This window comes from Muntiacus reevesi, chromosome 19 (genome assembly GCF_963930625.1).
Source record: "Muntiacus reevesi chromosome 19, mMunRee1.1, whole genome shotgun sequence".
Taxonomy (NCBI): Eukaryota; Metazoa; Chordata; class Mammalia; order Artiodactyla; family Cervidae; genus Muntiacus; species Muntiacus reevesi.
Genome location: NC_089267.1, coordinates 12,291,498 through 12,363,586, shown reverse-complemented (window position 1 = coordinate 12,363,586; position 72,089 = coordinate 12,291,498). Strand labels below are relative to the sequence as shown.

Genomic DNA, 72,089 nt, shown 5'->3' with positions numbered 1-72,089 from the left:
TTGCAACGTTCCTGAAATTTTTCTGATCTGGTTTTGCTTTTTCATGACTTCTGTCCTTTTTTCTTCCAAACCTAAAGTTTCTCTCACCCAGGTGGCATCAGAGTCCCCTGTTTGCAAGCCTCTGGCGAACTTCCTAGACTAGTTAAATCACAATTGAAGTTGTATTGCTTGCTCAGGTGATAGTGATTTAGAAAAAACGTTTGGAAACTGCCACATGGCTTCTGAAAGGTCATTGACCTCTGATCCAATGGAGAACTTAGGTCATGTGGGTTTCTTTTGTAAATAGGTTATGCTATATAGTCATGCTGTTAATAGAAATAAGTGAGATTAATGAAATTGTCAAATATGTCTTGGACAACCTTCAGCAGGCCCATGGATCTCCAAGCCTTGAGTGCTCAGTGACAGCAAAGATCACATTAATATTTCAAGTAAGCAATAATATTAGAAAACTTAGTGGACTATTTTAAAGTTCTTGCCACTTTTTAAATTGAGGTCCTTAACCTAAAATTTGCCCTGTAAAAGTGTTCTGCAAGTTTTGATAAAGTTTACCAAAAAAGTTTACCACAATCATGGTATAGAATATTTCCATCACCTTTCCTTCTCCCCCAAATTCCCCTGCCCCTGTGTGGTCAATCTCTTCTCTACCTCTTACTCTTGGTAACTACTGATCTATATTCTTTGCCTGTTTTGTTTGCAGCAGTGTCACATACCTGAATTGATACCATATGTAGCCTTTGAATCTGGTTTCTTTCACTTAGCATGATGCCTTTGAGATGATCTGTTTTGCATGTATCAGTAATCTGTTCCTTTTTAATAACTAAGCTTGTTTACAGCTGAGGGACATTGGTTGTTTTGGATAATTACAAATAAACCACTAAACATTCACATAGGTTTGTGTGTGATTATAGGTTTTCAATTTCCTTGTGTAAAAACCTAGGAGTGGGATTGCTTATTGTTCTTGGCAAGTGTATGCTTTTTAAGAAACTGCTAATTTTTCAAAGTGAATATTGTTAGTAATTTAGGTGAAATCGTTTTATTTTGATATGAATTTTTCGAAAATAATTCATTTGGCTCTTGTCACTGTTGTCTCGTTGTGGCATATGGGATCTTAGTTGCATCACTGTCTCCCATTGCAGCACATGGTAGGGGCTCTCTAGTAGTGGCATATAGGGTTAGTTGCCTGACCAGGGATCAAACCCACATCTGCATTGCAAAGTAGATTCTTAATCATTGGACCACCAAGAAGTCCCTGATGTTTAATTTAATTTATTTGACTAAGGTTTCCCTTGTAGCTCAGTCGGTAAAGAATGCCTGCAGTGCAGGAGACCTGGGTTCGATCCCTGGGTTGGGACGATCCCTGAGTTGGGATGATCCCCTGGAGAAGGAAATGGTAAACTGCTCCAGTATCCTTGCCTGGAAAATCTCATGGACAGAGGAGCCCTGTGGGCTGTGGTCTGTTGGGGTTGCAGAGTTGGGCTCGACTGAGTGACTAACACTTAATTTGACTAAGTGTTACACTGAGACTGTAGGACAGTGGCGCCAGACACTTCTATTTCACACACAGGATAGGATTGTGAACACAATGGATACAGTCCTTGCCCTTTGAGTTGATCGTCTACTGGGGGAACTAGATAGTTTAGATAAATTTTTTTTTTAAATTAAACCCAGAAATCTATGAGTTTAGATAAAATTTTGAGGTCTGGTGCTCAAGGGAAAGAAGGATGCTGTGAGCAGGAAGAGTGAAAGGGATGTAATTTAGATTGGCTAGAGAAGGTTGTTTGTCAGAAATAACTGAGATCTTGAAGGATAAGTAAAAATTACTGGATTGAAAAATGAAAACATTGCACTTCTTCTTAACTACATAGAAACAGAAGTTTTGTGGGTGTGAGTCACTCAGTCGTGTCTGACTCTGGGAGCCCATGGACTATAACCTGCCAGGCTTCTCTGTCCATGGAGTTCTCCAGGCAAGAATACTGGAGTGGGTAGTCTATTCCTAAGTGATTTTCCCAACCTAAGGATCGAACCTAGGTCTCCTGCATTGCAGGCGGATTCTTTACCAGCTGAGCTACGAGGAAAGCCCTAGAAAAGTCTCAAAAAACCTAAAAACCTCTTAACTACTCAAATTGATTTTGAATATACTCATTGCAATTTTTGGTTGGTTACTTTGTCAGTGTGGTTGTCAGAGGCACAGTTGCTCACTTGTGTCTTGACACTTTCTGACCTCATTGGCTATAGCCCATGACTCTGACCCCATGGACTGTAGCCCACTAGGCTTTTCTGTTCATGGAATTTTCCAGGCAAGAATACTGGAATGGGTTGTTACTCCTATTCCAGGGGATCTTCCTGACCCAGGGATTGAACCCGCATATCCAGCATCCCTTTCCTTGGCAGGCAGGTTCTTTTATCAATGTCACCTGGGAAGCCCCATGGGGCTATCACTCCTATTACAAATGAGAGACTGAGGTATGGAGGCTACTAAATCATCCTATTGCTGGATGAAATTTCTTCTTGAAATTTATTTATTATTGCTGGTAACATAACTAGGGTATTCTCTTGGTCTAACTGAATGATTTCATTTTCTTTTGTAAGAGTTATTAATTTAACTGAAGACCCCAGTCAATACCTCTCAGTCACATCGGAGCTAAACACATACCAGTTCCTACAGCTGTTTCTTAAATTGAAGTATAGTTGATTTACAATGTTTTTTCAGATGTACAGCAAAGTGACTCAGTTATATGTGTGTATATTCTTTTTCAGGGGCTTCCCAGGTGGCTGAGTGGTAAAGAATCTGCCTGCCAAGCAGGAGACACAGGTTCCATCCCTGGATTGGGAACTGGTAACCCACTCCACTCTTCTTGCCTGGGAAATAACCTATATTCCATGAGGGCTATATGCCATGGGGTCGCAAAAGAGTTGGACATGACTTAGGGACTTAAACATTTTTTTTTCAGACTCTTCCCATATAGGTTATTAAAAAATAATAATATAGTTCCCTGTAATATAGAGTAGATTTTGTTGGTTATATATTTTTGTTTGTTTTGTGGGTTTTTTTGGCCTTACTGCACGGCAACATGTGCACATTAATTCCACATTCGACAAGGGATTGAACCCACACACCCCACAGTGGAAGTGCAGAGTCTTAACCACTAGACTGCCATTTATATGAAATGTTCAGACTAGACAGAGCAGGAGAGAAAGCAGTGATTAAAAATATTCTAAAATTTTGTGATGGTTACACAACAGTAGATAATACTCCAAACCAAGACTTGTATACTTTAAAGAGGTGAATGTTGTATGTGAGTTACATCTCATAGCTTTTTAAAAAAATGTCAGGTATCAGGACAGCCCAGAGGTCAGTTGTTTAAGGCCAAATGTTCATCATGGGTTAATTCTGCAGTCTGTCTTTGATCCACACGCCACACAAGGCAGTTACTACACAAGTTACTAGTTCCTTGCCCTAGTAGCAATCTGCACAATTGAGAGATCTCAATTTATCTAAATAGGCTGATATTAGGTGAGGTGTGTGAATGTGTGTATGGCTTGTGAATTAAAGTGACTTGAAGCAGAACCACCTGTGTAGCAGGCCCAGGCTGGCTTTCAGGTATGTGAGTGGGGAGAGGAAGGAAGGTGTCCGGGTTTTCTGTTATTTAGTCACCAAGTCATATCTGATGCTTTGCAACCCCATGGACCATAGCTCACCAGGCTTCCCTGTGCTTCTCTATTTTCTGGAGTTTGCTCAAACGCTTATGTCCATTGAGTTGTCAATGCTATCCAACTATTTTATCCTCTGTCACCCCCTTCTCCTGTCCTCAATCTTTCCCAGCATCAGAGTCTTTTCTGATGAGTTTGCTCTCCACATAAAATCACCTGTGACCATTTCATGTGGCCTGGGTTTCTTTGTGGTAGGCACTGGGTTCCACGAGTGAGTATCCTAAGGGAAACAGATGGAAGCCTTATTATCTTTAATAGGACTGAGCTTTGGAATTCATGTAATGTCATTTCTGTAGTCACTGGCTCACCCACAGACCCCAACGCTAGGTGAGAGGAGTGTCACTGTCATGTAGTAGGAAGAGCATGTGAGACGGAAGTTGTGGTCATCTCTGGAAAACACTATTTTTATATGATAGTGTGTATAGTTCAGTCATGTCCAACTCTTTGGGACCCCATGGACTACAGCACGCCAGGCCTCCCAGTCTTATCACCAACTCCTGGAGTTTACTAAAACTCATGTCCATTGAGTTGGTGATGCCATTCAACCATCTCATCCTCTGACGTCCCCTTCTCCTCCTGCCCTCAATCTTTCCTAGCATCAGGGTCTTTTCCAATGAATCAGTTTTTCACATCAGGTGGCCAAAGTATTGGAGTTTCAGCTTCTACATAGTCCTTCCAGTGAATATTCAAGACTGATTTCCTTTAGGATGGACTGGTTGGATCTTCTTGCAGTTCAAGGGGCTCTCAAGAGTCTTCTCCAACACCAAGTTCAAAAGCATCAATTCTTCAGCACTCAGCTTTCTTTATAGTCCAACTCTCACATCCATACATGACTATTAGAAAAACCATAACTTCGACTAGGTAGACCTTTGTTGGCAAAGTAATGTCTCTTGTTTTTTAATATGCTGTCTAGGTTGGTCATAATCTTTTAATTTCATGACTGCAGTCACCATCTGCAATGATTTTGGAGCCCCCCAAAATAGAGACTGTTACTGTTACTATTTCCCCATCTATTTGCCATGAAGTGATGGGACCAGATGCCATGATCTTAGTTTTCTGAATGTTGAGTTTTAAGCCAACTTTTTCACTCTCCTCTTTCACTTTCATCAAGAGGCTCTTTAGTTATTCACTTTCTGCCATAAGGGTGGTGTCATCTGCATATCTGAGGTTATTGATATTTTTCCCAGCAATCTTGATTCCAGTTTGTGCTTCATCCAGTCCAGCATTTCTCATGATGTACTAAGCTAAATAAGCAGGGTGACAACATACAGCCTTGACATGCTCCTTTCCCAATTTGGAACCAGTCTTGTTCCATGTCCAGTTCTAACTGTTGCTTCTTGACCTGCATACAGATTTCTCAGGAGGCAGGTCAGGTGGTCTGGTATTCCCATCTCTTGAAGAATTTTCCAGTTTGTTGTTATCCACACAGTCAAAGGCTTTGGCATAGTCAATAAAGCAGAAGTAGATGTTTTTCTGGAACTCTTGCTTTTTCGATGATCCAGCAGATGCTGGCAATTTGATCTCTGGTTCCTCTGCCTTTTCTAAATCAGTTTGAACATCTGGAAATTCATGGTTCACGTACTGTTGAAGCCTGGCCTGGAGAATTTTGAGCATTACTTTACTAGTGTGTGAGATGAGTGCAATTGTGCAGTAGTTTGAGCATTCTTTGGCATTGCCTTTCTTAGGGATCAGAATGAAAACTGACCTTTTCCAGTCCTGTGGCCACTGCTGAGTTTTCCAAATTCAGTGTGTATATGTTACTCCCAAATTCCTAATTTATCTTCCCCCAGCCCTTCCCATTTGGTAACCATAAGTTTGTTTTCTATCTATGGGCCTATTTCTGTTTTGTATGTAAATTCATTTGTATTACTTTTTAGATTCCACATATAAGTGATAATCATACATGTCTTTGGCTTAGTATTATAATCTTTAGGTTCATCTATTTGCTGCAAATGGCGTTGTTCCTTTTGTATGACTAATATTCTGTTGTGTATATACACCACATCTTCATCCATTCATCTTTTGATAGTCATTTACATTGCTTCCATTTCTTGTCTATTGTAAATAGTGTTATGAACATAGGGGCACGTGTATTTTTTTGATACAGTTTTCTCCAGATATATACCCAGAAGTGGGGTTGCTGGATCATATGGCACCTATAGTTTTTTTTTTTTAAGGAGCTTCCATACTGTTCTACATAGTGGCTGCATCAATCTACATTCCTACCAGTAATGTAGGAGTGTTCCCTGTTCTCCACACCCTCTCCAGCATTTATTATTATTGTAATAATTTTGATGATGACCATTCTGACTGGTACGAAGTGATACCTTACGGTAGTTTTGATTTGCACTTCTCTAATAGTAACGTTGAGTATCTTTTCATGTGCTTATTGACTGTATGTCTTTGGAGAAATGTCTCTTTAGGGCCCTAGTTCATTTGTTGACTGGGTTGTTGGATTTTCTTTTTTTAATATTGAGCCCTACAGCTGTTTCTTAACCTAGATTCTTTCCATGCCATTCTCCCTCCCAGTTTATAGCTTTAGAGTGTTTTCACCAAAATTAAACATTATGACCGTGGATGCATTAAAAGACTGGTTTCTTAACCTAGAGTGTACTTTTATTAATGTGACCCAAGATATAATCACCCAAATTTCCTAGTTTCCTAAACTGATACATTTGACTAGATCATCAGAGTGCTGTAAATGGATAAAAGCTGTCCTTTTCATCATGTAGCCAATGGGTACAATACTATCTCTTAAGACTACTGTGAGGGTGAAAAATTGCCAATAAAAGGTAACTTTTATCATCATTACAGTCATTTGGAAGATCACAGTTGCTTTGAGCAATACCACTCTACTTCTCTGGACTTCCCTGGTAGCTCAGCTGGTAAAGAATCCACCTGCAATGCAGAAGACACGGTTTTGATTCCTGGGTTGGGAAGATCCCTCGGAGGAGGGCATGGCAACCAACTCCAGTATTCTTGCCTGGATAATTCCCATGGACACAGAAGCCTGGTGGGATAAAGTTCATGGAGTCACAAAGAATTGGACAGAACTGAGTGACCAAGCGCAGCACATGTACTTCTGGATTATTCTAAACATTACCTGATTTTTTAATATGATTCCATTTACATGGAATATCCAGAATAGGCAAATCCATAGAGACAAAATTGATTTTTTTAAAAACTACCTTTGGCTGTGCTGGGTCTTGAGTTCCAGAAAAACATCTTCTGTTTTATTGACTATGCCAAAGCCTTTGACTGTATGGATCACAACATACTGTGGAAAATTCTTAAAGAGATGGAAATACGAGATCACCTGGCCTGTCTCCTAAGAAATCTGTATGCAGGTCAAGAAGCAACAGTTAAAACACAACATTGAACAATGGACTGGTTCCAAATTGGGAAAGGAGTATGTCAGGGCTGTATATTGTCACCCTGCTTATTTAACTTTCACAGAATACATCATACGAGATGCCAGGCTGGATGAAGCACAAGCTGGAATCAAAATTGCTGGGAGAAATATCAATAACAGATATGCAGATGACACCACCCTTATGGCAGAAAGCAAAGAGGAACTAAAGAGCGTCTTGATGAAAGTGAAAGAGTAGAGTGAAAAAGCTGGCTTAAAACTCCACATTCAGAAAACTAAGATCATGGCATCTGGTCCCATCACTTCACTGCAAATAGATGGGTAAACAATGGAAACAGTGATGACTGTTTTTTCGGGCTCCAAAATCACTGCACATGGTGACTGCAGCCATGAAATTAAAAAGTGCTTGCTCCTTGCAAGAAAAGCTATGGCCAACTTAGCATATTAAGCAGACATTACTTGGTAACAAAGGTTCATTTAGTCAAAGTTACGGTTTTTCCAATAGTCAGTATGGATATGAAAGTTGGACTACGAAGAAAGCTGAGCGCCGAAGAATTGATGCTTTTGAACTGTGGTGTTGGAGAAGACGCTTTTGAGAGTCCCTTGGACTGCAAGGAGATCCAACCGGTCCATCTTAAAGGAAATCAGTCCTGGGTGTTCATTGGAAGGACTGTTGCTGAAGCTCTAATGCTTTGGCCATCTGATGTGAAGAATGGACTCATTGGAAAAGACCCTGATGCTGGGAAAGATTGAAGGCAGGAGAAGGGGATGACATAGGATGAGATGGTTGGATGGCATCACTGACTCGATGGATATGAGTTTGAGCAAGCTCTGGGAGTCCATCACCAGATGGACAGGGAAGTTTGGTGTGCTGCAGTCCATGGGGTCGCAGAGTTGGACACCACTGAGTGACTGAACTGAGTCTGTGTTGCTTTTTTGTCATTTGGGTTTCCTCTGGTGTTGAGCAGGGGCCACTCTTAATTGAGGTGTGTGGACTTCTCAGTGCAGTGGCTTCTCTCGTTACAGAGCACAGGCTCTAGGCACGTGGGGTTCAGTGGTTACGGCTCACAGGCTCAATAGCTGCTGCCCTTGGGCTCTAGAGCATGGGCTTCGTGGTTGTGGTGCAAGGGCTTAGTTGCTCCATGACACATGGAAGCTTCTCAGATCAGGGACTGAACCCATGTCTCCTGCATTGGTACGTGGATTCTTACCTGCTGCACCACACAGGTAAGTCCCAAAGTTGACTGATGCTTGCCAGAGACTAGTGAAGGGGACCAGGGAGTGATCTTTAGTTCAGGCTTTCTTAGGTGGGGTGATGAAAATGTTCTGGAAGTAAACAGTGATGGTAGTTTTGTGACCTTGCAAATGAATATACTAGAAACCACTGAACTGTACATTTTAAAAGGGTAAACTGTATTGTAAAAAAACATGTATATATATATATGTACATATATATGTGTATATATAAAATGGCAGAAAACAAGAGTGACAGCCAAGGGTCAGAGCCCTGCTGTTAACTATGCACCATTCCTGGCCCTGCCTATGTTTGAGCACAGCCAAGGGACCCCCTGCCCTCACTCTCAGTGACCTGCGATGAGAACTGATGTTTTTAAACATAAATACTATTTTAAGAAGATCTCTTTTAAGTTGTACTGCATTGTTTTTTTAACAGATAAACCTTTATTTTGGAATAACTTTAGATTTATAGAAAAGTTGCAAGGATAAGTAAAAGCTCTGATATACCCCTTTACCTATTTTGTTTCTTCTCATGTTATCATCCTGCATTACCATAAAACATTTATCAAAACTAAGAAGCCAACATTAGTCTCTAGACTTTATTCAGATTTTGCCAGTTTTTTTCAAATGGTCTTTTTATCTGTCTCAGGACACAACCCAAGACACCACTGTGTGATTAACTTTATTTATTTTTGTGATTAACTTTAAAAACTCAAATGTTGGGAGTTGTCATTTACATCTCTGCTATACTTTATCATTTTGTTGAGATAATTTTGGATTTGGAGTCATGATAAATAACGTGGGCTCTGTCATTTATACATCTAGTATTTTATGTTTCTGTAGTTTTACTTTAATTATTGTTAAGTACTGAGCAAACCAGGTCCAGAAACAGGGAACTTGGTATTATATCAGAGAACTGTTGTTCGACTTTGGTCTCACCAGCTGCAAATTCACCTAATAATATAATAACCTGTGCTATACTTTACCATTTTAATCACAGTGTTACCATAGTGGAAATTTTATCAAATGTTTGGTTAAAGAAAGGTGAAGTAGGTGAAAGCTCTAAATTGATTTGGCCTTTTTGAGCAGACAAAAAAAAAAAAAAAAAAGAAAATCTGCAGAATTTACAGTTTCTATTTTAACCAGTCACACTTTCCGTAAGAGAGTTCAGGTAGTTTTGGGTTTTGGTCAAAGTTAATAACATATGCAGTCTGGATATTGCCTTTAACACTGTCTCTTGATACATTGTGTAAAATGTAGGTTATTGCTTGCATAAAGCCAAATCAATTTTAAAACAGAATCAAAAGTAGGTAGTTTATTTTAGTGAGAGTAACTGGTAGCAAAAACCAAGCCAAGAGAGCGTGGTATGATCATGCACGTGTGGTTAAACAACGGATGGCTAATATAAAAAATAACAACTAAAAACCCAAAAATATTCCACTTGGTTGAGTTTTCAGTAAAATCATGTGGTTGAGAGAATACACTAGTTGGTGTATTCTCTACTAACTAACCGTAGGGTTGTCACAAGAGGAGTTTGAGTTCCAGTGCTGTCTGGAGGAACTCAAGGTGGGGATGTGGTCTTCTCAGCCTGCTGGTGAAGCCATCTGCAAAATTTTCTGGGACCTGGGTTGTAACCTTTCAGATGTAAGGATTGCAGCTATGGCATTGCAGCAAAGGAAGGACCTGATCTAGACTAGACCTGTAGCCCCTCTCTTTTAACTGTAGCCCCTCTCTTTTAACTGTTGTCATACTTTCCTGATTGACCCTTTGGACGTCTCTGTTTAGCCTCCTACAGGATTCTGTGTAGAAACTGGCAACTCGGTAAATGTCTGAGAATTGAGGTGGTTTTTATTCAGTCATGGTTGGATATAAAAAACATTTTCCCATACTAACTCTTTGAGTCTAGGGGATGCATCTCTTGGAACTCAATTTCTCATATTTTATATAACTGCCTATAGGTTTTTTTTCTTCAAAGCTCTGATACCTGTCTCTGCAGTTTGTTAAATTGCCCCCCTTGAGGTTTTTCTGTGTGAAATTGGAAATAAAATCAGTTAAGTTTCATTGTTTGAAACACCACATGCTTGCACACACATACGTAGTCTGATCTTGTATTAAATACAGTACAGTCTAGAAATGTTTTAAGTTTATGCAGTGTGTTTTTATGTGTATATTTATGCATTTAAAAATTTCAATTTCCTATGTATTAAGAAGGTATAGACTGAACTTCCTTGGTGATCAAGTGGTTAGGAATCTGCCGTGCAGTGCAGGGGACATGGGTTCTATCCTTGGTCCAGGAAGATTACACGTGCTGCCTGTGAGCTACAACTACCGAAACCTCTGTACCCTAGGGTCTGTGCTCTGCAACAAGACAAGCCAGTACAACGAGAGGCCTGCCCACTGAAACTAGAAAAAGCCTGCATGCAGCAATGAAGACCCAGTGTAGCCAAAAATAAATGTTTGAAAATTTATAAAAGGGTACAGACTAACTCTAAAAGAGAATTAAAAGAAAAACCAGTGTAAGACTAAAAATGAATTAATCAGGAGACACTGGATTTAAAAAAAAACATAACTCCATAAATGCATAGTATGAAATGGTCTGCAAAGAGTGAGAGTGGGAACTGAAGGGTAAGCCAAAACAGACTTTACCCTGTATTGTTTAAGAGGGAGGAAGAAACACTTTATCCGGTGGAGGACTTTTCCTGGGAGGAAAAAACCTACTTAAAGTGACAGGCATTGTGAACTCAGAATACCTGGGATCCATGCTTAATAGCAACTTGGAATTACATTTAAATCACATCACTTAATCAGGTACAGCACAGGGAGAGACCAGTGTCTTGTTTTTAAAAGCTTTTTAGAAAAATCTGAGGAATGTATGTGTGTGTGTGCTCAGTCATGTCCAACTTTTGTGACCCCGTGCACGGTAGCCCACCATGCTCCTCTGTTCATGGAACTTTCCAGGCAAGAATACTGGAAGCAGGTTGCCATTTCCTATATGGAAAAGATATGCCTCTTAAAATTTATGAAATACAGTTTGTATATAAATTACTGAAACAAAAGTATTGGAGCACTTGCTGCATATGACAGAAAACTAATTTCGTGACCTGATAATGAATTGCAGACAGCAGTTATAAAAATGTCAGTTTAGTTCAGTGACAGTCAAAAGTGAGGTTTCTAGATTAAAATAGTTGCATATTTTTCTTTATGGCATAAAAACATAGGACCTCAGGGCTTCCCAGGTGTCTCTGGTAAAGAATTCGCCTGCCAATGCAGGACACAGGTTCCATCCCTGGTCTGGGAAGATTCCGCATGCAGCGGAGCACATAACGCCCATGCGCCACGACCACTGAGCCTGTGCTCTGGAGCCCAGGAACACGGACCACACCTGCCGAAGCCTGTGCTCCACAGCGAGAGAAACCACCGCAGTAAGAAGCCTGAGTACCGCAACGAGACAGAAGCTCCCACTCCCCGCAACTAGAGGAAAGCCAGCGTAGTAACGAAGACCCAGCACAGTCAAAAGATAAGTAAATAAGGCAGCACAGGACCTCAACCTATATATGTGTCCGCAGGCATCAAGTATATCCAAAAAAGTGTACATTTGAAAAAAATTTGGCCTTGCCCACAAATTACCATAGCCCACCTCTCACTGAAAGCTGGAACAGCTTTTAGACTTGAATTTCTGTAACAATGTGAGTTCACTTTTCTGCACAACTGAACTGCTCTAGTACTTCAGCAGTACAAATTATTTGTCATCTAGGTTCCTGACCCATCACACGTTATAAAGTTAAAGCTTTGTTTCTGCCACAAGCTACTGAGTGGATATTTATTTATGAGGGAAAGTCACAGTTGGCTGAGCATCAGAAACACAGATGTGTCAGGAAGGAAGTTAGACATGAGCCACGAGGGGAGGCCTGGCTGAAAGGGAGGCAGGCTGATCTCTATAAACTCCAGAACAGATGCACCCAGGAGAGCTGACATATGCTATAAAATAACCACAGAGACTTCTCAACTCTGCACATGTGCCCCAGGCACACACTGGATACAAAATAATCACAGGGGCTTATCCAAGGAACTTTAGGCAGTTCCGAGCTCAGTAAGGATTTAGGAATTTTCTACATCTAATTTTAACACACTGAATTATTGGAAGACATATGGGAAGACATAACACAGCCTGCTGTTATATAATTTACAATTATCAATTGGCCTTGAGTGTATGCTCATTTGCATTCCCTTTCATTGGTGGTGGGTATAAGCCCCACTTTGCACACACAATAACCAAGAGGAGTCTGGAAGTACGAAAAGGGGAAGCCAAGTGGGATCAGGTTGAAGGATGAGGAAGACTCCTTTAGGATCAGTCTGCTCCCATGTCTTGGGAGTGTCTGTTTAATAAAAGATCTGTCTGCTTGAGCTGAACTGAGCTATAACTTGCCTGTTGTTTTATACTCTTTAACCACTGCTCTAAATTTTTGTTGTGACAAGACAGGAACTCAGGAAGAGAGAGAAATTGACCTGCCAGATGCCAAGACATTTCCAGAGCAACTAAATTAGAACTGCCTGTGATAAAGTTGGCTACTGACAAGCTCTATTGAAAATTCCGATGTCTAACTAGATCAACTGGTAAAGAACCTGCAATGCAGGAGACCCAGGAGATTCCTGAGTCAGGAAGATCTGCTGGAGAAGGAATAGGCTACCCACTCTAATATTCTTGGGCTTCCCTGGTGGCTTAGCTGGTAAAGAATCTGCCTACGATGCAGGAGACTGGGGTTCACTCCTTGGGTTGCGAAGATCCCCTGGAGAATGAAATGGCTACCCACTCCAGTATTCTGACCTGGAGAATTCCATGAATTGTATAGTTCATGGGGTCACAAAGAGTCGCATGCGACTTTCACACTTTTCAGCTGGGTTTTGGGGCTTCCTAGGTGGCACTAGTGGTTAAAGAAACTGCTTGCCAATGCAGAAGTAAGAAACAAAGGTTTGATCCCTGGGTCAGGAAGACCGCTGGAGGAGGGCATGGCAACCCACTCCAGTATTCTCGCCTGGAGAATCCCATGGACAGAGGAGCCTGGCGGGCTACAGTCCATAGGAGAGTTGGATACAACCGAAGCAACTTAGCACATATACACATCTAGGTCTAAGAATCCCTGTTCAGCGACATCCATGGTGGTCCAGTGGCTGGCGGGCTACAGTCCATAGGAGAGTTGGATACAACCGAAGCAACTTAGCACATATACACATCTAGGTCTAAGAATCCCTGTTCAGCGACATCCATGGTGGTCCAGTGGCTAAGACTCCATGTTCCCAATGCAGGGGGCCTAGGTTAGATGCCTGGTTGGGGAACCAGATTGTGCATGCTACAACTAAAGCCTGGCACAGCCAAATGAAAAATACATATATATTTAAATATTTTTTAAAAACATTTTTTAAAAGATTAAAAAAAATCACTGCTCAAGGGCTTGCCAATCATACATACATCATTTTTTATAATAGCTTTATTGATATATATCACATACTATAAAATTCACCCTTTTAAAGCATACAATTCAGTGGTCTTTAGTATGTTCACAAAACTGTACAACAATGTAATTTCAGAACATATTCATCACCTTAAAAACAGGTACCCTTTTAAAAAGCAAAGACGCTACCCAAAAGACTACCTTTCCAATTCATTGGGTCGCACAGAGTCGGACACGACTGAAGCGACTTAGCAGCAGCAGCGTGCACACCAGCCTCAGGCCTCCACCAAATGCTGGGAGGCTGTAATGTCCAACATTAAACTAATGAAGAGTTAAAGCTTCTGGGGCTGTGGAAGGAAAGAGAGTGAACAAAAGCATGGTTCTTTAGGCAAGGAGGAGAGCAGTGCACAGACATGGCTATCAGGAAGACAACCAGAAGTGTTTCTTAATGTTTCCAGGTGTGTTTATCATGGGTTAAAGCACAAGAATCCATGTAAAATCCTTAACTTCCTATCTGACACACAGTAAACATTAGGTAGTAGCTATTCTTTTAAAAGAAGGCTGAGTGCCCAAGAATTGATGCTTTCGAATTGTGGCGCTGGCAGAAGACTCTTCAGAGTCCTCTGGACAGCAAGATCAAACCAGTCAATCCCAAAGGAAATCAACCCTGAATATTCATTGCAAGAACTGATGCTGAAGCTCCAATACTTTGGCCACCAGATGCAAAGAGCCAACTCACTGGAAAAGACCCTGGTTCCTAGGAAGGACTGAAGACAAAGGAGAGGGGGGCGGCAGAGGATGAGATGGTTGGATGGCATACTCAATGGACCTGAGTTTGAGCAAGCTCAGGGAGATGGTGAAGGACAGAGAGGCCTGGCATGCTGCAGCACATGGGGTTATAGACAGTCGGACACAACTTAGCAACTGAACAATGGAAAGCATAATTCTCCCTATGGGGTTATGTGATTTCTCTTAGATTTTAGTTAATAGGAAAAAGTTTTCTCCTGGTCCCCTTGATGGGACAGAAAGAACTGGGGTTTAACATTTAAATGCAATGTGCCTTTTCCTCAGATAATCTTTAAGTTTGAACCCTTCTCTTTAAAATGTCTCTGTTTTTAGAAATAAGGGGATAAGTTATCAATCAGCAGGTTTTGGAGTCTGATATACAAGTTAATTCATGGCTTTTAAAATTGTTTTACAATACAAATTTTAACATCTTTCAGTTTTTTATTTGGCTGTGCCAGGTCTTAATTGCAGCACAAGCTATCACTGGTACGTGGGATCTTTTTTTTTTTTTTTTCAGTTGTGGCTTGCAAACTCCTAGCTGTGGCATGTAGGATCTACATGTAGGATCCCTGACCAGGGATCAAACCCAGGCCCCCAGCATTGGGAGCGTGGAGTCTTAGCCACTGGATCAGCAGGTGAAGTCCCAACATCTTAAACTGTTTTTAACTGTAAAGTGGTGTTAAGTACATTCACATTGTTGTGCACCATTAACATCATCCTCCTGCAGAACTCTTCATCTTGTAAAATTGAAACTCTATCAAACAGTAAATGCCTAGTCCTCCCTCACCCCAACTCCTGGCAATCACCATTCTACTTTGTCTCCATAAATTTAACTACTCTAAATACCCCATGTAAGTGGGATAATACAGAGTTTGTCCTTTTGTGACTGGCTTATTTCAGTTAGCATAATGTCCTCAAAGTTTGTCCAAGTTGTAGCTTGTGTCAGAATTTGCTTCCTTTCAAAGGCTGAAAAATATCTCATTGCATTTATATACATTGTTTATCCATACATCTGTTGACATACTTAGGTTGCTTCCACCTTTGGCTATTGTGAATAACGCTATGAACATGACCCTTGAACAGATCTCAGACCCTGCTTTCAATACTTTTGAATATATACATGTATGTGAGGTTTCAGGGTCACACGGTAACTCTACTTTTGAGGGGAACTGTCACCCTGTTTTCCAAAGTGGCTACACCATTTTACACTTCCACCAGCAGTTCTAAGTGTTCCAATTTCTCCACAGTGTTCTCAACATTTGCTGTTTTTCTTTTTAAAAAATACATTATGTAATTATTTTGCTGCATGGGTCTTAGTTGTGGCATGCTGGATCTTGGATCTTTGTTGCGGCACCAGGGATCTTTAGTTGCAACATGTGGGATCCAGTTCCCCCACCAGGATCGAACCCACGCTCCCTCTGTTGGGAGTGCAGTTTCAGCCACTGGACCACCACAGAAGTCCCAACATTTATTATTTCCTGATGCTAACAGCCATCCTAACAGGTGTGAAATGGTATTTCTCTTTTTTTGGCCACACTGTGCAGCATTTAGAATCTTAGTTTCCTGACCAGGGACAGAAACCATGCCCCTTCAGTGTAAGCTTGAAGTCTGGACACTGACAGTCTAGGGAGTCCCTCACTGTGGTTTTGATTTGCACTTTCCTAATGACTATGGTGCTGGGACGGATTGGGGGCAGGAGAAGGGGACAACAGAGGATGAGATGGCTGGATGGCATCACCAACTCGATGGACATGAGTTTGAGTAAACTCCGGGAGTTGGTGATGGACAGGGAGGCCTGTGTGCTGCGATTCATGGGGTGGCAAAGAGTCGAACATGACTGAGAGACTGAACTGAATGACTAGGGATGTTGAGCATCTTTTCATGGGGTTATTGGCCATTTGCATATCTTCTTTGGAGCTATGTCTATTCAAGCCTTTTGCCCATTTTAATTTTCTTTTAAATGCTTTTTACTTTTTTGCTATACCATCCATATGGCTTCTGGGATTTTAGTTTCCCGACTAGGGATCAAACCTAGGCCCTGACAATGAAAGCATTGTGTCCTAACCACTGGACTGCCACGGAATTTCCTCAATTGTATCTTTAATCTGACTTTTAAATTAGGAAATATTTTCTGATTGAATAAAATGGCTTGAATATAAAAAACAGGCTTTAGTATCATGTCAGGAGCAGTGACAGCAGGGCTAACAGTACAGAAAGAGAAAATGAAGCTGAAGAGAATGTGAAGACCAGAGAGACAGAAAGGCAAAGGCTTAAGTGTGCAGTTCTTAATGTGTCATAAGTCTTTGTATCCCATTTAATTATTCAGTTAGGTTTTAGTTTTGCCATCTCTTGCCTTTAGTACTGTTTTTTCATTTATTCAAAAATCATGTTCTGACTGTCTACAACCATGGCGCTGCCTGCATTGAAGAGGTTTACATGTTAATAAGAGTAATTTACAGTAAGACAGGTGTTAAAAATTAAGGTAGATGAGGTAAGTGCAACAAGAGAAGATTGTGAAGAGGGAGCCTGGGGAAAGTTTATCGATACTGCGTACCTTCTAGTGTAAGCAGCTTTGCCAACTCTGAGGGGACCCCTAGTCTGTTGGGGGCTTTTGTGGTATTTCTGACCACTTCTCCTGAGCAGGGCATTCTTCTAGGAGTTGAAATTTCTGAAGGGGAAAAGTCATGCCTATTCCAATGGAGGCTGAAACTAAAAAATGACAAAATAGTTTAAAACAATCAGTAATAAAACTCAAACACTTGTCTATGAGGTAACTTCGTAATTCAAGGCTGTGATGGTTTAATTTAGCATAGGTCCTTATCTTCATATTCCCTCCCTCCTCAACCAATTTGACAAATGCTTGGTGTTTCTTAGTCTTTTCCTTTTTTGGCTGCTCAGTGTGGCTCGTAAGGTCTTAGTTCCCTGACCAGGGATTGAACCCATGCCCCCTGCGTTGGAAGCGCAGATTCTTAACCATTGGACCACCAGGGAAGTCCCTCATTTCCTCATTTTAATTCTGGTGTTCCTGTTGAAATAAACTTCAGTATGTGCCCAGCTTTTCAAACTAGCACGCTATGTGGTCTGTGGTGGGTGGAGGAAATCATAAGGCCAACTTCTGTTGGATGCTGACTGTTGTCACTGTTGGGGGATTTCCATAGAGTAACTGGACTAAGGTTACATTTTCAGCTGATTTTCCCAGTGTATCATAGTCTGTAGCACTTCTGGCTCCCAGCACCAGGAGGTAGGCTGTTCTGAAATATTCTGTTAAGTGAGATAATTTTGTATAATATATATAACAATATATTTTACACTGTGGATTTAAAGAGCGTTCATATCCTAAATGTGGAACCTAAAAGGTATGTTTTCTATCAAACATTTTTCAGTAAGATAGTTACTATTGTAATAGAATCACATTATAAAACCCAAGCTTCTTTATATGTGGTGTCACTAGGCCCAAATTACAGCTGTTGAGAAACTTCCAAAGTATTTAGGAATTTTTTATTTCCTCAAAATAAATTTTTGCTATATTCCATTCAATAAGCACCCCACTCACTGCTTTCACTCCTGCAATTAACCAGAAAAAGAAAAGTTTACAATCAATGGTTTCCCCCTAGTGATAAACAGGTAGTACAAAATACCCTCTTTTAACAAATACCATACAGAATTGTACTCAATATGCCTCTGTGTTAAGAATTCTGCCTAGGAATGGCCATAATAACTAAAAGTTACCACTTACTGAAATTACTAAATCAAGTATCAAAAAGAATTCATCACTGCTAAAACATCCAGCATTACACATATTGGGTTGGCCACAAAGTTCACTCAGGGTGTTCCGTAACATCTTCTGAACAAACTTTTTGGCCAGTCCAATGCTTTTTACTCGCTACTGATCATGGATTGTATCATGGAAAGGCAAAATTAGATGAAAGCCATGGAATCCGAGCTACGTCCAAGAGGCTACATATGATTATAGCAAGAAGATATTTGTCCCACATCCATAATCAGGCTTAACACATAGATCTGTAACCAAAGTGATTTCAGGGCGCTTAGAACTATCTGAGATACCTGCTTTGGCTTGAGGCTGACAAGGGAGCGTCTCCCTGGACTGACAGGAAAGGTCTAAGTTGGCATTTCCAAGGATAAGTAGGGTCCTCTTGTCCACTTGGCTACATTCATCCTCTAGTCAGTGAAGAAAGGTCAAGGTGACCGAGGAGCTATCCAAAGACCCGGCTGTCACCCCCTAACCCCTGTAACCATGTATCACAGACGTACTGGAGAGTACCAGCGCCATTGAGATTTTTCTGTCAGTTCTGACTTTCAACAGGGGAATTTTAGTCGCCATGCTGCAGCGCAGCACTGGAAATTAGCTGAATGATTCTGGATGATTTTGTACAGTTTCAAATTTTTAGCCTTAAGAATTTGAGGGCTTTGAAATAATGTAACTAAGCAGAAGCCTGCTAACTTTCAAAACTAGTTGAAAGATAAGACTTTTAATTTGGTACCTTTAATGGACAAAGTTCTTATTATTTATTTTTGGCCACGCTATGCAGATCTTAGTTCCCTGACCAGGGTCCCAATCCAGGTCCCCTGCAGAAGTGCAGAGTTTGAAACACTGGACTACCAGGGAATTCCCAGTAAATTTGTCCTTATGAGTAGGCAAATCCACAAGCTGAGATTTTTTTTTTTTTAGGTTCAGTTTTAGTTCCACTGTATCTCTCTTTGATGAACACTGCCCAAACTTACATTAATATTAATAGGTATACTATATTAGAACACCTGAAAAGTGTAAAGTGACTTTGTAACTATTTTTTCAGATATACAAAAAAAGCAGAATTATAATCTATTTATAAATTAATGACAAAGCCACAAAACCTAATGAAGTTATTTTAACAGGTGCTAATATAAATACTTCTTATCTCCTGTCTACACTCCTGTTCCGATTAACTCTTCTATGAATAGAAAGCTATAACTGACTCTCTTCAAGTCTGTCTGTATCACATAACTGTTGATCAGTTCTGGGCAACCTATTCACAGCTGCCTGTCTTTGCTGAGTGGTCTTCACAAATCTCAGCAGGTTAACAATGGCAGCAGGTGTCACTCCAGGTATACGACTGGCAGCCCCAATCTAGGAATTAAAACCACAAGAGAAACATAAATGAGCTATGTCAGTTATAACCAAATTTATTCTCCTCTTGATAATGATCTGTATGTTACAGTTTATAAAATATTTTCAAAACTTTATCTTAACGTATTGTCAAAGTAACTTTAGAAAGTAGGTAGAAATGTGGTTATAATTAATATCTTCACTTTAAAAACAGGGGAAACTGAGACTCAGAGACATTAAAATGAGTTGTCTAAGATCATGTAACAGATGTTAGAGTACATAACCTTTTCTTTTTGTTAAACTAAACTAACATCACTGGCAGTGTGCTGGTCAGCACCCTATGACTAATCTCAGTAATGTTTCTCTGGTATATTTTTGCACTGAAATGTATGACTTATTCACTCCAAGTGGTATAAAGACCTCGTATCAGTTCAGGTCTGTTTTGCCACCAAATGACTCTGTAGCAAACGTTTGTTAGAGCTTTTGATATTTTAGAATTTTGGTTAAGAGGTGAACTCCGATGACCAGTACAATGCAATTGAACTTTTCTGTGATAATGGAAAATTTCTGTAACTCTGCCAGTGTAAAAATATGGTAACTGTCTAGTATGACAGCCAATAGCCTTTTGTAGTTACTGAGCATCTGAAATGTGGCCAGTATGACTGAGGAGTTGAATTTTTAACTTCATTTCATTTTAATTACTGTAAATGGTTGCACTTGGTTAGCGGCTATCATATTGGGCCGTGCAGCCTATGACTATCTACAAAAATGTAACCCCAAATGAGTAAGACACAGCTATAAAACTTAAGGCCTCTCTGCTGCTTTCCATGATGACTATGACTAAGAATACCATATTAGCTGATGAAATCACTCCTCTTTTAAACAAATCTTTTCAAAAATTTTTGCAGGCCATGGTTTTGTTAAATGCTCCTTTATTTTATGAACCACTGAAAAAAATTAAAAAAAAAACCCAACCCAATGCCCATTAAACTATGATACACCATCAATTTTTAAGCTACAACTCAGAGATGTTAAAAATGTATCTCAGAATCAATAAATACAGCCTACAAGTCTTTAAATATTTGTTATTACAAATTCAATACTGTATGCTGCCAAGTTTTTAACAGACGTGTACAGCGTGGTGTCCATGTACTCATGCAAATGCAAAGCACACAGACACATGCAGGATCATGGGTGGGGCCTCTTTGCTCCTCTACTTCCTCCTACCGGCTCCCAAGGCCACACCATGGAACTCCTTGGAGGGATCCAAGCAGTGATCTGGAAACCACTGACATGTATTCTAGTTTAACCTAAAGTAGTTTAAGTCATGCATATAAACAAGCATGCACATGGTTAGATAATTATAATCAACCCAATTCTTGACTTCAAGATACTTATTTAGACTAAGCTTTTTTATCTCTCATAAAAAATATGATGACACTTGTCATATAAAGTGAATATGCCATATTAAGAAAATAAGAGGTTAAGCTTTTTATGATGAAATAAAACATTAGTTACATGGCCACTACAAATCCAGCTTTTAAAAATTAAAGCATTGGCTCTTTATGATCTGTTCCTATCCACTGCCTCTTTTCTTACCGTCTGTGGGCGACTGAAATGGAGCTTCTCTCGAACTTCATAGGACAAAGATATATCCTTGAGAGTCAAATAATCTAGGTCCTTTGGCAGTTGGAGAGCTTCATCTTGCTGAACTTCCTTTATTTCTTGTTGCTGATGGAACAATGCTGATTCATAAGTGGCTGGTGAACAAAATTAATTATGTTGTAATATTCAGATAACATTAACGACCTACATGTTTCTAGCTTTTTACAATTTACAGAGAGTTTTTGGATACATGATCTCAGTACCATGACAGGTGGGGTAGGTGTTCCCTTTCGCAGAAGAGGAGACTGAGGTTAAAATAAAGAGAGGGACTATCTTGCGTATTAACTACAACATTCAGTCTGGCAGCTTATCCCATGTCCTTATCATTTAAAAAGTCTAGAAAATTTTAAGAAAAAAAAAACTGGTTTCTTTCTCAATGCAAATTTTGGTTGGAACACTTTCTTCAACAGGCTGTAGGTTTGAAGTTGTAAAGATAAGGTGTTTCTTCAAGGAGATGGTTTTCAAATAAAGCTATAATTGTTAAAAGTATATATTCTTGGATGATAACATATAATTTAAATAAATTAACTGAAGTTTTATTCAGAGTGAACTTAGACAATTCAGCAATTATTTTGTAATTAAAGCATTCCATTCTTAGAAAAATAAATTCAAGAGCTGTTTTAAAACCTATATTGAGGTGGTCATTCTGTCCTGTTTAAGAAAAGCAAGGCTTCCCTAGAGGTTTTGGCAGCTTCTGCTTTCATCACTTGACTGGTAGCCAGAAAAATCTCAGCTCTGAGCCTGGCTCTACCAATAAATTACTCTCTGACAATGAACACATCATGATACTTCTGGGCCTTAGCTGCCTTATCTCGAAATGTTACGGGCTGACCCAGAGGAGTTATGATGGTCTTTTTGACAACAAAAGAGAGCTGTGAGGTGCACAGGCCTTGTAGACAGATATACTAGGTTCAAAGCCCAGTTCTGTCACTCCCCAACCATGTGACCCTGGGCAAGTTATGACTATCTGTAAATTAAGACATAATGCTAGTAGTTATCCTTCATATGACACTTTTTAAGTATCAAATGAAATAATACACAAAAATATAACATATTTCTCCAGTGGTCATGTATGGATGTGAGAGTTGGACTATAAAGAAAGCTGAGCACCAAAGAATTGATGCTTTTGAACTGTGGTGTTGGAGAAGACTCTTGAGAGTCCCTTGGACAGCAAGGAGATCCAACCAGTCCATCCTAAAGGAGATCAGTCCTGGGTGTTCACTGGAAGGACTGATGTTGAAGCTGAAACTCCAATACTTTGGCCACCTGATGCAAAGAACTGACTCCTTGGAAAAGACCCTGATGCTGGGAAAGATTGAGCATACAGACATCCTAACTAGAAAATTTTCTACCTTCTATTTTCAGTCTTTCAGCCAGCTCTCTACACTGGGTGTACTTCTTCAAGGGGTCTGGAACAGCCCTGGCCAACAACTCCATGTCAACTTCCTCATACTTCAGAACATCAAGAGCTCTACAAACACAGAAAAGTTTCATTAACACAAGGGTCCATATCATATCAGGCAGATTAAGAACAAAATTCCTTGAAAGTAATACCAAATCTCAGAATAAATAATATCAATAAATTTCTAATTTTCCCCAAGTACACTGAGCAAACACAGCAGCATCTGTGACACAGCCAGACCTCCAGAAGAGCAGCATGTGGTTCTCGGGCTGAATTCTGTCGAAAGCTCTTCTGCATCTATTGAGATTATCATATGGTATTTATCTTTCAATTTGTTGATATGGTGTATCACACTGATTGATTTGTGTATATTGAAGAATCCTTGCATCCTTGGGATAAACCCAACTTGATCATGGTGTATAATCTTTTTAATGTGTTGGTGAGTTCTGTTAGAATTTTTTGAGGATTTTTGCATCTATGTTTATCAGTAATATTGGCTTGTAATTTTCTTTTTTGGTGATGTCTGTGTCTGGTTTTGTTATCTGGGTGATGGTAGCTTCATAGAATGAGTTTGGAAATGTTCCTTCCTCTGCAATTTTTTGAAAGAGAGCATGTGATTCTCAACTCATTTCCTTCATCAAGAGGGTAAGTGGTTGGTAAAGTGGTACTGCAACAATCCATTTGTCCTCCAGAGCTTCCCTATTAGGACAGAATATCCTCTGAAAACAAGGGTGTGATTGAACTCCCTAAGAATTTACATCTAAGTCACGTTAAGCCCACGTCCTGTGAATGCATCATCCTTCTACACGCAGGCTCAGGACCAACTAAAGGAGATCTGCTTGTTCCAAGACTGGAAAATACCCTGCAGTTTCCTCCTCATTTTGCTTGGTTCTCACAAGGTCTCACTGATCTGTACACTTTCCCTATACTACACTTACTGCCTTAATTTTATTTTTATTTACTTTGCCCTTTCCCTCTTTTATTTTTTTATTTTTTGCAGCAGAGTCTGGCAAATCTTTATTTTTTTACCGTAGCTTTTATATTCTAAGTTAGTACATTTTTAAGGGGAAGATAGTTTAATATTACATCAGCTTGTCCTACACGAAACCAGGGTGTTTCCCTCTTTTTTTTTTTTTTTTTGTTTCCCTCTTTTAATAGATCACTTTTTTGATCAACTTTGTCCACCCAAAATCAATTAAACCAATTAATTTATCAAGTCAAAAGAAAGTCAAATCTGCCCATCCCAGGGTCCCAAGTCCTTTCAGGCCTCCCAGATGTGGTTTTTTTAACAGCTCATTCTATCACCACAGTCATGCGTCACACTCTCTGCAGAGGCCTGTCTCATCTCAGACAGTCTAGGAAAGGCCAGACACCTCTTCCCACAAGCAGCTGTCAACTTTGTTGTGCTCCACAAGATGAATTACGTCAATCAGTTTCAGAAGTCTCATCAGATAAGCTATTGAAACCAAACAATGAAACCAAATAACCCTAAACTCCAAAAGAAAAGGGGTTGTCCTTTCAGAAATTATAGATTAAGACTTCCCTGGTGGCTCAATGGTTAGGAATCGCCTGCCAATGCAGGGAACACAGGTTCCACCCCTGGTCTGGGGAGACCCCACATGCTATGGGGCAACGAGGCCTGTGTGCCAGAACTACAGAGCTCACTCGCCTTGGAACTGGTGCTCTGCGACATGAAAAGCCACCACGAGAAGCCCATGCTCTGCAACTTGAGAGCAGCCCACACCAGTCGCAACTAGAGAAAGCTTGCATGTAGCAATGAAGACCCAGGGTGGCCAAAAATAAAAAATTATAGAACATACAGGAACACACCTCCTAATGACTAACCAATAAAAGACCTACCTTAGGAATCTTACAGGATGGTGACCTCAAAGAAAAGCCTATGACCATTTAACTTTTAAAAAGGTTTTAGGGTTCCCTGGTGGTCCAGTGGTTAAGAATCTGCCTGCCAATGCAGGGGACTTGGGTTTGATCCCTGGTCTGGGAAGATCCCAGATGCCGTGGGGCAACAGCCCATGCGCCACGACGACTGACCCAGCACTCTGGAGCCTACCAGCTGCAACTACTGAAGCCTGTGCTCCACGACAGGAGAAGCAGCGAGGAGCCCCGGCCCCGCAGTGAAGAGCAGCTCCCACTTGCTGCAACTAAAGAAAGCCCATGGGCAACAGTGAAAACCCAGAGCAGCCAAAAATAAATACATCTTTTAAAAGGCTTTTAAACAATTTGTTTAGAAGGCTTGGAGCTGTTTGCAGGTCCAAACTTCAAGACCAGCTTTGAATGAAGCCTAAGCCTCAGAGTACAGAGGGCTGCCACAGAAGGACAAGTTAGCACACTTCTGCAGAACGCAAGAGACAGTTTCTGCGCTACCTCACACATCAGCGCATTTCCCTATGGTCCTGAAAGGAAGTGTGTGCACACACGCTCTGTGGATCTCTTTTGTCAAAATGGGAGCTCAAAGTCCAGTTCCGTTTCTCAGTGCCTGGCACACAGCTTGCTATGTGTGCGGGAGATACGACACATGTCCTTGGACCAATTTTCTATCTTTCCAGCTTCATATATCTAAGATCAAGTGAGTTCTTTCAGGGAGGCTCAACACTAGACTATAAATATTCTGCCAAAATCAAACAGGAGGATGAGGCCCCTGTTTCCTTCTGAAAGGAAAGACACCTGAATTAACAAGAAAAGCATTTGGTCAAATTTCTTGTTTTTAAAAAAAAGTTACCTTAACAAAATGGTTACTTTTGGGATTAGGTAAAAATATAAAGCTGACAGCCCCCTCCTTTTTCATATTTTTATTCATCAATTAGCATCCTAAACTGTGTTGAAAACAATGACTTCCCTTGCTCTCACTATGACCTCAATCCACATTAGTCACATTGAATACAAATTCTTATTATATAGAATCTAACAGTGCAATATTGACCTAAAAGAAACATAATGCTACAAATTCTTCTGCAAAGTTTGAAATAATAATAAACCCTCTTAAATTTAAACAAATAGCTGGACAACAGAGTGAAATATAAAACTACGCTTATACTACTACCATCTCCCAGTACCACTTAACTGGTAAAAAAATAAATCTGCTACCCTTATCTGTGAACCAAGCTGTCTTTCCTGTGAATGAGACCCCCTGGTTTGGGTGACAACCATGCAGATTCTTTATTACTTATTGTTGCTAAGTCACTTCAGTCATGTCTGACTCTTTACTACCCTATGGACTGTAGCCCACCAGGCTCCTCTGTCCATGGGATTCTCCAGGCAAAAATACTGGAGTGGGTTGCCATGTCCTTCTCCAGGGGATCTTTCTGACCTAGGGAACGAACCCACATCTCTTATGTCTCCTGCATTGGCAGCTGAGTTCTTTACCACTAGCGCCACCTGGGAAGCTCATTATTTACTGTTACCATAATTAAAAGCTGCTTACTCTCTTCTAACAGTGGTGCCAGTGCTTTGGGAAATTCCCATGAAAACGAAAATCTGGGAACACAAATTGTAAACAAGAAACACTGTGATTAGATGAAAGCCAAAGACATGCTAGTCTGGCTGTTAGTTAAGGAGAGAGCACTCAGAGAGATCGGGGGTGACAGAAAGTGGCATTGAAATGAATATACCATTAAGTCTTCCTCACAAGCAAAACGGGGACTGAGAAAAAGGAGAAAGCTATAAACAAAAAACAGACTGGAGACACAGCAGCAAGACCAAGTCAGTGTGTGCTTCTAAGATACAATGATTGTAGATTTATACCTTCTAAATCTCCCCGCCGCCCCCCTCCCCACCCATTAGCTTACATTTCTTAAACGGGAAAAATCAGTGGTGACTGATGCAAAATTTGAATTACATGAGGTTTTCAGAAATGTATCTCTGAATCAAAAAAGCTCTCTATAATGTCCTTTAGACTTAGAGTCCATACAACCAGAATGGTAAAAACAAGGACAAAAAAACTCCTAAAATGTAGCAAGGGACTCTTCAAGAATTGGTAACACTGCTTAATCAGAGTTTCCCTGCTATGGCTCTCAGGCAAGATGAGACCATTCCAAATGTTCAATGCTTAAAAAAGAAATCAGATTATGCTATTTCTTGGTTTATGCCCTCTAAATCTTAGGAAAGGCAGAACTCAATGGGAGCCCCAGAGAAATACAATAAAAAACAATTTAGAATCATATATATTGTCATTCTTGAGTAAGGAGATAAGTTATGTCTAAAGAATTTTGAAAAGAAGCAAACATAACCACTGCATCCGTTTAAAACGTGTACATAGGAATCTATAGGTAATATCTCTCTGAGACGACTCCATTCTTCTATAAAAAAGAAAGTTGACAGAAAAAACACATACCTGAGAGGCAGACTTTTACCACTACTTATAGAAGACTCTGGAATTAAGGTTTTCCACTTAGTACTTAAAAACTCAATGGATTTTAGCATAGAAATGCCTTCTTCTAAAGAAGACCTCATCCAAGAAGCTCTCTCATATCGTTGTTGGGACACACAACCAGCTTCCTTATACCCTAGAAGGGGGAGGGGGAGATTATAATGAAAGAGGTCTTAAAAGCAGAGAATGTCTGGTTGCAGGACTCAGTGTAAGAGTTACCTCGGAACGTGAGCCTGCTGTCAGCGTTATCAGGACGCAGTGACAATCGGAACTCAGCTCGGCTGGTAAACATGCGGTATGGTTCGTTGGTGCCCAGCGTGGTGAGGTCATCAATCAAGACTCCTATGTAACCTTCTGTTCGGCTAACGACAAAAGGAGGCTTGTGTCTGACCCGAAGACTTGCATTGATTCCAGCTATCACGCCCTACAAGAGGACTGAAATGTTTAAAAGGCCATTATGAACTGAACAAAGAGCTATCCTATTCAGATACTACCTGGAAAAAATGGTTCAGGCAGTAAGGAAGCAGGCCGGCCCAAAAGGGACACAACAGACAGAAAATATGGTTCATATTCACAAACAGAATATGGATAATGTACCACTTTAGAATGCTATAACTCACTGTTTTCAAAAATAATATTCTTGATAAACCAGGTGGCTAATCTTTAAAAAAAAAATCCACTTGTAAGACTTTTTTAGCCTTTTCCCACTTACAAGTAAAAATAACATAACTTTCTGTTTAAAAAGGAGTAATAACAGGGTAATTTTCAATAAAGTTAGGTTAGGTTAAAAGAACTAAATTTTCTTTTTTTAAATTTCAGAAGCAATACAAAAATCTAATCAAAATATGCAACCGGATCTAGGAGCTCAGAAAAGAGTAACAAAGACACAGTGTTTTAAAAATCCTGTTGTACACAGAAGCCACCCCCATCTGTCCTGAAATAGAAGTCAGTTTTCTATTATAGCTATGAGTTGTATCTAAGCTCTACATAGCAATCACGACAGATGTCAGGAGGAACACCAGCTAAACAGTCCTTTTCTGTTTACAGTAACATTTGAAACACTTCTTACTTGAGCTGCAGCCTCCTCGTAACCAGTAGTGCCGTTTATCTGTCCAGCAAAGAAGAGCCGCTGTACCAAATGAGTCTCGAGAGAGGGAGAGATCTGCCGGGGGTCCATGTAATCATACTGAACACCGTAGCCTGGCCAAAGAACAGATGGTACAAAATAAGCAAAAACAGCACTGGGTTTGCCTCAAGGCAGAGATGCAAAGATTATCATTAAAAGCTCTTCAAATGTGAAGACTATTTTATTAATAAACGTGCAGATGCTGGGTTTTGTCTCCTTGGGCTCTAAGCACCATGACTAGCTTCAATCTCTCCAGTGTCTGCTAAGCAACGCTGAGCTCAGACCAAAGGGCAGCTGGCATTCTCTTTACCTGGCTGAACCATTTTCGCGTTCTCCAAGCCTCTGATGCAGGTGATCATCTTCTCCTGTAATTCAGCTGGCAGTGTCACAGATAACCCCTGGGGGTAGATGAGGTCGGAATCCATTCCTTCAGGTTCCAACCAAACCTGATGCACACGGTTTGGAAAACGCAAGACCTTTGATTCAATGGAGGGACAGTATCTAGAATAGGACATTGGAATTTAAAAATTTAATGAAACAAATAAAAGAGGATTATAGTAATCCTTACTGTAATTAAGCACAGGTATTTTGTCCTTACCGGGGTCCTCTTGTAGTTTCCTTAACGTGACAGTTAAGGTGAAGGTTCTCAAGGACAATCTCATCCACTCGAGGGTTAGTGTGAGTCAAGTAACATGGCAGCTGATCTTCTGGCTAAAACACAGGAACTCATCACAACACTGTTTTGCTTCTCTATTAGTTTGCCTCTAATTCAAATAAATTCCACACATGATACAAACTTACTTGTATAAATACCAAATCTATGCATAATGCCAAATACTAATGGTGAAGTATGCTTGTTAAAACAACCCAAAAGACGAACCTAAATTTACAGAAGCCTCCAGATCAACGGTTTACAGGAAATACTGATGATGCAGAACATGTTTAAGGCACCAGAGCAGTGAAATCAGACAAATCTACAAATCTAGAATGTAGGAAATACCAGAAAAGAAATGACTCAGTTTCTTCCACATATAGGTGTAAAAGAGGCTCCCCTGGAAGCTCAGCTGGTAAAGAATCCACCTGCAATGCAGAAGACCCTGGTTCGATTCCTGGGTCGGGAGAATCTCCTGGAGGGCATGGCAAACCCACTCCAGTATTCTTGCCAGGAGAAGCCCCATGGACAGAGGAGTCTGGCGGGCTACAGTCCACAGGGTTGCAAAGAGTCAGACACAACTGAGCGACTAAGCCTAGCACAGCACAGCACACAGATATAAAAAAGAGGGGAACTATTATAAGATACATAATGTATGAACCTCCTTTGGTTCTTGGTTCAAATAAAACAACTCTAAAATACTAGGAATGCACCTGCAACACTGTAGTTCAACTATACTTCAATTATATATATATACACACACATATATTTAATACTGCTGAAACTCCAATACTTTGCCCACCTCATGCGAAGAGTTGACTCACTGGAAAATACCCTGATGCTGGGAGTGATTGGGGGCAGGAGGAGAAGAGGATGACAAAGGATGAGATGGCTGGATGGTATCACCGACTTGATGGACATGAGTTTGAGTGAATTCCGGGAGTTGGTGAAGGACAGGGAGGCCTGGCATGCTGCGATTCATGGGGTCGCAAAGAGTCGGACACGACTGAGCGACTGAACTGAACTGAACTGACTGATATTTAATACTAGGGAAAACTGAGCATTGAGTATCAGATGATATTAAGAAATTATGTTTTGCTATGTGCGATAATAGTATTATGGTTGATTTTTACAAGATCCTTATTTGTTGAAGACATGTACCAAGGTATTTCTGGATGAAATGATGTCTGAGACTTACTTTAAAACTCATTAAGACAAAGTGTTGAGGAAAGATAAGAATGTCAAAAGAGGGAATTCCCTGATGGTTTAGTGGTTAGGACTCCACACTTCCACTGTAGGAGGCATGGATTCAATCCCTGATCGGGGAACAAAGTTCCCACAAGCTGTGCAGCATGGTCAAATAAATAAATAAATAGCCACTCATCAGGGTAACACTCACTAGAAATCAGGAGCGTCAACTACTAGCCCGTAATTCTAAACACACAAAATATAGCTTGCTTTTTTTTAAATTCTAAGGATAGGTAAAAGTAGCCTATATCTTCAAAAGTATCAGTACTATTAAGACTGAGGAACTATTCCAGATTAAAAAGAAATGACAATTAAATGCAATATATGATCCTAGGTTGGAAAAAGAACGTTGGGACAAAGAAATGTATTGGGGTGGTCAGAAAAATCTGACTATGAATTTTATTATCGATAACAGCACTGTGTCAATGTTAAATTCCCCAAATTTCATCATTGCATTGAGGTTATATGAGGATGTTTTTGGGCTTAGCTGAGATGCAGACTGAGGTATTTAGAGGTAAAGGGTCATGATCTCTGCAACTTACTCTTAAGTGTATGTTACTGTTCTATACGTTAAATATATATATCTACGTCTCTGTATGTGGAGAGGGCAAGTAACAGTCCTACAACTTTTCTGAAATTATTTCAAAAAGTTTAAATAGGTAAAGTTATCAAGGCAATGAAATTTAAGAATTTATGGGGAACGGGGAGGGAGGTGGAGGGAGAGTCAGGATGGGGAACACATGTATACCCCTGGCTGATTCATGTGAATGTATGGCAGAAACCACCACAATATTGTAAAGTAATTAGCCTCCAATTAAAAAAAAAAAAAAGAAAGAAAAAGAATTTATGAGGAAGTACCCAAGTAGCCAAATCAGCTAATCCTTTTAAAGAACACATTTTTGTGCCCCAATTAATAGTGGTAAAAAATGAATACCAAAAAAAAAAAGTCTATATTCCCTATTTAAAACCAGATTTTCATAAATTATCTCACCTTAATCCACACTGTCCGATTGATAAAGCTGAACGGTATGGATGGATTATCTGGCGTCTGCTTGTTTAGAATGCTGAAATTAACCGATTCTTTGGCAATTCGGGGCGGAGTCCCAGTCTTCAACCTCCCCACCACAAACCCCAACTTCTCCAGAGTCTGAGCCAACCCTATGGAAGGCTGATCCCCGAAGCGTCCTGCTGGGTGCGTCTCCAGTCCGATTGCAATCACGCCTCGCAGAAACGTCCCAGTAGTCAGAACCACACTCTCTGCATACACTGTACTTCTATCCGCTAAAGGTCAGGAGAGAGAACAAAACTCATGTTCTAACTGTTACCATGGATCAAATTAGAATGTTACTCTTTTGCAGGAGAATTACAGAAAAATTTGTCTTTAGAAACTTGAAAAAGATCTTTTAAATCAGTAAGAAGGCTGTATGTCATCAATCTGAAGAATCCAAGAAAGCTGAGATGGAGAGCATGATGCATTATCACAGATACACATGTTCCTAAAGTCTAGTCAGCACTGAATAGCTGGTCTCAGTTAATTTTTTAAATTAATTAAATTTAGACTTCTGGTTAAATTTAACAGATCCCACCTCACATGATTTCTTCTCCTTCTTAAAATTCCAAAAGAAAATAAAGGGGCAAAATAGATATGAAACCACGAGAACCACAAGAATGGGAAAGAACTTGTCAAAAGATGAAAAATTTCAAATATTTTTGAAAGATAGAAAGTGGTTGGGGGGATGGATAAATTAGGAATTTGGGATTAACATAAACACACCACAATAAATAAAATAGTCAACAAGGACCTACTGTATAACACAAGGAACTCTACATAATATTCTATAATAACCTACAGTGGAAAAGACACTGAAAAAATAATGGAGATATACATTATATGTGTTTAGCTGAATCGCTTTACTGAACACCTGAAACTAACACAATACTGTAAATCAACCATACTCTAACATAAAATAAAAATTTTTTAAAAGTGGTTGGAAGAGTGATAACTGATTGAGCAGAGGGGAGAAAGCTATAACTCAAGAACCTGAAGAGAACATACAGACGACAATGAAGTAATCTGCCCTGCAGAGGCTCAGAAACTGGAGGACTGAATGTGAGAAATGTAGGAGTGTAGCTGGGGGCTGAAGATGAGAGAAAGAGTTGAAACCCACATATGGATGGGTCCAACCTATAGATGGATCTACCATACAAGAAAATGCAGGTCTTTGGGTAACAGGGAGTTACTGTTAATGGGTACAGTATTTCAACTAAATTTCAAAAGTTCTAGAAATGGAGAGTGCTGACAGCTGCACAACACTGTGGGGGTGCTTAATGGTGTGGAACTGTATACTTAAAAATGGCTACAACGGCAGACTTTATGCTGTATACATTTTACTACAATAAAAAACCGAGTATTAATAAGCTTTAATGGAAAAGACTGAAAAAGAATATATATGTATCACTTCACTGTGCATCTGAAACACTGTAAATCAATTACACTTCAGTAAAAAAAGTTAATTAAAAATTATATTGTTGGGCCCATAAAATATAGACAGGGTCCAAGAAATAGCATTTGAAGATACTAATTTAAGTAACAAGTAAAAATAATTCAAAAAGGATCAAGGGCTACCCTAATAAAACCAATATAATCATCAAGTCTGGAGAGGAAAGGAGGCAGAGAGAAAGGGAAATGAAAATAAAAGTAGTAACTGTTCAACATAGGGAAGTCAGGAAACATTGACAGAAGAAAGGGAAGATTAAGTATATTATACAAAATCATAGTTACTAAGGTAATTTCAGAATAAAAGCCATGAACTTATAAGAAAGAAACAGCTCCCAAAAAGCAAAGCAAATACAAATTAAGTGGTTAAAAAAAAAGTATAGCAGAGTGTGTACAATATGTTACTACTACGTGTGGGGGTAGAACACATATACCTATGTGTGAAGTCCAAGTGTAAAATCACAGACAGAAAGACCACACCAGAGCCTAGGAATGCTCCTGAGGAAGGAAACTGGCTGCCTGGAGCACAAGATGAGAGAGAGACCACCTTTTCACTCTGCCTTCTTTCACCCCCTTTGAACTGTTGATGATGCAAAAGGAACATTTAAGTTTTTAAATACCTGGGTTGAGTTCTTGACTGTGATATTTTCTAGCTGTAGGACTCGGGGAAACTACTTGAACTTTATGAAAGTTGGCTTTCTAATCTATAAAAAAGATATGCCCACATCATAAATTACTTATAGAGAATTTTAAAAATTCAGGTGGAATATAGAGCAATTGAAAATTTCTTCAGACCCCTGGCTTTAATTGCCTGTGGTAAACAGCAATTTATTTTTTCTTAAAAAAATTGTTTTAGGCATTAGCTGGCTGCAGCTACCATGTTTTTTTATTATTAAGGTTGCAATTATTTATTAAGTAATTCATAATTATTTATTAAATATTTTATTATAATCTATTAAACCCTTACTATATGCCAACCTCAACCTCAAGTCACATTTTCTCATTTCGTGAAATACACACTACTCTCCCAATTTTGTAGATGAACAAACTGAAACCCAAAGCTGAGTCTGAACACAAGTCTAATTCCAAAGCACCTTTTCCAGTCAATGTATTTTCTTTTTAACTCTGATTCCACCAAATTCCTCACAGTAAAGTTTGAGCAATATCATTCTGCTTTTCTTCATTTTGTTTTTCCTTTTAATTAGAGGATAACTACTTTACAACGCTGTGTTGGTTTCTGCCATAGAACAGCTACACGAATCAGCCACGTCCCCTCCCTTTGAACCTTCCCTCCGACTCCCCACCGACCCCACCCCTCTAGGCTGTCACAGAGCACTGGGCTGAGCTTCCTGTGTGATACACCAACTCCCCACTTGCCGTCTATTTTACACATGGTTATGTATATGTTTTAATGCTACTCTCTCCATCTGTCTCACCCTCTTCTTCCCCCACTGTGTCCACAAGTCTGTTCTCTATGTCTGTGCCTCTATTGCTGCCCTGCAAATAGGCCCATCAGTATCAGTTTTCTATATTCCATATGTATGTGTTAATATATGGTATTTGTTTTTTCTCTTTCTGACTTTACTCTGTATAACAGGCTCTAGGTTCATCCATCTCACTAGAACTCACTCAAATTCGTTCCTTTTATGGCTGAGTAATATTCCATTGTGTATATGTACCACAACTTCTTTCTCCATTCATCTATCGATGGACATCTAGGGTGCTTCCGTGTCCTGGCTATTGTAAATAGTGCTGCAATGAACATTGGGGTTCATGTGTCTTTTTGAATTATGACGTTTTCTCAGAGTATATGCCCAGTAGCAGGACTGCTGCATAGTATGGCTACCACAGTATTTGATTATTGTTTTTACTTGTAACACCAGATATATTCAATGCCTATGTGGGTTGTAAATTATAGGTGATACATTTATGTCACGATAGAACTCTCAATATAAGTAATTCCTTACCCAACTGACACTCTTTCTTGACTAATAACTCTAATTTTCCTTGGGTGAAATATACTAATTAAGAATATTTATCTTCTCACACCAACTTGAGGCCATAGAAGGTCATCAGGATGCAGTTTTTGCCAATGGACTTCAAGAAGACGCTGGGCTAGACTTCTATTAATAGGAAAGTGGAAATCCTATTTAAAAGGAAATGCAGCAAGTTTGCTCTGTCTTTATTTGGTTTTTACCCTTTCCCTCTTTTTCGTTTTCTTTCTGATATGATAATGGATACCTGGATGTGTGACTTTGGTCTTATGAACACTGGAATGATAGCCAAAGGTGATAGAGCAGGAAAATGGAAGGGGCAAGGGTGTCTGGTGACATGGCTAGGGCTTTCATAACAATGTGGGTTGTCTACCCATGTCCTTCTTATTGTGTAAGACAAATACGCTCATTTTTTTCTTAAGTAAAAAAAAAAAACAAAAACCAACAACACTTTACCATGTATATGTATATCCCATTCTAAAAAATAAACCTATAATAAAATTTAAACAGAAAATTAGTTAATATCTGTATTTTAAATGATGAAGTTTTTATGGCTGATTTGAGTTGCTGTGCGGCAGAAACCAACACAACATTGTAAAGCAATTCTCCTCCAATTAAAAAAATAAAAGGATAAATTTCCCCAGTGCAGCCCCTCTACCACTTTGTGCCTAGAAGGCTAACAGTCCAGTCCTCTGGCAGAAGACTGATTTTTCTCCTGAGGACTAATAGACATCGATGTTTGGGAATTCCCCAACAAAAAGGCCATTTCAATCCCTCATCATTAGACTGTACAGAGTCAGTCAAACCATAAAATAACTGTGCACACACAAATCTTCCAATTAGTGTTTGCAGTGAAGGCTAAAAAGGCTGAAGTGGTTAAGTCTTTAAGGGGAGAAAACAGAGATAAACTGCTTTTCCATTCAAACTTAAATTCTATTTAATTTCTGTAAAAAACATGTGCATGTGCAATTTTATTTTAAAAATTAATATATAACTCAAATAAATACATAATAATCTTGTAAAACAGAAATTTAAAATGTCTCAAGTCAGAACTAAGAAAAATAAAAATTGCCACAGAAATACCAAGAGGAAAATACACAATTATGCAGGCTATAGAGTCCCAAAATAAGATGGTACAGAATGTGAGCTTCATGGTGAAAATGAAATGAGGAATAGGATTTTTTCTAAACATTTTCCCTCATACTTGAACAGAAAACACAATTTCCTAGAATAAGCAAACATCTCCAGAAGCTACTCAGAATAAACTTTTCACATGGAGTTTGATACTGTCATCATCTATAAGCAATACATACCCAAAACAACGCCACTGACACGGTATTTCCCAGTGTGCTCGGGCTCCGGTTCTGTAAGAATGAGATCTTCCACAGCTCCCTCCTGAACAGTAAGCAGCGGTGTATTGAGGATCTCTTTCTATCAAAAGAGAATGCAAGTTGAAAAGAACAGTTAAATAATCACTACAATCCTTCCTGTTTTGTGCCCTGTTCTTACCTGCATATTCTGCTTATAAAGCTTCCTATCAATTTGAGCTCTCAGACCCCAAACAGCTGGTCCCTTGCGCCGGTTTAATACTTTGTAATGTATACCAGACTGGTCACAGATTCGAGAACACAGGCCATCCAAGGCATCGACTTCCCTCATTAAATGCCCCTTTCCAATGCCGCCAAAGGAAGGATTACAGGACATCTGACCTAAAGAGAACAGACATAAACAAAATAAATACATGAGCATCTTCCACATAGTGCATGTTGATAGGGAAATGTTTGTACTAATGACTAGAATCATGTGATTAAAAATAAAACACTTGAAGCAAACACTAAAACTGCTGAAGTCCCAATGGGACGCAAGAATTATTCAGGGCATCTTGGAAGACAAACCATTGCTGGAAGTTTCTTTTCAATCTTTCTCTTGTACCTATTTGTAGCACTTCATTATGCTGCCTTTTCCTTCACAATGTGATTTTGAAAACCTTATCTCATGAAACCTTCCTAAATCAAGCATAATTTACGAAATTTCTTCGTACTGGTTCACAGTTACAATCAATTAATGTCTTCCATAAAGGCCAACTGCTGATCCTCTGTGGCCAGCATCAAGGCCTCCAAAAGTTTTCATGGTCTCCAGAGGGAGGCTGAATAGTGCGGTCATTATGAGCATGGTTAGAAGCAAGGCAGAATTCTGGTTCAGTTCCTATACTTACCACTTATAAGCGCTACGTGATCTTGCCAAGTTGTCTAATAGTCTGTATCTCAGTGTCCCTACTGTAAAAACACGGATGACAGCTGCGTAGATTATTTTCCTCCTTCCTTTGATATAGAATCGCTATTTATTTAGGTAAACACTCTTCCCTATGAGGCTTTGTGTTTGGGGAGTGTGATCTAAACTTAATTTAGGGGTAAATCTTTACTGATCTAAAGTAATCCTGTTCCTATTTGCCAGTGAGTGGTTTAGCGTTAAAAGACTTTTCTCTTTCGTCATGAATGGCAAACAATAGTTTGTCAAAAAGCACTATTTCCGAGGTTATTAATAAAATAAAACATTTTCTACCTCTGACTTTATTATGGCAGATGACACGACTGAATTGATACAGGACAATTCCTGCATTCTGTATTCCTTTGGAATTTTAACCTTCTAAGTCAAAGCTCTCTTTCTGAGAACAAGCAGAAATACTTCATACTCCACTACATCAAAGTACCTTTAAAAAATGAGACTTTGATTTTAAGATAGAACTGTAATTCATTAAGCTCATTTATAAGAGTTATTAAATATCTCTGAAATCCATTTATTTAAAAAGAAAACTTAGGACACACTGTATTGGTATAAAAATATAAATACAGGTTTTGATGGGAATTCCTTTATCCCTGACAAAACTACACCACTTATACTATTATCTGATCATCTTAGTTCAATAATATATCTTTTTGTTCATTCAACTTCTAAAATTATTATTATTGAAATGCAGTACCTGGTTTTTACTTGGGTAATCACATAGTCTCTCTCCAAAAGAATCGCTGTTAACAGAAGTATGTATTTCTCCACAGTTATAAACGGAATGGTTATTTCTAAACAGTATTTCAGTACATAAAGTGAAGTTAACATTTCAATTACTGATGACTCGTAAGCAAAATGCACGAGGAAAGACATAGGCATGCATAATTTACAAGATAGTGTCCTAGCTGGCATCTATGATGATGCCAGAGAGGGGTCTTGCTTTAAATTATGGCCGTCCAAACACTGCTTGTGAAGTGCCAAAAAGCACAGTCGGGTCCTAGCCATAAAACTGGGGAATAAACATTCAGTATGAATATAAAATACAATAGCCTCGTTCTTCAAAAGGGTTTCACAAAATCTTCAGAAAAACACAAAGGATGTTTAATAAACGAGTACTAATAACGTTGATTCACTTTTTAACCGAGGCAACAAGATGGTAAAGACCAAATGGCAACATTGAAATAAAGTATCAGCAGTATTTTTAAGAGTTTGCTCTTTTCTCAAGGCATCTCTCCCCCATCCCTCCTCCAACTAATTACTTCTGTCAACAGCAGCACAATTCGTGGTCCACAGAATAGCCGAGTCCAGAGTTCTGGCCCGGTACCGCCGCACACATCAGGCTAAAACAACGTTCCGCAGGATTCTCACCAGACTTACGGAGGAAAAGGCACTGGGAGGGGGAGAAGGACCCTGGCAGCGTGCGTCTCTCGGCAAGCCTCACACCGCGCCACTCACCGATGGTGTCCACTCGGTGCGTCAGCAGCAGAGTCCGGGAGCCGCACCGAGCTGCTGCGGCGGCGGCTTCGGTCCCTGCGTGTCCTCCGCCGATGACCACCACGTCGAAGTGCGGGGTCCAGGGCGCCGCGCTGTCACCGCCAAACCGGACCGGCGTAAGGTGCTGTTTGGTGAGGGAAGCCGCGACCCGGCGGCCACAGCCTCGGATACAGAACATTGCTGGAGAAAGGCAGCGTCTGTAACTCGGATCCTGACACTAGCGAGGGGAAAACACTTTGGAGAGAAAGCCTTCAAGGAGCAGCCATCTTGTTATGATGTCACAGCGTCACGTCTACGTCCAGCGTCGCCGCTGATTGGCAGTTTGGCGCGACTTTCCTGGCGAAGCGTGTTGGAGTGTGTGCACGTGGATTGGTGCGTGTGTACCTCGTTTCTTGCCTGGCGGAGGCTGTTGGATTACCTATGGTTGGAGAAGGGGACGACAGAGGATGAGATGGCTGGATGGCATCACCGACTCAATGGACATGGGTTTGGGTGGACTCCGGGAGTTGGTGATGGACAGGAAGGCCTGGCGTGCTGCGGTTTTGGGGTCGCAGAGTCGGACACGACTGAGCGACTGAACTGAACTGAATCTCGTTTCTTGCCTGGCGGAGGCTGTTGGATTACCTTTGGTTCTGGATTTGGGGCGGGGACTTCTATTCAGTCATCTTTTGTCCTTTTCAGCGAATTGCTGCCCTAATCACCAAGTGACTGCCTATAAACAATAATTTAGGTCCCTTTGCTTTGTATGAGTCTTTGAAATTTCTAGTGCAGCCATCACCTTGCCTTCTGTTTATGAAGATTAGAGTCTGAATAGATTCCAGAGACATTCAAATGTATTTGTAGATGAAATGTTCATGATGGCTAGTTAGAAGAACTGAAGAGTTGAAGGTTAAATGCCCAGCCTTTTGGAACTGATATTTTTAAAACCTCTATGTGGTCAGGTACATCCCCTGCTCATGCCCTAGTCAGCCAGTGTCTACCTCACCTACACCCTACTCACATGACTGACCTTCCTACATACTGTTGCCCCAGGCCCTAGCTTGTGACCGCTGAACGAAGGGCTTCTGAGGGGGTCATGTCCCAGTTACTTCACCATGTAACTGCTAACCTCCCCCTTCCACTGGGAGGGAATTCTGCGGCTGTGGTCTGTCCTCCCTCCAAGGTACGCAGTGGGGTGTCGCTCGAGGACCTTGCTGCAGACAAGTAAGCACTCCCTCTCCCTTAAACCATTGATGTCTCTGTGCTGACTCCAGGCTGTTTCTTCAGTTTTGAAGCTGTGCAAACACACCCTGGTGGTGGTGGTGGGGAAGGGTAGTATGCAACCCAACACTTTCCTTAGAGAGGAAGCTTTTCACTGGTTGGATTGTAAAACAATCCATGTGGCCGTTTTATTATTCTGATTATTAATATATATCGAATACATAATTTTTGTTATTACATTGTTAGTAAGTATTTTTAATATGCAGTTTAAAGCTTACAGAAATACAAAACTTTGAGAGTTAAGGAACTTGTAACTTCCATTGGACCTTCCGACTTTCATCTCTGTAATAATTGTCAGCATTTTGTTGCTAATGCCTCCTAATTTTTATTTATTAATTTGACTGCACCAGGTCTAATTTGTGGCATGCGAACATAGTTGTAGCATGTGGAATCTAGTTCCTCTGACAGGGATCAAACCCAGGCCCCCTGCATTGGGAGCGTGGAGTTTTAGCCACTGGACCACCAGGGAAGTCTCAGTGTCTCACTTTTTATAGTTATACTAATGCTACTATTATTTTGCACATGTAATATATTACATGTGATTATATTGTTTTTTAGTTTGCTACTTTTTCAAACAATGTATTTTTTTCCCTATCTATGCCAATATATATGAATCTATGTCACTTTTTAGTGATATAGTCAGTTGTTTATATGAACCACAGTTTATTTTTGAGCGGATGGCTAGGGCAGTTGGTTGCTAGATGGTGGGCATTCCTGGTTTCCATCCTGTGTTCTCTCAGGGCTCACCATCCAGACATGTGGTGGCTTGATGGCTCCAACATCCTTTGTTTACTGATGTGGCAGGCAGCATTCTTGGTTCATGTTTCTAAGTTTTTGATATTATGGTCACCTTTGTACATGTATCTTTTAAAAATTCTGGGACTCCTGGGCTCCCTTGGTGGCTCTGTGGTAAAGAACCCACCAGCCAATGCAGGGGACACGAGTTGGATCCCTGCCTGACCCGGGAGGATCCCACCTGCTGCAGAGCAGCTAAGCCACAACTCCTGGAAGCCCGTGCAGTGCAACTTGAGAGTAGTCCCCGCTTGCCTCAACTAGAGAAAAAGCCCTCACAGCAATGAAAACTCAGCAGAGCCAAAAATAACTAAATACAAACGAATAAATAAAAATCCTTTTTAAAAAAAGTTACGGGACTCATCATAAGTGAAAATTCTGGGTAAAAGGACTCCTCAATGTTTAAGTTTTTCACCACTACTAAATTAACTTCCTAAAATCTTTGTGTCAGGTTGCACGGACAGTGTAAGATTATTTCATCTCATGGTAGCCAGCACTGAATTTTAGTTAAGTTTTAATTATAAATGTATTTTCATTATCTTTTAATGAAAATGTGGTCTTACTGTGATCTGTGTACAGTGTTTTGTAACCTACTTTTTCACATAATAGTTTATCATGGACATTTTTCTATGCCAAGGAATACAGGTTTATGCCATTTTCAAGGCTACACAAAGTACTGTTTTATTAGTAAGTATTTTTAAATTAGTAGCTTGAGACTTTGATTAGAGAATCTCAGGCCTACATTTTCAATTTGACTATCCCCTTCACATGGTGTATATTTATTTTTAACAATTTGTTTATCTATTGGCTGTGCTGGTCTATGTTGCTGCGTGGGCCTTCCTCTCGTGGCCAGCAGGGGCTGCTCTCTAGTTGCTCTGCACAGGCTTCTCATTGTGGTGACTCAGCTTGTTGCAGAGCACAAGCTCTAGGGCGCACAGGCTTCAGTATTTGCAGCTCCTGGACTCTGGAATAAAGGCAAAGTGAGCTGCAATTACAGAGGGCATAATCTTGCCCACGGCAGATAATAGGAAATGCTTGCTTCTTAAAAGAATTGATTTATGAAATGGACTTGAAGTCAGTCATCCTAAAAGCAAAGCACAGTGGTTGGATTCTTTATTATCTGGCCTCCAGATACCTTCCTTAGTCTTTTTTTCTTTTGCATTTCCTGTTTCTTCAGCCTGGAACACATTTTTCCTTTTACTCTTGCCCTGCACCCACGTCTCCCCACAAACGTTATGGTATTTCATGCTTAAAAAAAGAGTAGCATTCATCACACAAGGAAGTTAATTGTAGGCAAGAAGGTGGACATTTTATATGTTAATACTTTTTCCCTTCACAGCTGTTTCTTTCTTGTTTTTTTGACACTGGATTATAACATTATGTGTTTCCCTTGTACCATATCATGGGCTTGCCAGTTGGCACTTGTGATCGAGAATCCGCCTACCAATGCAGGAGACACAAGAGACCCAGGTTCGTTGTGTGGGTTGGACCCCTAGAGAAGGAAATGGCAACTCACTCCAGTATTCTTGCCTGGAGAATTCCACGGACAGAGAAACCTCACAGGCTACAATCCATGGGGCTGCAGAGAGTCGGACATAACTGAGGAACTGAGCACCTGTACCACACTGTATTTCTTCTCTGTATGCACTACACAAGGGTACTCACCACCAAAAATTTCGTTTCCATCAGTCACCGTACAGTTGACCCCTTTTACCCATTCACCCTCCCTCCACTCCCTTTTCCCTCTGTAACCAATGCTCTGCTCTGTGTATCTATGTGTTTGTTTTCATTTGGTTTGGTTAGTTCACTTTTTTTTTTTTTTAAATTCCACCTATTTGGAAAATCACATGCTATTAGTCTTTCTCCATTTGACTTATCTCACTTAGCATAATAGCCTCAATATTGTTTCATATGGAAAGATTTCATCTTTTAATGGCTGAGTAGTATTCCATTGTACATATAGACCCATCTTCTTCATTCATTCATCTGTCAATGGACACTTAGGATGTTTCCATATCTTGCGTATTGTTAATTTTAATAATACTGTGGTGAACATAGGGCTACATATCTTTTCAACTTAGTGTTTTCTTATTCGTCAGATAAGTACCCAGAAGCGGAGTAACAGAATCATATGGTACTTCTTTGGGCTTCCCTTGTGGCTCAGCTGGTAAAGAATACACCCGCAATGTGGGAGACCTGGGTTTAATCCCTGGGCTGGAAAAGGGAAAGGCTACCCACTCCAGTATTCTGGGCCAGAGAATTCTAGGCCGGAAGAGTCTGATAAGACTGAGCAACTTTCACTAAAATAGTGAGAGAATGACATTTGAGCAAAATTTAAAGGAAGGGATACCCAGGGGAAGAGTGTGGGTTATCCCCTGATTGCCTCTCAACTTCAAACATGCCCTTCAATAAAAGCCTACTGATAAACAGAATTCCTTTAAGCATTTCCCTTATTTAAAATTTATTTATTTTATATTATTATTAATAAATAAATAATTATTAAAATTTATTTATTATTTTATTGTTTAAAATAAATAATTATCAAATAAATAAATAATTATTATTTGTCAATTTATTTATTGTAAATTATATTATTAATTATTATTAATCATAATCAATTATTATAATCAATAAATTATTAATTTATTATTTATTAATTTATTTTAAATTTATTATATATTTAAGGAAAATTTTGCCTTTCCTGGGTCTTTGTTGCTGCGTGTACTTTTTCTCTAGCTGTGGCAAGCCATGGATACTCTCCGGTTGCAATGCTCAAGCTTCTAATTGCTGTGGCCTCTTGTTGCAGAGCATGGACTCTAGGCTGGCGGATTCTTTACCTATTGAGCTATCAGGAAAACAGTAGAATGGGAAGGACTAGAGATCTCTTCAAGAAAATTAGAGATACCAAGGGAACAGTTCATGCAAAGATAGGCACAATAAAGGATAGAAATGGGATAGACCTAATAGAAGCAGAAGATATTAAGAAGAGGTGGCAAGAATACAAGCAAGAACTATACAAAAGAGATCTTAATGATCCAGATAATCATGATGGTGTCATCACATATAGAGCTGGACATCCTGGAGTCTGAAGTCAGGTGGGCCTTAGGAAGCATCAAACATAGCTAGTGGAGGTGATGGAATTCCAGTTGAGCTATTTCAAGGCCTAAAAGATGATGCTGTTAAAGTGCTGCACTCAATATGCCAGCAAATTTGGAAAACTCAGCAGTGGCCACAGGACTGGAAAAGTCAGTTTTCATTCCAATCCCAAAGAAAGGCAATGCCAAAGAATGCTCAAACTACTGCACAATTGCACTCATCTCACACACTAGTAAAGTAATGCTCAAAATTCTCCAAGACAAGCTTCAACAGTATGTGAACTGAGAACTTCCAGATGTTCAATCTGGATTTAGAAAAGGCAGAGGAACCAGAGATCAAACTGCCAACATCCATTGGATCACAGGAAAAGCAAGAGAGTTCCAGAAGAACACCTACATCTGCTTTATTGACTACGCCAAAGTCTTTGACTATGTGGATCACAACAAACAGACTGGTTCCAAATTGGGAAAGGAGTATGTCAAGGCTGTATACTGTCACCCTGCTTATTTAACTTATATGCAGAGTACATCTCGTGAAATTCCAGGCTGGATGAAGCACAAGCTGGAATCAAGATTGCCAGGAGAAATATCAATAACCTCAGACAAGCAGATGACACCACCCTTATGGCAGAAAGTGAAGAGAAACTGAACAGCCTTTTGATGAAAGTGAAAGAGTAGAGTGAAAAACCTGGCTTAAAACTCAGCATTTAGAAAACTAAGATCATGGCATCTGGTCCCATCACTTCATGGCAAATAGATGGGGAAACAGTGGAAACAGTGACAGACTTTATTTTCTTGGGCTCCAAAATCACTGCAGATGGTGACTGCAGTCATGAAATTAAAAGATACTTGCTCCTTGGAAGAAAAGCTATGACAAGCCTAGACAGCATATTAAAAAGCAGAGACATTACTTTGCCAACAAAGGTCTGTCTATTCAAAGCTATGGTTTTCCCAGTAGTCATGTATGGATGTGAGAGTTGGACCATAAAGAAAGCTGAGCACTGAAGAGTTGATGCCTTTGAACTGTGGTGCTGGAGAAGACTCTTGAAAGTCTGTTGGACAGCAAGGAGATCCAACCAGTCCATCCTAAAGGAAATTAGTCCTGAATATTCACTGGAAGGACTGATGCTAAAGCTGAAGCTCCTATACTTTGGCCACCTGATGGGAAGAGCTGACTCATTGGAAAAGACCCTGATGCTGGGAAAGATTGAAGGCAGAGGAGAAGGGGACACCAGAGGATAAGATGGTTGGACATGAGTTTGAGCAAGCTCCAGGAGTTGGTGATGGACAGGGAGACCTGGCATGCTGCAGTCCATGGGGTTGCAAAGAGTCGGACATGACTGAGTGACTGAACTGAACACTATTTTAGTATTGTACGATTCCTCATTCCTGATTTTTCTTGCATTATTTTTTTTCTGCACTATTTCCCCCAGTAGCTCAGACAGTAAAGAATCTGCAAGGTGGGATCCCTGGAACAGAAGATCCCCTGGAGAAGGGAATGGCTACCCACTCCAGTATCCTTGGACAGAGGATAGGATCCTTGGACAGACTATAGTTCATGGGGTCAAAAAGAGTCAGACATGACTGAGTGACTAACACTTCACTTCAACCCTAAATGGTCCCAGGTTCCATATGTTATTTGGGCTCCCTTGGTGGTTCAGATGGTAAAGAATCTGCCTGCAGTGCAAGAGACCGTGTTTGATCCCTGGGTCAGAAAGATAACCTGCAGAAGGGAATGGCAACCCACTCTAGTACTCTTGCCTAGAGAATCCCATGGACAGAGGAGCCTGGTGGGCTACAGTCCATGGGATCCCAAAGAGTTGGACATGACTGAGAGATTTTCACTTCTTTTAATACAGCTTGTCATTTTTTATGATATGGGGTAATTTATGTATGTATTATTTTGTTGTGTGTTTCTCCCTGCCAGAGTGCAAGCTCTAGGAGGGCAAGATTTTTGTTTATCAGTATATCCTGAATGCCTAGGGTTGAGCTTGGCACATAATATTTGTGGCAAATATTTGTTGAATAAGTGAATTACTGAGACAAATATGGGACATAAAAGAAAAGATACAAAATCATCTAGGTAAAATATATACCCACAAGCAAATCTCTTGCTTTTCCTACCTGATAAAGTCCAAACTCCATATAGTCATTCCTTCTGTGATTTGGACACTGATTGCTGCTGCAAGATTGAGCAAGGAATAAGTTTTCCTCTTTTGACAGGTCAGCAGAAGAGGTATTTGTGGTCTGTTGGCCTGTTGCTTGTACGCTTTCGGTTAAGCTAACACTAGTGCACTTTGGAAACAGCTAGAAGATAGTATTAAGCCAGCTGCCTTGGCATTTACAGGATTTCAGGACAGGCATGGAGCCCTTGGAGGACAAAAACAGAACCATAGAGCAGAGGTCTTCAATGTGGAAGAGGCAAACTCCTGCACATCCTGGAAGACAGTCCAAGGGACCTGCAGTTTTAAGGAAATGGCCTCCATCTTTCAACTTGTTTTACTCTTGCCTGAAATTGGTCTGCTTGAGAAGAAGTCTGACTACACACTAGTCCTTCCATTTTACAAAAGAAAAACATCTCTTACAATTCAAAGAGAAGAATATGTCAAAATACTAGTTTCAAAGAAAGCTTTTAGAAGATTAATCAAGCCATTTTGTCCCTTGACAGATGAATGGAAAACAATGTGCAGTACATACATGTCATCAGTTCAGTCACTCAGGCTCAGTTGTGTCCGACTGTTTGTGACCCCATGGACTGCACCACACCAGGCCTCCCTGTCTGTCACCCACTGTGGAGTTTACTCAAACTCATGTCCATGGAGCCCGTGATGTCATCCAACCCTCTCATCCTCTGTCGTCCACTTCTCTGCAGACATATAATACAATAAAATTATTCAGCCTTAAAAAGGAAGGCTGAGGTGTGCTATAACATAGAGAAACCTTGAGGACTTTATTATTGAATAAGTTCATCATGAAAGGAAAAATACTATATGATTTCACTTACATAAGGAACCTAGATGGTCAGATGCAGAGACAGAAAGTAGAAGGGTGCTTTCCAGAAGTCAGAGCAAGCAGGAGGGAATGGGGTGTTTAATGGGTAGAGTTTCAGTTTTTCAAGATGAAGAGTTCTGAGACTGATGGTGGTGATGGTTTCACACTTAATTGTACACTTAAAATGGTTAGGATGGTTAAAAAAAAGTACCAAGGCATGCCAAACCTAGGACTTTCTATCAAATATGTATTTCTGTAAAGGACTTGGCTTTAGAAATCGATACTTGAAAGCCTGTATTGAGATACTCTGGAATCACAACGACCGAAGCAATATTAAATATTTAAAATATAAGTGCCGTTTTCTGATGGGCTTTTGAGAACCAGTGGATAAAACTCACCAATAAGAACTACTTTACACTTTTAAGATTGTGCGTGCTTTTAAAACGATGGTTTTTTTTAAAAAGGTTAATATTACATATTCAATTCACATTATTCAATCCAATTATTATTCAATATTCAATCCATATTATTCCACTTGGTTAAAAAAATCCTTTGCTATTTACTATTAATAAGAAAATCCTTTATTTAAACTTGCATTTAGAAAGTTGCTCCGTCAAGTTCAATGCGTGAGATAATTTTTCTCAAATGTTCTTAGGCGATACGCCATTAAACGCCTCTCGCTTTCAAAGCTCGGGAAGCTCTTCTGCGCTTTCTTGGGTTCGGTTCTGCCAGGTTCCCAAGCCACAAGGCAGAGCGGGATGCAGGGAAATCCAGCGGACACCCTGGCGCGCGCCCATGCGCGCGCTTCCTGCGGGGGCGGGGACGTGCCTCCGCGTGACCTCCCAGCCCGGGCTGGCTTGCCCGGCTGGCGTTCGCTCAGTTCCCGCCACATTTTTAAGTTTCATTTCCCACCGCGAATGCCGGCTCCTCCTCCCGCGCGGCCTGTTCCCGGAGTTGGTCTCCTTCAGGGGAACAAGAGAACGCCAGCCATGGCCCCACCGCGGGGAAAGGCGACGCGGAGAGCTTCGGAAACCGCCTCCGGGGTTTCGGCGCCGGGTGTGAAAGGCGGCGCGTCCGCGGAGCCCAGCGAGCCCGCGGCTGTCCCAGAGGCCGCCCGGCCTGGCGCGCGCAGGTGCGGTCCCGCTGGGGCGTCGGGGTCCGGGAGGAAAAAGCCCCAGGTGCGCGCGCGGGCCGCCCGCGCCGAGGACCAGGCGGAGGGGCCGGCGGCTCCGACCGCAGACGCAGAGCCTCCCGCGGCCCCCGGGCACCCCCTGCCCAGGGCTACCGCTCGCAGCCGGGCGACCGCGCGCTCCGTTCGGGCCGGGAGACCCCAGTCCGGGTCCCCGGAAGGCCCCGGCCCCGGCCCCGGCCCGCGGGCTCCCGCCCCGCATCTCGGGCGAAGGGAGGAGGCGCCCGGCGCCTGGAAGCCCCGGGCCGTGCTGGAGAAGTTGAGGCTGAAACGTCAGGAGATCTCCGTGGCGGCGGAGGTGGTGAACAGGCTGGTGGACCACCTGCTGCGGCGGCTGAACAGCCGCGAGTCGGAGTTCAAAGGCGTCGACCTGCTCCGCTCCGGGAGCTACTACGAGCGTGTGAAGGTGAGCCGCCGGGCGCCGCGACCGCAGTTCCCGGGCGAACACCCACCTCTTCCGCTCCCCTCACTTCTTTTCGGAAGTAATGCTTGAGTGGCTGTGACACTGATTTGACTTAGCTTTCCTTGTAGATTGTAAGCTGCACCGTCAGAGAGTGTTTTACACATTTTGAACCCTGTATGGCTGCTCATTTTATTGGTGTGGACTCAGTGCTATTTGAAGTTCAGTGTTGAAGCTGAAACTTCAATACTTTGGCCTCCTGATGCGAAGAGCTTACTCATTTGAAAAGACCCTGATGCTGGGAAAGATTGAAGGCGGGAGGAGAAGGGGAAGACAGAGGATGAGATGGTTGGATGGCATCACCGATTCAATGGGCATGGGTTTGAGTAAACTCTGGGAGTTGGTGATGGACAGGGAGGCCTGGCTTCCTGCAGTCCATGGGGTCGCAAAGAGTCAGACACGACTGAGTGACTGAACTGAATTGAACAGTGCTATTTGAGCTTCCGGGTTAGCACAATGGTTTAAGAATCCGTCTGCCAATGTGGGAGACCTGAGTTCGATCTCTGGATGGCGAAGATCCCCTGGAGTAGTTGTTGTTCGGTCACTAAGTCGTGTTTGTCTGACTCTTTGTCACACCATGGACTGCAGCACGCCAGGCTTTCCTGTCCTTCACCATCTCTGGGAGTTTGTTCAAACTCCTGTCCATTGATTGTGTGATGCCATGGAACCGTCTCATCCTCTGTCTCTCCCTTCTCCCCCTGCCCTCAATCTTTCCCATCGTCAGAGTCTTTTCTAATGAGTCAGCTCTTCCAGGTGGCCAAAGTATTGGAGCTTCAGGTTTAGCATCAGTCCTTCTAATGAATATTCAGGGTTGATTTACTTTAGGATTGACTGGTTTGATTTCTCTGCTGTCCAAAGGACTCTCAAGAGTTCTCCAGCACCACAGTTTGAGAGCATCAGTTCTTCACACTCAGCCTTCTTGACGGTCCAACTCTCACATCCATACATGACTACTGGAAAAAGCATAGCTTTGACTAGATGGATGTTTTTTGGCAAAGTGATGGTTCTGCTTTTTAATACACTGTCTAGGTTGGTCATAGCTTTTCTTCTAAGGAGCAAGTGTCTTTTAATTTCATGGCTGCAGTCACTGTCCACAGTGATTTTGGAGCCAGGAAAATAAAATCTGTCACTGTTTCTATATTTTCCCCTTCTATTTGCCATGAAATGATGGGACTGGATGCCATCATCTTAGTTTTCTTAATGGTTTGAGTTTTAAGCCAGCTTTTCACTCTTTGCTTTCAGCTTCATGAAGAGGTTCTTTAGTTCCTCTTCATTTTCTGCCATTAGGTGGTATTATCTGTATATCTGAGCTTATTGATATTTCTCCCTGCAATCTTGATTCCAGCTTGAGTTTCATCCAGCCTGTCATTATTTGCACTCTTCTGATGTATTCTTCATAGAAGTTCATTAAGCAGAGTGACAATATACAGCCTTGACATGCTCGATTTCCAGTTTGGAACCAGTCTGTTGTTCCATGTTTGGTTCTGACGGTTGCTTCTTGACCTGCATACAGATTTCTCAGGAGGCAGATAAGGTGGTCTGGTATTCCCATCTAAGAATTTTCCACAATTTGTTGTGATCCACACAGTCAAAAGTTTTAGCATACTGAGTGAAGCAGAAGTAGATGTTTTTCTGGAATTCTCTTGCTTTATCTGTGATCCAGCAGATGTTGGCAATTTGATCTCTGGTTCCTCTGCTTTTTCTAAATCCAGCTTGTACATCTGGAAGTTCTTGGTTCACTTACTGTTGAAGCCTAGCTTGAAGGATCTTGAGCATTATTTTGCTAGCATGTGAAATGGGTGCAGTTGTGTGGTAGTTTGAACATTCTTTGGCATTGCCCTTCTTTGGAATTGAAATGAAAACTGACCTTTTCCAGTCCTGTGTCCACTGCTGAGTTTTCCAAATTTGCTGCCAGTTTGAGTGCAACACTTATAAGAGCATCATCTTGAAGGATTTTAAATAGCTCAGCTGGAATTCCATCATCTCCACTAGCTTTGTTTGTAGTAATGCCTCCTAAGGCCCACTTGACTTCAGTCTCCAAGATGTCTGGCTCTAGGTTAGTGACCACACCATCGTGGTTATCCGAGTCATTAAGACTTTTTTTTGTACAGTTCTTCTGGAGTAGGAAATGGCAACCCACTCCAGTATTCTTGCCTGGAAAATTCCAAGGACTGAGGAGCCTGGCAGGCTACAGACCACGGGGTCCCAAAGTGTTGGACAGGACTGAGCAGACACGCAGGCAGTGATATTTATTATAGGAAGATGTAGTGTATGTACCTGATTTTGGATCTTAAATGCTTTTAGCACTGAAGACCACTCATAATTTCATTTAAAGCTACTTGAAAGCCAAGTGAGCAAAACCTACATCAGACTATCTGTCTTGAGCATGATTCTTATTACATAAATATCAAACTGTTTCAGTTCTATGGATGGTTCAAAGGAAAAGAGAAAGTTATTAGTTAGAACTCAAGGACAATTAAGACATTTAGAGAGCAGTGTCCAATCAGAATCACTCTTCTTTTTATTTATTTTTTTAAAAACTTTATTTTATATTGGAGTATAGTTGACTAACAGTGTTGTGATAGTTTCAAGAGTACAGCAAAGTGATTCATTTATACACGTATATCTATTCTTTTTCAAATTCTTTTCCCATTTAGTTTGAGCAGAGTTCCTTGTTATCCATTTACAAGTCTCCTTTTTAAAATCAAGCTGATGAAAAGAAATCCAGTGAAATTTGTTTAATCTAAAACATGTATTGAGTTTTAAAAATTGATTATAAAAGGTCTTCATGTTCATTTTAGAGTTGACCCACTGCCTGCCCTCCAGTAGACCATGGCACAGCAGTACTACCCCTGCGTACCTCTGTCCCCAGCCTCTCCCGTTTTTGCCGCTGTTCTGTGTTGATGTCCCTGGAAAATTGAGAAAATTCAGAAAAGCACATAAAAGAACAGTGATATGGATGAATCTCACAAACAATGATGAATGAAAGAAGTAAAGAGTTCCTACTATATGATTTAGTTTATGTGATGTTCCCAAACAGGCAAACCTAACATTTGCTGTTAGAAGTCAGGGTCGTGGCTGCTCTTGGTGGAGGTTTCTGATCAGAAATGGGAATGCTGCTGGGCATGGCAGTAGAATGTAGAATTTAGAATGCCCACAAGGCTCACTGTCCTTACCGAGATTCAGCCGTTTTTCTTGAATAAATCCTCCTTGGATTGTTGCAGGTCATTTGGTTAATTTACAGAGATCTGAAAAAGCTGAATTTGACCATTTCTGGAGGAGTGGATTTTCAGAGGCTTGTACTTCATTCCCACGGATTGCACTTCGTTTGTTTTACCCTTGTAGTATGTCCCAGTCAGCTTGGGCTGCCATAACAAAACACCATAGACTGAGAGGCTTAGACAACAGACATTTATTTTCGCACAGTTCTGGAGGCTGGAAGTCCCTGATCGGGGTGCCAGAAGGGCTAGGTTCTGGTGAGGGCTCTCATCTGCTCTGCAGACCTTGTCCCCGTGTCCTCACCGTGTTCCTCAGCACGTGTACAGAGCGTCACGACGCATCTCACTTCTAAATCCATGAGTCCTATCAACTAAGACCCTACCCTTAAGATCTCATTTAACCTTCATTAATTCCTAAAAGCCCTGTCTCCCAATGCAGTCACATTGAGGGCTAGGGCTTCAGTATATGAATTTGGAGAGGATATAGTTCACATACCTCCTGGTACTAGCAACATTGACTTGGGGGGGTGGGCAAAAGACATAGGGCCACCAGATAATTGTGTTCAATAAGACAGCCCAGTAGCTGTATTTGAAGCTCACTGCTAATGAGTGAAAGACTTGTGCATTTATAAAATTATTTTTTATTTATTTTGGCTCCGCGGGGTCTTAGTTGCAGCACGTGGGATCTTCTGCAGTGGCCGTGGGCCACTCTCGAGTGTGGCACACAGACTAGCGTGCACAGGCTCAGTAGGTGCAGGTGGTCGGGCCCAGCTGCCCCACGGCGTGTGCAGTCTTAATTCCCTGACAAGGATTGAACCCATGTGCCTGGCATTGCAAGGCAGAGTCTTAACCACTGGGGAAGTCCCTGCATTTTTAATATGATAAAGTAATCATTTATTATAATTGCTATCATTATTTTTGTGGTGATGAAGAAGATTCTTTGATGCTCTTTATATATATGATATTTATTTTTTGGCCATGCTGTACAGCTTCCAGAATTTTGGTTCCCCCATCAGGGACTGAATATGTGCCCTTGGCAGCAAATGCTTGGAGTCCTAACCACAGGATTTCCACGAATACTGTGAAGCTTTTTAAATGCTGTGGTTCAAAGACACTAATTAGTTAGTGTGTGACTTGGAGCTAATACTCATTTGGATTATAGTTAGCTATGCTCAACTAGCCAGGAAGTAACTACACCCACATTTTTGAGACCAGTGACTGGAGGGTGGCTCAGTGTGTAGCTTGTGATATAAAAGGTAGCATCTTAAAGGTCTTTAATTTTATCAAGCTTTAAACTCAGGGGAAAAACTGGTACAGATTTTTAAACCTTGAATTTTATTTTAAATTGTTTTTAAAAATGAGTATAAATGAGTATAGAACCTTCAAACTAAAACCAATAATATTCTCCCAGCTCTACTAGTCTCTGGGTATAAGTATTAGGAATCTTGCTTTTCACAGTATGATTTTAAGTGGAAATTTCAAGAAAAAAATTGTAGTTGGTTGGAAAATATTTAGAAGCAAACACAATCAGTGCTATTTTTCCTGTTTCTTAGATTTCTGCTCCTAATGAATTTGATGTTATGTTCAAACTGGAGGTTCCCCGAATTCAGCTGGAAGAATATTGCAAGAGTAGTGCTCATTGCTTTGTGAAATTCAAAAGAAATCCCAAAGGAAGTCCTCTGGATCAGTTCTTAGAAGGGGGAATCTTATCGGCTTCTAAAATGCTGTCCAGGTTTAGGAAAATCATTAATGAAGAAATTAAAAATATTAAAGGTAAGATCTTTGACTTTTGATTCTTTAAGGTCTAATCATACCTATTAATTTCCTCTCCTGATCTTTTTTGATTTCCCTGCAGCAGACTGTTGACTGCATGCATACCAAGTCATTTCAGTCGTGTCTGACTCTTTGAGACCCTACGGAAACTGTAGCCCACCAGGCTCCTCTGTCCATGGGATTCTTCAGGCAAGAATACTGGAGTAGGTTGCCATGACCTCCTCCAGGGGATCTTCCTGACCCAGGGATTGACCCCGTGTCTCTAATGTCTCCTGCATTGGCAGGCAGGTTCTTTAACACTAGCACCACCTGGGAAGCCCAGACTACCTTCTAGAAACAAGCTTTTGCTCTTAATTTTAGTCTACTACATTTTCTTGGTATTCATACTAAATGTTGATTGACTCTATCTTGTTTTTCTTTTTTTTTCAGCTGCACCATATGGCCCTGTAGGATCTTAGTTCCCTGATCAGGGGTTGAACCTGGGCTCCTGGTGGTGAAAGCACAGAGTCCTAGCCATTGAACCACTAGAGACTTTCCAGTTGGCTCTATTTTAATCTTCACTGAATATTTGCTGAGATGCTGCCTGTACCCTTGGGTGTAGGTGGTTGAATAAAATCAATGGGACTCCCCTCCTGAATTTGTAAAAACAAATACAGTGTGTGCTTTGAAGGGAATGAACTGGGAGATGTGGTAGCAGCTGGGATAGAGTGGGTGGTGCAGTAAAGCCCTGTGGCAGAAAAGAGCTTGATAAGCTCAAGGAACAAAAAGAGGGCCATGTGGACAAGGGAAAGCGTAACATGAAGTAAAAGTGGTTAGGGGCCAGATTCTAGGAGGACTTGTAGATTCTGGAAAGGAGTTCAGATTTCATGCCATGTTCTGTTGAGAATCCAGGTCTTAATAAGAGGGTAATGATTGATTCCCTTGTGGCTCAGCTGGTAAAGAATCTGCCTGCAATGCGGGAGACCTGGGTTGGGAAGATCCCCTGGAGAAGGGAAACGCTACCCACTTCAGTATTCTGGCCTAGAGAATTCCATGGACTGCATAGTACATGGGGTCACAAAGAGTTGGACACGACGGAGCGACTTTCATTCATTAATGATTGATTGACTTCATACTTTAAAAAATTTGCTCTGACTTCTGCGGAGAAGATAGTTTAAGAAGGCAGTTGAGAGTTTGGCTTTGGATATAAGTTAGAGAATCCTATGGTGAAAAAGTATAGTAAAGTGAGAGGGTTCAGGAATGCTGGGGGGTGGCCTGGGGGGAAATTGCAGTATTAAGCAGAGTGGTAAGAAGAGGATCTCATTAGGGGCTGGAGAGAAGAGAGGGAGCAAGAGGAGATTGAGTGTTCTGCAGGTGTGGTCGGTGTTCACAGCGCACTAACATCCAGATCACGTTTGGACTTGGTCTTCGGTTTGTTTTGTGGGGGTTGTTGGTAAGTTTGACTGAAACTCAGAAGTTTCAGTGGAGTCTTCAGCACCTGAGAGAGAAGGGCCGGGATGCTGTAGAGACAGCATTATGGTAAATCTTTAGAAAGTGTTGGCTGCAGAGAAGTAGATAGATGGGTAAGTGGGGGAGGCGGCATAGATGCAGGGTCAACGGAGAGTGTCCTTTAGGATGAGACACTGGATCCCTCTGTGTGAAGACAGGAATGATCGGGTAGGAGGGGAGGCCACCGATGCAGGAGAGGGAGCGATGGAAGGAATGAGGTAAGAAGGAAGGGATCCAGAGATCATGTGCGGGGGGGCCTCTGAAAGATGGGTGGATGCTCCTAGGTGGTAATAGGACTAAAGGAGAAGTAATGGGTAAGAAGGGGGTGAGTTTCTGGATTTAGTGACAAAGAAAATGAGGGTATGCTCTGGGATTTTCTCCTTGGAGATGTGTCCTCTCTCCCATTGTGGTCCTTTCCGAAAGTCTTATCTGGGAGAGGTCTTTCACTACTGCTTGTACACCTCGCCCCCAAAGCCAGTATCTCTCCTCTAGAAGCCTTTCCCAAATTTCTGGCCAGTGGCCATCTCCGGCTGGGTGTCCCACATGCACCTAGAACTCCGTGTAGATGAAGTTTATCTCAGTCCGGTCTGTCTGCCTTCTGCCAACCCTGTGTTGAACAGTATACTCAGCGTCAACCATTTCCCAGGCCAGGGCCATGGGATGGCCTCCCCGACTCCTGCCTTCTCCCTAACCTCACAGATTCAGTCTTATCTACCAGTTCTACTAATTTAAACCTCTTTCATTGCTTTCACTTCCGCTACTTGGGTCTTTTTTTAAAAATAAAAATTGTCCATAATCGAGGTGTACAGCGTGATGTTTTGATACACATAGTGAACTGGTTAGCAGTCAAGCTAATTAGCATCTTCTCGCAGAGTTGCCTTTTTTGTGTGTGAAGTGAGAGTATCTGAAATCTACTCTCTCGGCACATTGCCCCTAACAGTACAGTTGTATTAATAGTCATCATGCTGTATGTTAGATCTCTAGACTTACTCTCCCTACGTAACTGCAACTCTGTACTCTTTGATGAACATCTTTCCATTTCCCCCACCTGCCCACCACCGGGAACCACTTTTCCACAGTCTGCTGCCATGTATTTGACGTCTTTAGATTCCTCGTATAAACGAGGTCATGCGTTCTGCTTAGCACAGTGACTCCCACTGCTGACGGGCCTCCGCAGGAGGGACTCAGACACAGCTCTGCCTCAGTCTCGGGGGGCCTCTGGGTCCTGGCACACACACGGTTTGTTTGAGCCCTCCGACTGTCTCTGGCAGGCATGGGGTTTCACTCTAAATGTGATTTTGTCCCTCCTGCTGTCTTGCTGGGGCTTCTTCCCTGTCCTCGGATGTGGGGTATCTCGTCAAAGACACTCCAGCGCCACTCAGCCACCGCATTGGGAGCAAGGCATCTTAGCCACTGGACCTCCAGGGCTGTCCCCGAGGGTCTTCTGAGTGGCACGCGTGTTCCCTGAGATGGTGGGGTCATGCCCAAACCTGGAAAACAGACAGGGCTGAGTGGCAGCTGAGCTACCTGCTCCCACAAGCAGGGTTCTGACAGAGGCATGACACACACTGACACATGAGAAGTGCTCAGATGGCCTGCCCAGGACGCTGAGACTGGATAGGAAGGGGGGGTTCCTGTCTCTCGCCCCGCTCTGCCCCTTCCTTGGGAGGGGGCCCCAGCAAGGCTGGTGGAGCTCTGTCCCTGGGCTCTAGCTCCCTCTCCCTCTGTGTCACTGACTGGGCAAGGGTCAGTCTTCCCCAGAGGTCTCCTTGCATTTGGCTTACTCTGCTCCCTCTTCCTTTCTTTCCTTTCACACTTTCTTCATCTTAATCCCTTTAAGCCCCAGAGGCCTCAAGCCTAGACCTTCTCAGCCTCTCTTAAATGTTCAGGATGGATTCAGTAAAGGCAGAGGAACCAGAGATCAAAATGCCAACATCTGCTGGATCATCGAGAAAGCAAGAGTTCCAGAAAAACATCTTCATTGACTATGCCAAAGCCTTTGACTGTGTGGATCACAACAAACTGTGGAGAATTCTTCAAGAGATGGGAATACCAAACCACCTGACCTGCTTCCTGAGAAATCTGTATGAAGGTCAAGAAGCAACAGTTAGAACTGGACATGGAACAACAGACTGGTTCCGAATCGGGAAAGGAGTATGTCAAGGCTGTATAATGTCACCCTGCTTATCTAACTTATATGCAGAGTACATCATGAGAAACGCTGGGCTGGAAGAAGCACAAGTTGGAATGAAGATTGCTGGAAGAATTATCAGTAACCTCAGATATGCAGATGATACCACACTTATGGCAGAAAGTGAAGAAGAACTAAAGAACCTCTTGATGAAAGTGAAAGGGGAGAGTGAAAAAGTTGGCTTAAAATTCAACATTCAGCAAACTTAAGATCATGGCATCTGGTCCCATCACTTCATGGCAAATAGATGGGAAAACAGTGGAAACAGTGACAGACTTTATTTTGGGGGTCTCCAAAATCACTGCAGATGGTGACTGCAGCCATGAAATTAAAAGACTCTTGCTCCTTGGAAGAAAAGCTATGACAAACCTAGACAGCATATTAAAAAGCAGAGACATTACTTTGCCAGTAACGGTCCATCTAGTCAAAGCTATGGTTTTTCCAGTAGTCATGAATGGATATGAGAGTTGGACTATAAAGAAAGCAGAGCATCGAGGAATTGATGCTTTTGAACTGTGGTGTTGGAGAAGACTTTTGAGAGCCCCTTGGACAGCAAGGAGATCCAACCAGTCCATCCTAAAGGAAATCAGTCTTGATTGGAAGGACTGATACTGAAGCTGAAACTCTAATACTTTGGCCACCTAATGCAAAGAACTGAGTCATCTGACAAGACCCTGATGCTGGGAAAGATTGAAGGTGGGAGAAGGGGACGACAGAGGATGAGATGGTTGGATGGCATCATCGACTCCATGGACATGAGTCTGAGTAAGCTCCAGGAGTTGGTGATGGACAGGGAGGCCTGGCGTGCTGCAGTCCATGAGGTCACAAAGAGTTGGACAAGACTGAGCAACTGAACTGAACTGAATGACTTCCACATTCATCCACATTGTTACAAATGGCAGGATTTTCTTCCTTGTTAAGGCTGAATAATATTCCATTGTCTGTATATGCCACAGTCTTTACTTATTCATCTGTCAGTGGATTGTCTCCATATCTTGGCTGTTGTGAATATCGCTACAGTGAATGACAGTTGCTCCCTGTGTCTTAATGCTCACTGCCTCTCTGTATGGCAGGCATCTGCCCTCTGAGTTGGTTTGTTGCTGTGGTCTTTTTTTTTTTTAATTTGGCTGCACTACATGGCTTGTAGGATCTTAGTTCCCAGACCAAGGTTTGAGCTGCCAACCTTGGCAGCAGTAGTTCGGAGTCCTAACCACTGGACTGCTAGGGACTTCCTGCTGAGGTCTTCTTAATCACGTCTTTTCTCCGTGCTGCTCATCCGGCCTCGTATGCAGGCCTCCCTCCAACTGCCAAACACAAATTGAAATGAAAATTTAATCACAGCACTCCCAGATCCCACATACTCCCACTGCATGAGGGGTACCAATAAATACTGGTTAAACGAGTAAAACACTGCCTTGTGGGGTCATTTTCTTCTTTAGAACTAATTTTTGTCTTACAGTTAGTATTTACAGATCTCCATTATAGTTATTTTTCCTGTGTTGACAGAGAAAAATGGATTGATAAGCCCTGTCTTCCTTATTATATCTTTAAACAGATACTGATGTCATTATGCAGAGGAAGAAAAGAGGGAGCCCTGCAGTAACACTCCTGATTAGAAAACCTAGAGAAATATCTGTGGATGTAATCCTGGCTTTGGAGTCAAGAAGCAGCTGGCCCGCTAGCACCCAGAAAGGCCTGCCCATCAATACCTGGCTTGGAGGAAAAGTTAAGAGCGATCTAAAACGCCAGCCATTTTACCTGGTACCCAAGCTTGCAAAGGAAGGAAGTCGTTTCCAAGGTATCTTGATTATGAAGGTTATGTAAAGACATCCATAGATAAGAGAGTCATTAATGTTACATCCTAGGGCAGTGAAAGATCAACTGATGCAGTCGGCATTTCAAGAACCATTGGGCTAAGAAGGGAGTTTGGTGAGAGATGGAATTACAAAGGGCATAATATTAATAGTAATATCGAATACTCAGCTTTAAAATGTTTACTAGCCCGCATCTGAATGTTGTTTTTGTTTCTTTCTTGCTAGTAAAGAAAAGCTGTACTGGCCCTGCAATCTGACTGCCTTAGATTTGAATCCTGAGGCTTCTTCCCTCATTAGGTGTGTGATCTGGAGCTAGTTGTCAAGCCCCTCTAAACCTGTTTTAGTCATCTGCATATGTGGGGTAATCAGAACGACCTGAAAGGTTCTGGGAAGATAAAAGTGATGCAATGCTACGTGCAGAATCCCTAGTTGAGTTAATGGCAGCTGTGTATTACTGACGTTGTCACCAGAGTCTCGGCTGTCACTCTGGCCTTGCTTCTGTCTTTCCTCGCCTCCTTCCACTGCGCCCCATGCCCCTGGCAGAACTTTCTTGCAGCCTCAGCTGCAGTTTTGCCCACTGATTGGGTCTCCTCACCCGTGTACCCTGGCCTTCTGGGTCAGGACAGGTTTTCAGGTGTTGCTCTTGGGTAACATTCAAGTTGTGAAGATTGGGCTGAGATAGTCTACAGGTGGAACTGAATAATGGTGATATCTTCTGAGGTAGAAGAAAAATTCACCGATTATTTTCTTTTTCTCTCATAAATTATATAAGGACTTTTGGCACCTACTACTGCTGGACTCCAAGGAAATTGGAGGAGATCAGATAACAAATGAACCCAAGTTATAAATGAGTATTGTTGAACATATCCGAGAAATTGTCCATCATGCTTAGTTTGATGGCTTGTTTTGTGGACACACATCACAACTTTATATTGCATATATATAGGAGTCATTTTCTGTAAGAAAAGTTGTTTATAAGACGGAATTATATGCATCACTATGATTTTATAAAAGGAATATAACTTTTTGGAGAAGGGTGTACAGTTTGTAGAAGGGCTGTCCTAAGAAACCCTCATTGCATGTGATACAGAAATCTCACCAGGACCCATACTGCTCTCTTTGTGGCCCTTGGCCAACTCCCTTGGGGATGACTGGGAGAACCATCAGCCTAGAGATGAGGAAGCATCCTTCAGTGGCCATGGGGCTATACAAAGGCCAGTGTGGTTGGATAGTTCCTCATATCCATGCCTAAGATAAAAGTGGAGGCTGTCAGGCACTCAGCTGACCTCTGCTCTGGTACCCTTGACTGGTCTTCATCTCTCCTCATTTCAGATTATTCATATTTAGGCAAAACCCTGTGGCTATGTCTGTGTGTATGTGTATATCTGAGTGGCTAAGAGGGGCAATGAAAATAACTTGTATTATCAGTAGATAGGCATGTATTACACCTATTTTAGCTTTCTTCTTTTCAAATGTCTTATTAAAAATTGCCTGGTCACAAGGCATATTTTAAAAAATATACTTTGATTTTTGATCAAAAATTTCAGTGTTTTTTGAATCAAAATCAAATATGATTTTGACATTATCAAAAAATGAAAAAAAATTTGATGTTATCAAAATAATAATACAGGTGGTGTCACCAAGAGTATAATTATTTTTTAAAAGTATAAACTTTATTTGCAGTTCTTTTTTGTTCTTAAGATAAAAAGACAGTCAAAATATTAAGTTTTTTTTTGACCTTAAGACTTGAAACATATAGTTTTTATTATACTAAAATGTACAAACATTAAAATAAAAATTCCTTCAAACTGGTAATCATCCATAGTTGACTTTATCTAACAAAAGAGATTGAATATCAACTAAGTACAAGTATCATTACATATAAAATAAAACTAGAAGATATTTCTTTGCATTAAAGACCATTTTCAGAATGATACTTAGTAAGCAGGGCAAGGACTATACATTCCATCACATTTATTAGTACCTCATGTCAAGGCATGCATGCAATGAATGCTAAAATGGAAAAAAACCAGTAAAACCGCAGTGTTCTCAAATATCTAAATTGTCTGCCCTGCATTTTAAATTCATTTGAAATTTATTCATCAATTTCAGTTCTGATATTCCAATCAATGAACGTGAAAAGCTTTATTTAAAAAGAATAATCCATACACTGTTGATAGAAGTGTTAAATGGTGCAATCACTTTGAGAAACAGTCTGGCAGTTTCTTATAAAGTAAAACATATGTCTTCCCTAATCCAACATGAAGTCCATAACACATTTATACAAGAATATACATAATAGCCAAAATCTGAAAATAGTCCAGAAGTCCATCAAAAGATAATAGATATACAAACTGTGGTGTATTTATAAACTAGAATACTACTCAGCAACAAAAATCAATGAACTACTGATGAAAGAGGATCTTAAAAACATTAAGACAGGTGAAAGAAAACAGAAATAAAGGGTCCATACTGTATAATCTCAAGTTATACTAAGTTTGAGAACAGGTGAAATTTATCTACGGTTTTTAATTAGAACATTGGTTGCCTGAGGTGACTAAGGATTGATTAGGCAGGGGCACAAGAGAACTTTCTGGAGTGATGATAACTTTTTAACTCCAGATATGGCTTAAATTACACAGGTGTAGTCATTTGTCAAAACTCATCAAATGCAACATTTAAGATTTGTGTGTTTCACTGTTTGCAAATCTTACCTTAAGTATCAAACACACACAAATAAATACTGAAGTCTGTAATACTCATGCTGAAATGTTTATGGGTAAAGTATTCTAACTAATTCCACAACAAACTATGTTTTGAAACAACATTTTTCTCGGGCGTCCCTGGTAGTGCAGTGGTTAAGAATCCACCTGCCTGTGCAGGGGACATGGGTTTGATCCCTGGTCCGGGAAGATCCCACATGCTGCAGAGCAGCTAAGCCCGGGCACCACAACTCCCGAGTCTAAGCTCTAAGACCCGGAGCAGCAACTACTGAGCTCATGTTCTGCAGCCACTGATGCTTGGTGGGTTAAGCTAACCAACTCAGCATGCTTAAAATTCATTTTCATTATTGTTTCTAACTTTAGTTATTGGATTTTAAGTGTTGATTTAGTTTTATTTTTTAAATTTATGAAGCATTCATATGGTCCCAAAGTCAAAGCTACAGAGAAAAGTATTCTTAGGGAAACACAGCTTCCCTGTATGTTTTCTCTACCCTCTTCTCTCCTTTCCCGATTGGAAATCCATTAATTGTTTTGGGTTTACCTTTTGTTTTTAAAAAGTACAAGTATTTTGTGTGTATATATATGCATATATATATATATATATATTTTTTTATATGCAGCCCCCTTTTTAAGATAATGAGTACAGTTTTTCTATTTTTACTTAATAAGGTATCTTGGCTATCACTCCATAGCTCTGTATAGAGATAGCACTCTTTCCTTCTTTTGTTTTTTTAAACACTTCCGTGTATTTATTTTCTTTTGGCTGTGCTGGGTCTTCATTGCTCCTTGGCCTTTGCTCTAGCTGTGGTGTGCAGACTCCTCTTTGCGGCAGCCTCTCTCGTGGGGCATGGGCTTCTGTGGTCGCGGCCACAGCTGTGGCTCCCAGGCTCTAGGGCACAGGCTGTAAAGCTATGGTGCACAGGCTTAGTTTCTCCATGGCCTGTGAGATCTTCCCAGACCAGGGACCGAACCTGTGTCTCCTGCCGATCCTCCGTTGTCAGGCGGATTCTTTATCACTGAGCCACCCGGGAAGCCCAGCACAAATTCCTTTTTTTTAACAAAAATTTTAACAACATTTTTATACTCTTTTTAAAGGTTACTTTCTATTTAGAATTACTACAAAATATTATCTATATGTTTCCTGTGTTGTATGATGATACATCCTTGTAGTCTTTCTTATGCCCAGGAGTTTGTCCCTCCCACTTCCCCACCCCTATAGGGTCCCCTCCACTGGTAACCACTCGTTTGTTCTCTTATATCTGTGAATATCCTTATTCTTTGTTATATTCACTAGTTTATTTTTTTAGATTCCATGTATAAATCATGTCGTATAGTGTTTTTGTCTTTTTCTGTCTTCTTTCATTTAGCATGATGCCCTTCAAGTCTATCCATGTTGCTGCAGATGGCAAAATTTCATTCTTTTTTTAATGACTGAGCAGTATTCCACTGTATATATACCACAGCTGCTTTATCCATCCATCTATTGATGGACACTTGGGTTACTTTCATATCTTGGCAGCTGTGAATGATGTGGCTGTGAACATTGAGGTGTGTGTACTTTTTCAAATTAGTGGGTTTTTTTGAGCACCCATTCCTTTTTACAGTCTATTTTTGCAGTTTGTCAAGGAATAGTAAATCCATATCTAATTTTGCTAGTATTGCCAAAGTCACCTCTATACAGAATTTCCTAATTTGCATTCCCAACAGCTGTGTGTATGAGAGTGCCCATTTCACCCTCAACTTCATCAACAGAACTCATTAAATTTTGGAATGTTTGCCAATAACTCAAAAAGGGAGAAATGATACCTCAATGTAGTTACTTAAAATAAACTTTTAATTTTAGAATAGTTTAAGATTTGCCAAAACAAGTACAAAGATAGTATAGAGAGTTCCTATATACCATGTAACCAATTTCCATTTTAGCATCTTACATTAATATGAGGCATCTTCACAGTTAGTGAACCAATATGAATGTGGTCCTGTTACTCAGATTTCCTTAGTTTTTGCCTGACGTCCTCCTTCTGTTCCAGAAGCCCATGTGGGACGCTACGTTCCATGCAGTCGTCATGTCTCCTCACTCTCCACTCGACTGTGGCCGCGCCTCAGTCCTTCCTTGTTCTTGGTGACCCTCACAGTTTTGAAGAGTACCAGTCAGATACTTTGTGGAACAGCCCTCATTTGCCACGTGGCTCATGTTCTTCTTGTGATTAGATTGCAGTTCTGGGTTTGGGGGAGGAGGACTGCAGAAATGAAGTGCCGTTCTCACAACATTGCGTCAGCGGTTCATCGTGGGCATGACTTAGCTCTGCTGGTGTGGACCTTAGTGTCCTGGCTCAGAGAGTGTTTTCCAGGTTTCCTCCCTGTTAAGATCTTCTCTTTCCCCCTTTTTGTACCATGCATTTTGGAAGGAAGTCACTGTGCACAGCTCACACTTAAGCTCACCTCTTAAGAGCAGAGTATTTACACAAATTATTTGGAATTCTTCTGCATGGGAGGTTTCTCTCTTCTCTCTAGTCTGTTTACTTACATCATATCGGTATGGACTCACGGATATTCGTCTCGTATTTTGGGCTATACGTCAATACTGCTTTCATTTTGCTGCCTAAATTGTTCTAGCTTTGGTCTTCAGGAGCTCTTGCAGTTGGCTCCTGTACCCTTTTGACATATGTCTCATAATTGTGGTTTTTTATTTTCAGCACTAGCTCACTTTCTGGCACTACAGGGTGCTCCAGGCTCATCTTGTGTAGTTCCTGTTTCAGTCCTAGAATCAGCCATTTCTCCAAGGAACTCTCTGGATCCTTTTATTGGAGAGTGTGTCCTAGAACCATGATCTGTTTGCTGTGTGTGTTCTGCTGCTAGGGTATCATCCCTTTCAGCTGGAGGAGCAAGGAAATATGTGTATGTACACTATCCCCAGGATATGCACAGCTCACCACCTGTATCTGTATCAAGTGGTACATGAGTTCATACTGATGTCTCTAACTGTAATCCATTGCCACATGGATCATCCTCCCTTCTCTCCTTGCTATCTGTAACCTTTCATTCCAACAGTGAGAAGCTCGGCTCCCGCCATCTGCCATCCGCCTGGTCCATCGTTCCTTGCTCAGTTCTAGCCCACACGTATGGGCACTTCAGAATTGCAAACCCACTCCCCTGCGTGCACAGTGCACATGTAGTCTTACAGACCCCGTTTCCAAAGTAACTCTTGTCAGCACCCTTTGCCCCCACCCCCTTTAGGGAGGCTGTGTCATGTTTGTGATACAGTTAAGAGCCCATTTTCACAGTCTGCAATCCTTCCTGAGATCCCTGGACCATCTAAATGACTTTTTAACAGTTTGTGTACCTTAAGGTTCCCTCTTCATGCCATGAAGTCCTATTGGTTTTGACAAATGCATTGGATCCTTATCTGTAATTAAATAATAGTTTCACTTCCCTAAAAAGTTCCTCTACTTACTCAACCTTCCCCATCCCAAATCTCTTGAGCCACTGACCTATTTACCATCTCTGCAGAGTTTGCCTTTTCCAGAATGGCATGAATGGATTGTTGTAAATGGATTTATATAGCAGCAGTGAGCACAACTCTCTCTGTGCCACCTTTTCCATATATTTATTATCTGTATATTGTGTACCTATTATATGCTTTATTCTGTCCCCCCAAAATCTGTCTGTCCATGGGCTATATACCATTATGTCATACATAATGTCGCTCTATAAGTCTCGATATTTGCTTTCCCACTCTGTCCTTCTTCAAGAGTGTTTTAGATATTCTTGACCCTTTTTATTTTTATAAAGATGCTGGTATTGTCAAGTTCCACAAACACTTCCTTTTGGAATTTTGATTGTGAGAGCATTGAATCTGCAGATGAATGTGGGGAGATGTGACCTGTTTATGATGGTGCATCTTTAATTCATGCGCAGGCGCACATCTCTCTTTATCTGGATTGCCTCTAATACTTTTCAGTGAAGTTTCAGAATTTTCTCCACAGAAATTTTGTGTATCTTTTATCAGATTTACTCATATGCAGTTGTAACATTATGAAAAACTAAAACAACAGAAAAGTAGACTGAAGAATATATGGAACTCACGCATACCTGTCATTCTGTTTCTTTTGTATTTTCCATATACATGATTATATCACCCATCAGTAATGATGGCTTTGTTTTTCTCTTTTCAGTGCTATCACCCTATCTTTCCTTCTCTTACTGTGCTTGCCATGATAGCGATTGCATGTCAAACAATGAGGATAGCAGCCTGCCTTCCTGTTTTCAAAGAAAAAACTTCAACTTTTTAATGTTAGATTATCATATTGCTATCATCAGATTAAGGTTCCATCTGCATTTAAATTACTGAAAAGTGTTTTCTTTTAACGATGAATGAATGTTAAATTTTATTGACTGCATTTTCTGCTTCTGTTGAGTTTGTCATATGTTTCTCCCCTGTTCTGTTAATGCGACAGGTTGTGTTGATTGATTTTTAAAATGAAAAACCAATTCCTGGTATTAAAACTCAACAGTGATAGGATGGGTCAGAGATATCCATGGTAAAACTTGGGGAGATGGGGGAAAATCATTCTATTCTTACATAAACTTCCAAAAACAGAAAAGAAGGAAACATTCCCTGATTCATTTTGCATAAATACTAAAACTTTGCAAGGATAGTATAAAAGAATAAACAAAAAATTTCAATCAGTGCAAATTATTATAGAGACAAAACACCAGCAAACAGAATTTAGCAACACATAAAAAGCAATAGGTCTTAGAGCTCACTATATTAAGCTCTGACTTCTTCCTCTAATTGTTCTCTATCTTGGTCCATTGTTTGCTTGGTCAAGTCACTTGTTTTAATATGTAATCACATTATTTATCCGTTTACTTCTTTTGGTCTATCTCCCCCTAGAAAATTTTTCAGAATTATATTTTAATGAATAAAATCACTTAAATATTTGTTGTTTGTAAATGGATATTTTTGGTAAAGTGCTTTTCTGTTTTTCTTTTGGATATTAAGAAGAAACATGGCGGCTGTCCTTCTCTCACATTGAAAAGGCCATTTTGAAAAATCACGGACAATCTAAAACATGCTGTGAAATTGAAGGAGCAAAATGTTGCAGGTAACCTCCTTATTTTGTAAATGACAGACATACCAATAGAATGCTTAGTTCTTTGCTGACTCCACAGTTGAAACCTGAAGATTACCATTGCTGGGTTGAGTTCTGGGGGCAGTGCATGGCTGGATTGACCAGGGGTATTGGAGTGTAAGCATGAAACCAAGGACGCCAGGTCCAAGGGACTAAGGAAAGAGTGTTGTTAGAAGGCAATGCTGGGACCTCCCTGGTGGTCCAGTGGGTAAGGCTTCAGCTTCCAATGCAGAGGGTGTGGGTTCGATCCCTGGTCGGGAAGCTAAGATCCCACGTGCCTTGAGGCACCAAAACTAAAACATAAAATAGAAGCAGCATTGTAACAAATTTGATAAAGACTTTTAAAATGGTCCACATTAACCTAATGAAACTTAAAAGCTTTTGCACAAAAAAGGAAACTATAAGCAAGGTGAAAAGACAGCCTTCAGATTGGGAGAAAATAATAGCAAAAGAAGCAACAAAGGATTAATCTCAAAAATATACAAGCAACTCCTGCAGCTCAATTCCAGAAAAATAAATGACCCAATCAAAAAATGGGCCAAAGAACTAAACAGACATTTCTCCGAAGAAGACATACAGATGGCTAAGAAACACATGAAAAGATGCTCAACATCACTCATTATCAGAGAAATGCAAATCAAAACCACAATGAGGTACCTTTACACGCCAGTCAGGATGGCTGCTATCCAAAAGTCTACAAGCAATAAATGCTGGAGAGGGTGTGGAGAAAAGGGAACCCTCTTACACTGTTGGTGGGAATGCAAACTAGTACAGCCTCTATGGAGAACAGTGTGGCAATTTCTTAAAAAACTGGAAATAGAACTGCCATATGACCCAGCAATACCACTTCTGGGCATACACACCGAGGAAACCAGATCTGAAAGAGACATGTGTACCCCAGTGTTCATCACAGCACTGTTTATAATAGCCAGGACATGGAAGCAACCTAGATGCCCATCAGCAGACAAATGGATAAGGAAGCTGTGGCACATATACACAATGAAATATTACTCAGCCATTAAAAAGAATACATTTGAATCAGTTCTAATGAGATGGATGAAACTGGAGCCCATTATACAGAGTGAAGTAAGCCAGAAAGATAACATTACAGTGTACTAACACATATATATGGAATTTAGAAAGATGGTAATGATAACCCTATATGCAAAACAGAAAAAAGTGACACAGATGTACAGAACAGACTTTTGGACTCTGTGGGAGAAGGCGAGGGTGGATGTTTTGAGAGAACAGCATCAAAACATGTATATTATCTATGGTGAAACAGATCACCAGCCTAGGTTGGTGCATGAGACAAGTGCTCGGGCCTGGTGCACTGGGAAGACCCAGAGGGATTGGGTTAGAGAGGGAGGAGGGAGGGGGGATCAGGATGGGGAACACATGTAAATCCATGGCTGATTCATGTCAGTGTATGACAAAAACCACTACAATATTGTAAAGTAATTAGCCTCCAACTAATAAAAATAAATGAAAAAAAAATAAAATTGTCCACATTAAAAAACATTTAAAAAAAGGGACTGCTGGGGAGCATGGACCTGAGCCTGGATGCTGTGGACGTCTGAGAGGAGGAAAGAGTGGAGGGTGTGAATACTAGTCATGACTAGCCATGACAGTTGGGTTTGCCTTAGTGTTCTGGTTGGTTCAAGGCAATGAATAACAATGTTGCATAATGGGAAGAGACCAAAGGACCACTCTTATTGGATGCTGGTGCTTGCTTTGAGATGGTTTAGCTATGAGGAAGGCCAGGGAATGACAAACCAAGTTTGAAACAACACTAAGATGTGGGTAATTATTTTTCTTGATTAGCATACATACCATAAAGAACTGAGTTTTGAAAAGAATCATTCAGTTTCTAAAGTTGGGCTTTCCTGATAGCTCAGTTGGTAAAGAATCTGCTTGCAATGCAGGAGACCCCGGTTTGATTCCTGGGTTGGGAAGATCTGCCAGAGAAGGGACAGGCTACCCACTCTGGTATTCTTGGGCTTCCCTTGTGGTTCAGCTGGTAAAGAATCCGCATGCAATGCAGGAGACCTGGGTTCGATCCCTGGGTTGGGAAGATCAGCCAGGGCGGGGAAAGGCTACCCACTCCAGTATTCTGGCCTGGAGAATTCCATGGACTGAATATAGTCCATGGAGTTGCAAAGAGTTGGACACGACTGAGTGACTGTGATTTTCACTTTCAAAGCTGAATAGAATAAGGATCACAAGAGTTAAACGGTTAAAGCAAGAATGCCCAAAGTGTGAGCACAGAGGCTTCTTTAAGTTTTCACATGCAGGCTTTGAAGCAACCATTAAGAAAAGTATATTGTTGATAAGGCTTAATAATTTTATAAACATTAAATTTTGTTAGCTACCAAAATAACTGAATGATTAATCAAAATACGACAATGATTTTATAAAAATTGAAACAAGATTTTTCTAAATACTAAACTGAATGAATAATGTAAATATCTGCTAGTTTTCATGTAGTTGAATTAATCCTAATAGAATAAAATACTTAAGCTAGGAATGGGGAAGAGGGAAGGAGAAAATATGTTTTTGAAACTTTTAAAGTATGTATTTGAAAAAATAATTAGGTTTTAGAATGACTCTAATTATATTATTTATACATATCTTTGGACATATCTTTGGACTTCCCTAGTAGCTCAGCAGTAAAGAATCCACTTGCAATGCAGGAGATGTGGGTTCAATCCCTGGGTTGGGAAGATCCCCTGGAGCAGGGCATGGGCAGCCCACTCCAGTATTCTTGCCTGGAGAATCCCATGGACAGAGGAGCCTGGTGGGCTACAGTAAATAGGGTCAGAAAGAGTCCTACAGGACTGAAGTGACTGCTCATGCACACACACATACATACCTTTATTGTTTTTTGTGTCTTTATAAAAAATGTATTATATATCTGTGTTGTTTATTACATCTTTGTATGTTTTTCCTGTAAGATGCCTAAAGTTCTTTGTGGAATGAAAAAGGTAAAGAAATAAAAATAAATGCTTCTCTTTTCTATTCAACAGGAAAGAGTGTTTAAAGCTGATGAAATACCTTTTAGAACAACTGAAAAAAAAGTTTGGAGACCAAAGGGGACTGGATAAGTTTTGTTCTTATCATGTGAAGACTGCCTTCTTTCACGTCTGTACCCAGAACCCACATGACAGTCAGTGGCACTACGAGGACCTGGAGCTCTGCTTTGATAACTGTGTGACATACTTTCTTCAGTGCCTCAAGACAGAACGCCTTGAGAATTATTTCATTCCTGATGTCAATCTCTTCTCTCGAGATGAAATTAACAAGCTAAGTAAAGAATTTCTCTCAAAGCAAATTGAATATCAGCAAAACAATGGATTTCCAGTTTTTGATGAATTTTGAAATTTTATTTTTAGAAAGAATCCAAGAGTTAGAGTGACTTTATAATAATTGAAATGTATCACAACAGTGATTGACTAAAATGAATATAATTATTCAGCCATCAGTTTGTCTTCATAAAGTCTAATCAATATAAAAGGATGGATTATTCTAGAAAAGAGATTATTTAATGGAAGTGAAGGAGTATTTAAGGGTTTCCCTGGTGGTCCAATGGTTAAGAATCCACCTGCCAATGCAGAGGACACGAGTTTGATCTTCGCTCTGAGAAAACCCCACATGCTCCGGGGCAACTCACGTGTCACAACTACTGAGCCTGAGCTCTGGAGCCTGCAAGTCGCAACCGCTGAGCCCATGTGCCACAGCACCCCCTAGAGCCGGTGCTCCGAAACAAGAGAAGTCACTACAGTGAAAAGTCCTCCAACTACTCGAGCACAGCTCCCCCTCTCTGCAACTAGAGAAAGCCCTTGTGCAGCAGTGAAGATCCAGCCATGAATAAATAAGTAAATCTTTTAAAAACAAAGAAGTATTTAAAATATAAAAGCTTTCTCAGAGTAGGGTGAAAAGATGGACGAAATACAGATCACCTCAGTTAAATTCATCAAGCACTTACTGAACAGCACTCCTCACCTAGCACAAATGTGTGGAAGGTGGCAAGAGACAATGTTAGAAATGATCATTACTTCCATGAATGGGTAGATTTTGTTGAACATAAGAATATATTTGGAAGCAGTGTCCTGTCCTGTGCGTTAGGATAGGTTAAGAAGGAAATGAAAAAATCGGTTCTGCATGTCTTGGGAAATTGATTATCTTTTATAGAAAAATATAGGATACTTTACTACATGGCTAAATATAAAACATAACTTGTTTTCTTTTACTTTCAGTAATACTTTTATATGTATTTCTGAAAAAGCAATAATACACATATGGTACACAACTCAAAAGAGTATGAAAATGTTACCCTCTCTCCTCTGCGCTCAGGAAGCATTCAACTGGAGGGAGCTGCTGCTTGTTCACTTTTTTCTATTCATGTATTTTGCACATTTTCTTATTGGCTGTTTTATTGTTTTCTCATTGTCATTTTATTTTGTTGTTATTCTCATGTAACGAATAACTTCTGTGTGGATTGTCTATATCATTTTTGTGTCTTTTAGTGGGTGAGGTTTTAATAATTTACTTCTTGAACTTATCAGTCTTTATGCTTATGTGCAATTTTATGTATCTTGTTTAACACGCTAATGTGTTTGAACATACTAATCATTGGACATTTGGAGAAGAGTTTCAGTGATAAATAAATAGAAAATAGTATGATAAATAAATAGAAAATTGGGCAAACAAAAAATCCAAACTTCTTTTAACTCCAGGAAAAATTGTGTGCAAGAAAAGAAAATTAATTATAGTCTAGTTTGAGAATATTTCTCAGCTGTATTTATGAAGTCAAAATAATATAACTATTGACTATTAATTTTATCAGAATTATGATTAGTTATATAGAGAAGATAGGATAACAGTCTGAGTGCATATGTGTAACAATGATGGTAGAGAGAGTTGGGCTATATTAGTTTTCTACTGCTGCATTAAACTTACCATAAAATTAGTGGCTTAAACTATACACATTTATTATCTCACTGTTTCTCTGGGATAGGATTCTGGGATAGTTCTGCATAATATCTCACAACACTTCAGTCAAGGTGTAAGTTGAGGTTGTAGTCTTATCTGAGGCTTGACCGGAGAATTCAGTTTCTTACGGTTGTAAGACTGAAGACTTCAGTTTCTTGCTGACTGTTGGCCAGAGATTGTCCTCAGATGCTAGAAACTGCCTTCAGTTCCCTGCCATATGAATGGCCAGCACTGGCAGCCCTCAGCATGTCAGCAGTTCACTGCTAGCAAGGGAGGGAAAAACTCCAGCAAGAGCGTACAACAGTCTTATTTCACCTAACAGTGAACACGTAATCATATGTATCTCATGCCCTTTATCACATAATTGGTTGGAAGCAAGTCACTATTTCCACCCATATTCAAGGGGAGGGGAATCACTGAAGAGTGTTATGTCAGTTTAAACAACCGTATAGTTAGGGGGAAGACAGTCCCCCTGAGACCACTCACTTCTGACACCAATTGCAGCTTGAGGAGGTTCTCCAAATCATTCTTAGGTTTGATAGGTCACTGGGAAGATAGAA

At 40.7% G+C, this 72,089-nt stretch overlaps 2 protein-coding genes across 2 annotated transcripts; one reads left to right on the top strand and one right to left on the bottom strand.

Moving 5' to 3' along the window:
• Positions 1-13,775: 13,775 nt before the first annotated feature.
• MTO1 (mitochondrial tRNA translation optimization 1) lies at positions 13,776-38,676 on the bottom strand. Its single transcript, XM_065911346.1, has 12 exons — positions 38,370-38,676; positions 36,138-36,337; positions 35,942-36,059; positions 31,129-31,418; positions 28,836-28,948; positions 28,548-28,738; positions 28,181-28,311; positions 27,331-27,535; positions 27,076-27,247; positions 22,675-22,793; positions 21,257-21,417; positions 13,776-19,678 (listed from the first exon to the last, which is right to left on the bottom strand). Exons 1-12 carry the CDS (start codon positions 38,584-38,586, stop codon positions 19,517-19,519), a joined length of 2,079 nt encoding a protein of 692 aa, XP_065767418.1. The 5' UTR covers positions 38,587-38,676; the 3' UTR covers positions 13,776-19,516.
• Positions 38,677-47,213: 8,537 nt separating this feature from the next.
• On the top strand, positions 47,214-71,251 carry CGAS (cyclic GMP-AMP synthase). The gene is made up of 5 exons (XM_065911674.1): positions 47,214-48,141; positions 52,967-53,186; positions 58,421-58,663; positions 66,408-66,510; positions 69,564-71,251. The coding sequence occupies exons 1-5, from the start codon at positions 47,305-47,307 to the stop codon at positions 69,913-69,915; spliced, it is 1,755 nt and encodes a 584-aa protein (XP_065767746.1). The 5' UTR covers positions 47,214-47,304; the 3' UTR covers positions 69,916-71,251.
• The last annotated feature ends 838 nt before the right edge of the window (positions 71,252-72,089 follow it).

Excerpts from the sequence above, each read along its gene's own strand:
- MTO1 (XM_065911346.1), bottom strand. The coding sequence starts at position 38,586 with ATGTTCTGTATCCGAGGCTGTGGCCGCCGGGTCGCGGCTTCCCTCACC. Across the intron at positions 31,419-35,941 it reads TGTCAGTGGCGTTGTTTTGG|CGGATAGAAGTACAGTGTAT; the intron begins GTATGTATTGCT and ends CCTGACCTTTAG. Across the intron at positions 27,248-27,330 it reads CAGCAGGCTCACGTTCCGAG|GGTATAAGGAAGCTGGTTGT; the intron begins GTAACTCTTACA and ends TCCCCCTTCTAG.
- CGAS (XM_065911674.1), top strand. The coding sequence starts at position 47,305 with ATGCAGGGAAATCCAGCGGACACCCTGGCGCGCGCCCATGCGCGCGCT. Across the intron at positions 58,664-66,407 it reads GGAAGGAAGTCGTTTCCAAG|AAGAAACATGGCGGCTGTCC; the intron begins GTATCTTGATTA and ends TTGGATATTAAG. Across the intron at positions 66,511-69,563 it reads GAAGGAGCAAAATGTTGCAG|GAAAGAGTGTTTAAAGCTGA; the intron begins GTAACCTCCTTA and ends TCTATTCAACAG.